This window comes from Triticum urartu, chromosome 7A (assembly GCF_056163025.1).
Source record: "Triticum urartu cultivar PI428250 chromosome 7A, HENAU_Tu73, whole genome shotgun sequence".
NCBI lineage: Eukaryota > Viridiplantae > Streptophyta > Magnoliopsida > Poales > Poaceae > Triticum > Triticum urartu.
Genome location: NC_141879.1, coordinates 388982967 through 389055055, shown reverse-complemented (window position 1 = coordinate 389055055; position 72089 = coordinate 388982967).

Sequence of the window (72089 nt, the reverse complement as noted above, 5' to 3'; positions counted from 1 at the left end):
TTATTTCAATCTGAGCTATGGTTGAATTTATATGAATTTTAGAAGTTTTGGCTATTTTCTTGAATTTCCTGTTTTAGAATAATTCCGGAAATCATTTATTGCGTCAGCTTGAGGTCAGCACTGTGTCAGCAGTCAACCTGGGTCAAACCTGACGTGTGGGGGCCACACGTCAGTGACACAGTGGTTAAGCCCGGGTCAAACCCGCACTGACCAGGGTTTGACTTGGCCCTGGGGCCCACGGTCAGCGGCTGGTGGGGTGGTTTAGGCTGCGGGATTAGGCGCTAATGATAGCCACGTCAGCCTCGCCGGAGTTCGGCCGGTGACGACCTCGAGCCGCGGCGGTTCTTCACCGGAGTTGCACTACGGGCGGCGGCTGAACGCGCGGGGACCACCGAGGCGTAGCTCGTCGTTGCCCGCATCCAGGGGAGCAGGCGAGAGGCTGCGGGGGCGGCGGAGCTCGCCAGAGCGAAGCTCGTGGCGGCGGCCGGAGTTCGGCCTCGACCGGAATCGCGGCTGCAGCGTGCAAAAGACAAGGGGGAGAGGGGTATTTGAGGTGGGAGCTCACGGCGAATCCAACGGCGGGGTCGGCGAGCTCAGGGAAGGCTTGGGGCAGCCGGAACGTCGTCGACGATCTCGGGTGGCTGAGGATGAAGACGACAACGGTGATGACAATACGGTGCGTTCGGAGATGGCCGGCTTGATGGAGAGGACGAGGGCGATGGCGCGGAGCTCGCGAGCACGACGGAGAGGCGAGAGGGAGGCTGTGGCCGCGTCGGCATGCGGCGGCGCTTTCCGATGCGTTCGGCGTCGCGGGAGAGAGAGCGAGGGAGAGGAGGGGAGGCCACGGGAGAGAGAGAGAGAGAGAGGTGCGGGGCGGTGCGTGGCGACGCGCAGGCGATCCAGGTGACGAGGGGGAGAAGTAGGAGGTGGCGGAAGACGTGGCCGCGGCTGGCTGCAGTGCGGCCACGCAGCTGCTCCTACTGGCAGGAGCTTGAAGAAGCTCCTGGCAGTTGGGCTGGGCCGGCCTGCTGGGCCAGGCCAGGCTGCACAGGGGCTGCAGGTAAGCGCGAGGTAAGCTTTTTCTATTTTTGTTTCTGTTTTCTATCTTTCTGACATTTTTTTGATTTAATAAAAATACCAAATCATTTTATTTAATTCTGACAATTTTTGCAGGGGCCTAAGGGATTATTCCAAAGCCCCTCACCAAAATTCAGAATTATTGGACAATATTATATATATATAAAAATATTTATCCAATGCAAATAATTACTGGATTAATTCCAAATGGACAAAATAAATATTTATGAGCTCCTAAAAATATTGGTTTGAATTTTACCTCTGCCCAATATTTTCAGAGAGAGACATGAACATTTTCTTGGACCCTTTTGGAGCAATTTTTATCTGGGTCATTTCCAGAAATGATTTCTGAGGGTTTTACAAATCCCCATTTCAAATTTAAATGACATTTAAACGTGATGCACAGATGACTAGCTAGCCTAGGTCATACCAGAACTAGGGATGTGACAATTTGCCTCTAACAAATGGACGTACACCGACCGATCTCTCGCTATACATATAGCTAGCTAGGTCCTTATAACTCGTTTTTACCCACAAGTCAATCGATCTACCTCATTAGTTGTGTCTCTCCCTTCCTCCGAAAAACAACAATTGATCTACCGATCTAGTTAGGTTTGCTTAGCAAACACATGGTTCCCCTTCATCATCCATCGATGCGTCCCGACAGATCTATCACGCACATGCACACACAGAAACACATCCCCACTCTTATTGTTAACATTGCAGTTCCACCCTCAGTTTGTCTAGTAGGCCTCTCCCACCATCTTCGAGAAGCAACTCCATCACCCATCTAGCACTCTACCCCTCTCCCTCCCTCTCCCTCCCTCTCTCTCTCTCCTCTCTCTCTCCCATCATATTTCCCGTCCTTCAGTTATGTATGGATGTCGACCGATCTCCCTCAAGACATAGCTGGGTCTCTCCTTCTCAACACATATACGAGTCGTTCTACCTCTATAGTTAGGCCTCTGCCTACCCCTCCCACCACCCCCCTCCCCCCACACACACCGATACACCGAGCGCTCTATTCATGTCTCCCTGCCACACACAAACTTGACGTGTGCCCTCTAACATTCCGGTAGGCTAGTCGCCCTATATCTTTGACTTGTACACACACACAATTTCGATGGCTCTCTTCATCGATCTCGCACCCACCCACTTGATCCTCTCTTCGACTCTATCGATATCTATGACCCCTCCCTCTCTTCTCGTGGATTGCCCGACCCTCTATGTATGATATGGATAGGCCTCCATTTCACACACATTGTATGCAAAATTTTGTTTGAGATGTCATCGACACATATTCCCACAAATAATTCACGAAATCAACCCCCACCCCACCCCCACCCCAAAACAAAAAACACTCATGAACGCGGTTTGTATCTCTTACACACACCCACGTAGGTGGGGGACGTGCACGAATAGAAGAGGTGGATGCATGGCGCACGTACTCCCGTCTCTTTCCCAACCACACCCGCGCGGGTACATGGTGGAGCTCATTTCTGTACGAAAAAGGCAGCCCACGTGGTAATTTGACATGTGTACTGGTTGTCCACTTGGTGGAGGGAGGATCGTCTACCATGGGTGAACAAACAAATTGCGACTTGACATGTTATGTTAAAAGAAGAGGCAAAACATGTGGGGCCTACCTTAGAGGCAAGGCTCTATACACTGGAGTACTTTTGATGTGTCCCGTCAACTCGCAGAATGAGGAGAATCTTGCTTAGTACGCCGTCTCCCCCGCCCATGGGCGCGGTGGCTCGCGGGATGAGGTGAAGCTTGCTTACAACGCCTTACGCCCGCTCCCTCGCGTGGTGGCTCGCAGGACGAGGAGAAAAATTTACTACTCCCTCCGTTTACTCCTCATCCCTACTACCTTGGTTGTAGAGATTATATCATATTGTTTGGAATATATATGTCCTTTAGTAGATTTCAATATGAACTACTAGTACATACTCCAAACACTGATGTATATAGACGTATTTTAGAGTGTAGATTCACTCATTTTGCTCCATATGTAGCACTCTCCCTCGCCCCTCGACCCTCGCCCACGTGGTGGACATGCAGCAATTCATTCGGTCTCATATAGCCAGAACGATATATACTGCACTACCATTATTGCTCGACTTCCCGAAGAGGCGAAGAGCCAATCGCAAGGTCAATATTTTGGAGATGCCAAGCGCAAGGTTATAGGAGAACGAGTAGTAGTTGACACGTGATTTATAAATAATGTTTTTTTCTTCAGTGGCACATACGCAATATGATAGGTTCATATGGAGAGAAAAGGAAACCGCTCCACTATATACATAGTCAGGACGGGCCAGCCTACACGGTTGCTTGCTGGGGTTGCTCTCTTCACACTCTCTCGCACAAAACGACTGTGGCCACATCTCTAACATCCCAGCGGATCACGTCCGCTTGGGGAAGGGGTGCATGCTTAGTGTAGATGCGGTGGCCGTTGCCGACGGTGAAAACCCACTGTCGCCACATCCCGATCAGGGGTCTCCGCCGTTCTCTCTCACAAAGCCGGTGAGGTTGCCTTCGTCCCTTGCTCACTGCCGTGACGTGGGCAGTTGCCGCCTCCCGCCGCCCTCCTCAAGGTTGAGCTACGTCCCTCAGGTACAACTCCCTTTACAGTCGGCTTGCACCACTGCTCCAGCTGCCCACATCACTCCCTGTGGATATTTCTCTACTTCTTTGCCCCGCACATACCTCTACTGTCTTCTACGTGCTGTATTTGTGATGAGTTTATGTCTCATCAACTAGTCCCAGTAATCTTATTCTAATCACGGTTGTTCAATTTCTTTGCCACAGGGATGCTCATCTTGATTTTGGTGAAACTGCACAAAATGATCCGATGGTGAAAAGGTTTCAAACTTCATTTATTAGGAAGCTCGAACATTGCCAGAAAATTGAAGCCTGGTAAGGGTTCACGGTTCAAGGGCTAGGGACTGCATGGATCGTTTTTTTCTTTAGCTGCCTCTGTTCCAAAATAAGTGTCAACTTTAGTAGTAGTACAACTTTGTACTAAAGTTTGCACAAAGTTGAGAAACTTATTTTGGAACAGAGGGAGTACATATTTGCTATGATCTGTCAATCATTGAGATGCAATAGCATGCATGTTAGTCTCCTTTGTATTTGATGAAATGTTGCAACGGGCAACCTTGGACGCAAGAATATAACAGAAGCTGGAAGCTTCATAGCATTGTACAAATTTATCTCGCTCATAAATTACAGTACGTACTATAGTAGTACTTCCTCCGTTCCTAAATATAAGTCTTTGTAGAGATTTCACCATGAACCACATGCAGATGTATATAGATGCATTTTAAGTGTAGATTCATTCATTTTGTTCCGTATGTAGTGGAATCTCTACAAAGACTTATATCTACTAGTAATAGCTAGCCCCCACTACTAGGAATTTTCTATCCTCTCCTTGAGCCACGTCATCAAAATTGATGTAGCCGTTAGATGAAGTAAATCAGTCCATAATAGCCATCTAATCTTGACGTTGAGAGGCTCCGCACTAAGCCACATGCAAGCATGTAGAAATACCGTGCCACATGCATGTGAGTGGGTTTTAAATCACGTCAACATGTCTGCATGCAAGCATGCACCGGTAGCAGGCATGTAAGTGAGATTTTAAGTCGCATTAACATGTCAAAAAGAAAAATATAATCCCATTATGCAATAGGAGTTGGCTGATCTTTTTTCCTTACATGGGATGATCTAAATGATGATGGGAGTTTATTTAGTTTGGCTACCACATTTGTCATGCGTTTATAGAGTTTTTTTGTTCTATGAAATCGATAATTTTGCGCAGAGAGATATACCACTATTCCGCGCCAACACGCGGGGACTCATCTAGTAATATTTAGGAATGGAGGGAGTACTATGTAAAGAGTTAGGTGTCGCACGGTGATAGTGTGAGGCGGGCCATGTAATCACTGAGCCCGCGTGTTTTCACTGCTCTTGCACGCCTCCGCTGTAAGAATGGAGAAAATTGTAATCTAGTAGTAGTAGTATACCTCCTTTCGCAAAAGCATGGGACATCCAGCAGTCCTACCACCTCAGTAATAAAGAACAATGAGCCGTCAAATCACATAGACCCAGCAGTAAGTTGGACGGACGAAGCAACCATCACTCTTGCGCCAGTGAGAGGTCGCGTCCGCTCTGCCCGGGCATGAATGCGGCACCGATTCTTTGGAGCGGCGCTGACCGTTTCGGGCGGGAAGCGCGCGCGGGCGATGGAGGGGCTTTGGGTGGGCCAGGCTGGTCAGGAGCGGGCGTGGCAGCTGTCCTCATGTCCCTACCGAACACGCCCGGAAACGAGAGGATGCACCGACTCTCGCGGCTAAAATCGTACACTACACAACATCTCTATGTAGGAGTAGGTCGATCTGTCGCTCTCTCTAACACACACATGGTGTTAAACACACACACAGACACACACACACACGCACCTTGGTCCCATTGCACCTTCTAATGTGACTTATCACACCTAGATGGAGGGAGTAGTAACTATACGAGATACGGTGGCGCACTGACTTAAGTCGAATAAAAGTGCCGAAAATTTGTGTGCATGTTATAATAAGGATTCACTTAAAATAGTACGTGAGCGAACAGAGGGATCAATTGGACAGTGTTCCCGAGTAGTAGCGAGATGTGTGAGGTAAAATACACCGCTGGTGCTTTTAATTTTTCTTATTAATTTGTTTGTTTCACCCTCTAACTGGTGGGACCCAACGTACTACGTGGAGAGAGGTAAGGTGACTAAGGTTGCATTATTTCTGCACCACTGTGGATAGTCTTACCGCCAAAGCCACATGACACAATTATGATTGAAATCCCAATGACTCCCACACACACAAAAAAAACACGACATGCTTGTCACAAGAATGCAGGAATGTATAAAAGGTTATTTCCCTCTCGTTGAACATAATGGGAGGGTTGTGTAACTGGTTAGCCTGTTCGGTCACTCTCTCGCCCTCTCCCGCTGGAGCCTCAGCGCTTGTAGTTGCTCTCTTCACACTCTCTCGCCCTCTCCAGATCTAAACAAGACTTCGTTGGCCTCTCTCTCCCCTCACTGCTGCTCAAAGAGCCGGCAGGATCTGTCCGCCGGGAAGGGAAGGAGGCTTAACACTATCGCCATCGGCAAGGGACTACCGGCGTAGCTATTCACTTTCCACCCAGCGGCGGCGCGGGAGGGCCTCTGACACCTTCTTCTTCACCGTCGTCCCCTCGCCCACCGAACCACGCCCCAAGAACCTTAAGGTATAATTTACTTACTCCACATGCTTTGCTCTAGCTCCATTTATACCATGAATCTAGGACGTGGTTCAAAGACGAAAGGAGTGGGGGAAAGTAGTGGGAAAAGTTGTATATAGCATGAATCTAGGACGTGGTTCAAAGAGGAAATGAAGGGGAAAGTTGTATAGCATTAATCTAGGACATGGTTCAAAGAGGAAATGGGGGAAAGTAGTGGGGAAAGTTGTATCGCATAAATCTAGGACGTGGTTCAAAGAGGAAAGGAAGGGGCGAAAGTACTAGTTCAAAAAGGAAAGGAAGGGACAAGGCTGTAGAGTTTGAGCAGGACTAGATTTGCTGCGCTCACATAGGGAAAGGTGTCTAATGATAACAAAACTGGGACCAACACAAATATGCTCCTTGGTTGCTTGTTATTTGTTGCAACAGACTGTGCATGACCACAGTACATCGGTAGATGCACATGGTGCTGGTGCGTCCACTGTACCGTGCAACTCATTAGCTGTTGTTAATCTAAGGCCCTGTTAAAAACTCCCTAGTCCCTACCTGCTGGGTTCCAGGGACTAAACATGGACTAGAGCTTATTAAATGACATGCTAAAAGACCATGTTACCCCTAGTAATGAACTAATAGAGACAAGGTGCGATGCGTGGCAGGGGCAACTGTTGGAAAAAGTCCCAAAAAGAATCCCTCGGGGTCTTCTTTCTTTAGTCCCAAATGCCCACTTTTAGTCCCTAAAAGTCCCTCCTCTTTGGTTTAGATGGGACTGCCACGGAGTTTTTTTAGTCCCTACACCAAAATGTCCCTGTAAACAAACACTATCTAATAATGCCGCTGGAAAATTGATGCAATGCCACAGTTAAAAGCAAATTACATGTTTAACGAATTTTATTGTTAATATAATCTATATGTTAATATTAATCAATGCCACCGTTTGAGAAATGCTAATGTCTTGCTTTCTTTCCCATTTAGATAAGGTAGATGCTTCTTTTTGTTGGCTTCTGTGTCATCCACCGTTATTGACCACTAATTGTTTCCTTTGCACCTCTGTGTAAGCATGGTTATCTGCTTCACCTCTTTGACATTGTGACCTTTTGTTGCACTGCACAAAACACTTTTGTTTTAAGAGTGTTTTGTGCAGTTGAACCAAAATGTCACACCGACAACATTGCTTGATTTCTTGATCTTAGTGGAACTGCACAAGTGGAGATCTTACTTCCTATCCGTTAAGGCGAATTTGGTTCAGATCTTCTTCTTGTGAGTTGTTTGAATTCCGCATCATGAGAGGTCAGTACTAGCCTTCTTTCACATGATTCTGCAGTGTGCATTCATATGTTGTGCTACTTGTACGATAATGTTGCTTGATTTTAGTGAACTGCACAAATGGAGACAAGACTTCCAATATGTATGCGCACCGTAATATCCCATTGAGGTAAGATAAGGATATTTCACAACTAGTGGCCTTTATTTTGCCACTTTCATCAGAAAATTAAGTTTAGTACTATACTTGTGCTCCCTAATTAACATGCCAAATCTTACATTGAAGGCGAAGCTTGTTTGTTATTGAACCAAGTGATGAAGGGGAAGAACAAGGGGAAGAAAAACAAAAATCAACTCCCGGTGCTGTAATGAAGCACTGGAACTGTGATGACACAAGTAATGATATAGTTTTGCATCTTAATTTATTGCTATGGCTGGAACGAGCAATTGTTTTGCCACTAATTTGATGCCACTCTTAATGTAATATGTAATTATCTCTACTTGTGCAAACAGGGATCTTCTTTGAAGATACCATATATTTTAGTGGAACTACACAAGAAGATGTTGGAAACATTAAACTAATCGAGGAGTATATAGTAAGCATGGCCACCACCGTAGATTGCAACAGATGGTTCCGGAGAATTGCTTCATCTATATGCTCTACACAATAAGCCTCCTGACAAAGGATGGTACTCGCCCACTGATTTCATCCATATGATTGAGCTTTGTCATCTCTATTGGTGTTGTGCTACTGTTTAGATACTGTCATCAAAAAGTGGTATTGTCCTTGAGAAGTGCTTCATCTGTGTTGTTTTAAATATTTCCTTTCTTTTTTTTCGAGCAAACAATAATGCTAGCATTTAGTAGTCCTCTTGTCTTTGCACAACAGGATCATCTTCCTTTGAAGAAGAATATGGAGTACGTGAAGTGACTAGTTCCGATTATGCCAGGATGAAGAAGCCGTGTCTATCTTATCATCAGAAGGAGCAGTTGAAGGATGGTTACATTACTCCCCACAAGACCAAACTAACTTCAGCTCAGAAGGACTGACAAAATCTCCATTTTTTTGCTGTGATGCGCGAGTACAATGTTGTTCTAGGATTCTTTCTGGTGAGTTCCATTTTTCTAAAAGTGTGTTCTACATGGACCATGTATGTGCCTGTTGAAACTGTCAATTCATAGTACAGTTTGCTCTATACTAATCACTTTTTTGTATTTGTGCAAACAGGGGTGATCAGCTTGATTTCAATGGGAACTGCACAAAATGTTCATGAATACATCAAATCATTCATTTCCACCACAAGAAAGGAGGTGCCGATAAGTTCAAGGCGTTGCAACATATAAGGGCAAAATCATACAAGCTACGCGCGAATTTGGTTGATTTTGGTGGAACTGCACAAAACGAACAGCTGGTTTAGTTAGCACGAGGTGCCATGTCAATGTCCGAACTGATGGCAAACCCTGCCCATTCCAGAATCGTAGGCATTTGATATTTTGGAATGGGACAACCTTGTCAAATTTTGCTCATTGATTTTAGCAAGACATGCGTTTGGTATTTTCAAATGGGACGCCCTTGCTGTCAGCAGCGTCGATCAATTTTTTTTCTTTATTCTTTAGTTGTGAAGTAAATATTGCCTCTGACATGTGAGTCACCGAGATGCATAATCATCGATTGTTTTGAATGTTCTCTATGAATTGCCAGGCCTGTGTGTTTGATTGCAATGTACAGATACGCTAAAAAGCTGCTCAAACTCTTTGTACTCCTTATGTTCCTTTTTACTTCGCACATTGTGAAAGTGCATACTTTTTTGTATAAGATTGGTCAAAGTAGAGATACTTTTACTGCAGACAAAACTTGTATGCAGACTAGAAAGGACCAAAGGGAAGGGAGTACATGTGAAACTGCTGCAAACGAGGTGATCACCCTGGGAATAATGCTAGTACGTATTGTTTTGCATGTTCATCCAATGCCAGTGATATAGGAATTCGAACTAATCGAAATAAATACATTCATACACGGTCGGATTTCATATAAACATGCCAGATTTCATTACATTTCATACATTCTTCAACTAAAAAGGGGTGCGCTGGAGGTATAATTAATTAACCGAAGCTACCCACCTGTGTCCCACTGAGCCGAACAGAAGCTTCAGTGACTTAACTGCAGGTGCAGTTGCGTAACTGACATGTGGCCTGTTGGGCCCACGTGTCAGTTAGCAAACTGCACCAGCAGTTAAGTAGAAGCAGCGTTATTCTCCAACAGAACTCCCCGACTCCACATCGCTGCCAAGAAGCTAACCGGCCATCAATGGTCAACCCACCTAGCTTGGCTTCAATAGGAGGGTAGCAGCAGTGACCTTACTTGGACCCGAGTGGCGGCGACCTACCGTGTTCTACTCTTCCTTGTTTTCTGTGTGGCGCGGCCTCGGCGGAGCCGGCGATGTCCTCTTTCTCATTGCCGGCGGGCGTTGCCTCAGCGGAGCGGTAGAAATCCTCCCCTGCGTTGTCGGTAGGGTGTGGCCTCGGCTGAGCCGGCGATGTCCTCTGCCTCGTTGTTGGCGGGGAGGGGCCTCGGCGGAGCAGGGCCTCGTCGACGCCAGCAGAGCGGGGACTCGTCAGAGCCGGCATTGTCCTCTATTTCATCCTCGGTCTCGCCAAACAACGCCTCGCCCGCTTCATCGCCCTCTTTGCTAGCCTCTTTTTAGGCGGCCGCGGCCTCCGCCACCCGCATGCAGTCCCGCCAGCACTCCAGGCGGCCCTTGCGGGCGGAGCGGTACGAGTCGAGCAGCGCCTCTTGCTCCGCCCGCTCCGCGGCGATCTACTCCTCCGCCTGCAAGTGCTCCTGGAGGAGATGGTGGTTGTAGGCGGCGTCGGCCTGCGCTTCCCGGAACTGCTCCTGACGCATCTGCCTCACACTGTCCATATATTGGGCACGGGCCTCGTCGATGGTCATGTTGCAATGCACCGGCGAGGATGGCACGGAGGAGGGGGTTGGCGCCGGATCTTCGACTACCATGTTCTCCTTTGGGATGTCGTCGTCCTCTGGCTGCCTGCAGGCCAGCCAGTCGGCAGCAATGGCTGCCATCTCCTTGTGGTCCGTCATCCGCCCGTCCCGAAGAGCGCTGGAGCGTGAGGAAGCCATGGTGGGCAGTAGTGGTGTGGACAGGAGAAAGGGAACGGATGCGGATGAATTCAGCTATGGCCGGCGCAGCAGTTTATATAGCAATGGTGGGCGGGCGGAGGGACGGACGTGTGGCGCCGGAGTAGCCGCCTCGGCAACCGCGTATCATTAATGTGGGAGGCAGATGGACGGACGGACGACACTTGTGTCGTTTGAAGGCGGAGCAATCGCCTGCACCGGGAAGCGGGGCGGGCGGCGCTGACTGTTTCAGGCGGAAAGCGCGCGCGGGCGAGGAGATGACTTTACTTGGAGAGGTTGACAATGGGGACCCACCAGGTCCATAGCCTCACGTACGCAAGTGCGTCCTTATTATATATATATGTATAAAACTATACTCCCTCCGTCTAGGTGAATAAGTCGTATTAGAAGGTGCATCACGACCTAGGTGCAAGCAGATTGGTGGAAAAGAAGAATATTTCTCTCTTCTAAACACATCAATTAATCACAGCAGTTAAGAGGATGCCTTATCAGCTACCCATGCAGACCATCATAATTCATAGCATGCAAAGCGCTTTTATTTCTTGCCTAATAACTGCATGGACGTGCTGCATGCATTGGTCCTTGCCCGAGCAAAAAAAGGGAGGAATGGGGTTTCCACGGGAGACAATGAGGCAGAGGTGGAAGCGCTCGCTGGAGTTATTTATTTTGCTTCCCCCTGGTTTCCTGATATCACGGTCCAACACCATTGTCAACCTATGTAGTAGTCAATAAACGAGAGAATTACACAAGAAGCGGCCGACAGCTGGGACCAAGCAGCTCGAGTAGTATTTGTGTTTTTGAGGTGTGAGCACTGCAGAGTTTTTCGATGTTTAGCCCAGATATTAATTTTTCTCCTCTGATCAACAACGAAAACATCGCTGCAGGTATTAACTGGGCGGGCTGTGGCCCGTCTAGCCCATGCCAGATATCCAGCCCAGATATGAATTTTTTTCAAGCTGAAAATGGCTAGCCCAGCTATACTTTTTTTAGGAATACCCAGGCAAGGTCAAGTAGTTATTCTCCGCCCCACTGGGCTGCAAATCTTTCCTAGGAGGGATGCATTAGGCTTACCAAGAAAATGGGCTTTCAGAAATAATAAATGGGATGTAATTATAAAAACTGGGCAGTAACTATAAAAAAATGCACCAAACACGTGATTACTTTATAAAATATTATTTTTGGATATTGAAAATTTTAATTTCATTAATTGTTGCGAGCGCAATGTTTTGTTGGATTTTTACGTAATATAAATTTATATTGAAATTGTATTTAATATGACTAGAAATTTCGGGATAAACATATTTCGGATCCCATCAATATGTGGGAAATTTTATTGAATTCTGTTTTGAACGGTTGGTTGAAATGGGCTGTACTTTTAACAAACTATAAATGCGCTGTAGTAAATTCCATTAGAATTCAAAAATGGGCTACACATTCTTACAAATCTCAAATGGGCTATAAGTTCTCTGCCACACACTTCTGGCCTTACTAAGTTGACGCGTCCCCTAAAAGAACAGAGTTGACGCGTATGCAAGGCTTTGTCAACTTATAGTCAACACACGGTTCTAGCAGCAGTGGCAGTTGGATGTCCATCCAACGGATGCCGTGCTTCTTCTTCTATCTCGGATATTCTAGCTTCACCTGCCCAAAAAATGATTCCTCCCCCTGACATCTGAGGCGCACCGTTTCAGAAGCTGACCTGTGGGCCTACTAAGTTGACGTACCAAGGGCTTTGTCAACTTAGTCAATATAAACGATTCTAGTTGTAGTGACCGTACGATGTCCATCCGACGACCGTAGTGCTTCTTCAACCTCTGGTCTTCTTGCTCCAGCCGCCCAAAGCAGCGCCGGTTGTGCCGCCTGCTCCTGCCTCCCGTGGCCGGCTATGCTGCCACGGAGGCCTCACCGCCCTCTACTATTCCCACCGCTGGCCAGGCCTTGCGGCAACGACAGCCTCACACCGCAGCCGAACGAGTGAACCCTCATACTCCTCTCCGCGTGGGCATCCACTGCCGCGTCTTCACTGGCTCCGCGTCGTCCTCTTCCCAGGCCTCGCCGTCGTCCACCGCCCTGGTGCTCTCGGCGGGGTGTGGTCAACGTGGTCAAGGAACAACTTCCATCGGACGTGGACTGTACATGGAGAGGCTGACAGCTGGGTCCAGGGCAGCAGCAAGGAAGTGCCTCCTTATTACGCGGAAAATAATGATTCCTCCACATGACAGCAGGGACCCACCGGACGGGCCACCAGTATTTTGTGAAAAAAATCATTTCCCCCTGACAGCTGGGTCCCACCGGACAGGCCACCGTATTTCACGAAAAAAAAAACGTTCCCCCCGCTGTCAGCTCGGACCCACTGGAAGTGCCTCCTTATTACGCACAAAAAAATGAATACTCTCCCGGCTAGCTAGGACCCACCTTGCTGGGAGGCTAACTTGTGGGCCTACTAAGTTGACGGGGACGAAGGGCCTTGTCAACTTAGTCAATATGAACGATTCTAGCTCCAGTGACCGTACAATGTCCATCCAACGGCCGTAGTGCTTCTTCAACCTCTGGTCTTCTTGCTCCAGCCGCCCAAAGCAGCGCCGGTCGTGCCGCCTGCTCCTGCCTCCCGTGGCCGGCTATGCTGCCACGGAGGCCTCACCGCCCTCTACTATTCCCACCGTTGGCCAGGCCCTGCGGCAACGACAGCCTCACACCGCAGCCGAACGAGTGAACCCTCATACTCCTCTCCGCGTGGGCATCCACTGCCGCGTCTTCACCGGCTCCGCGTCGTCCTCTTCCCAGGCCTCGCCGTCGTCCACCGCCCTGGTGCTCTCGGCAGGGTGTGGTCAACGTGGTCAAGGAACGACTTCCATCGGACGTGGACTGTACATGGAGAGGCTGACAGCTGGGTCCAGGGCGGCAGCAAGGAAGTGCCTCCTTATTACGCGGAAAATAATGATTCCTCCACATGACAGCAGGGACCCACCGGACGGGCCACCAGTATTTTGCGAAAAAAATCGTTTCCCCCTGACAGCTGGGTCCCACCGGACAGGCCGCCGTATTTCGCGAAAAAAAACGTTCCCCCCGCTGTCAGCTCGGACCCACCGGAAGTGCCTCCTTATTACGCACAAAAAAATGAATACTCTCCCGGCTAGCTAGGACCCACCTTGCTGGGAGGCTGACTTGTGGGCCTACTAAGTTGACGGGGACGAAGGGCTTTGTCAACTTAGTCAATATGAACGATTCTAGCTCCAGTGACCGTACAATGTCCATCCAACGGCCGTAGTGCTTCTTCAACCTCTGGTCTTCTTGCTCCAGCCGCCCAAAGCAGCGCCGGTCGTGCCGCATGCTCCTGCCTCCCGTGGCCGGCTATGCTGCCGGAAATGCCTCACTGCCCCCTACTATTCCCACTGCTGGCCAGGCCCTGCGGCGACGGCAGCCTCACATCGCAGCCGAAGCAGTGAACCCTCATAGTCCTCTCCGCGCGGGCTTCCGCTGCTGCATCGTCCCCTTCCTAGGCCTCACCGTCGTCCACCGCCATCGTGCTCTCCGTGCGGCGTGGTCAACGTGCTCAAGGAACGACTTCCATCAGAAGAGTACTGTATGTGGAGAGGCTGACAGCTGGGTCCATGGCCACAACCCAGTTTTTTTGTGATTTGCCAAGTAAGTAGCTTTGTCAGGCCTGTTGGGCTACAAATCTTACAAGACGAGGAGAGCTTTCATTTGGCTGGCCGAGAAAATGGCCCATCAGTAATGAGAAATGGGTTGTACATTTTTAAAACACATCAAACCGGCAATAAGTTTCAAATATCTTTTTTTCATTTCAAGATTTTAAATTACATTAATTTTTATGCGTGGAGAATTTGTTGGAATTTATATGGATATACATTTATTTTTAAAATCAGCTTGAATGTGAGTCAAAATTTCGGGATTAAAAACAGTTCAGACCGCACCGAAATATGCAAAATTTCGTATAATTTTTTAACCGTTGCCACAATATGGGCTGTAATGCTAACAAAAAGAATATGGGCTCCAAAAAAACCTTAAGAATTAGCAAATGGGCTGTAAATTATTAGAAATAATGGTAGATGGGCTGTATGCTATTTTCCACAGATTTGAGGCTTTTCTAAAAAAGGTTGACACACAAGCACTGACTTTTGGATGTCCATCCAACGGCGGTCGTGCTTCTTCAATCTCTGCTCTTCCTGCTCCAGCCGCTCAAACAAGCACCGGCGGGACTGCCTGCTCCCTCCTCCTCGCGGCCGGCTGTACTCCCATGCAGGCCTTACCGCCCGACCGTACTCCCATCGCTGGCCTAGCTATCCCTCTACTCACCCACACCTGCTGTTATCAATGTTGCAGATATCGCTTATCGGGAACTTATCGGTCGACCCATGATAAGGGGTAAATCGGCCAGTTTATCAGGATATCAGCCAATTTATCGCCATATCGGCTGAGTTGTCAGCCGATTTATCTTATTCGTATGACAGCGGTAAGCGATAAATCGGTCGATTTATCGGCATATCGGAAGATATCTTGAACAGTGGCTGTTGTTCTCCGGTGACGGCAGACGAACCAGTAAACCCTCGTACAGTCGTACTCCCCTCCGCGTGGGAAACAACTACCGAGTCTTCCCTACCTCCGTGTCGTCCCCTTCCTAGGCCTCGCCATCGTCCACCGCCCTGGTGCTCTCGGCGCGGCGTGGTCAACGTGGTCAAGGAACGACTTCCATCGGACATGGACTGTACGTGGAGAGGCTGACAGCTGGGTCCATGGACGCGGCAAGGAAGTGCCTCCTTATTACGCGGAAAATAACGATTCCTCCACCTATCAGCTGGGACCCACCGGACGGGCCACTGTATTTCATGAAAAAAAACGTTTCCCCCTGACTGTTGGGACCCACCAGCTACATCTTCGCACACAAGGAAGTGCGTCCGGGCAAAAAAAATGATTCGCCCACTGGCTGCTGGGACCCACCAGCTACACCTTCGCAGGCAAGGAAGTGCCTGATAGTCAGGACCCACCTGGTCGAAGAATACGTAGCATTGTCATTCTGGTCGCGAACGTGTACGTACATACTGGTCGATGTAGAGGCGTGCACGTGTCGTACTAGAGGCGCACATAGCATGTACACGTACGTACATCGTCAAGGGTGCAAGAAAGAAAATACGGCCACGTATGTGTACATACGGCAGGGTCTCGAACGCCTACTCGCGCATAAGTATGGCCTGGGCTCGTGTACATGGCTGGGTCGGAACGGAGAAACAACGTCGTCATCGTGTTCATGGGGAGGCAACGGAATGCGTCATGTTCATGGGGAGGCAACGAAATGCGTCGTGTTCATGGGGAGGCAACGGAACGCGTGGGAGCCAACCGGCTAGGTCGGAACAGAATGCGTGGTCGTCTTCATCGGGAGGGCTTGGACTGAACAGGCGATGGAAACGAGGCCTAGCGTACCGCAAAACGGAGGAAACGGCCTTGTGTTCGACCGGGCATGTTCAAAATTGGATCCTGTTCATCGGGAGGTCTCTGGCGTACCGCAAAATGGAGGAAACGGAGCTCCTACAGTCGAAACGGGGGTCCTGTTGATCGGGAGGGGCGTGGCGTACCGCAGAACGGACGAAACGGACTTGTGTTGGAGTGCTATGGTCGAAACGGGGGTCCTGTTCATCGGGAGGGGTGTGGCGTACCGCAAAACGGGACTGCACGGGATATTGTTCATCTCCATCGTCGACCCCCTCCAGCCTCCACGAGCTACTGTTCATCCACCGTCGACCTCCTCCAGCCTCCACCTGCGACTGTTCATACACGAGCTCCTGTTCATCCAGCCTCCACCGCACGCTATTCCACCGGCTACTGTTCAACCAGCCCTCTCCACGGGCTCCTGTTCAACCACCCCTCCATGGGCTACTGTTCATCCTACCCTCCACCGTTTACTGTTCATCCTGCCCTCCACAGGGTGGTCCTGTTCATCCAGCCCTCCACGAGGTCATGTTCATCCAGCCCCAACCAGCTCGATCGATCGGGGTCCTGTTCATCCACCCCCACCGGGAACTGTTCATCCAACCCCCCCCCTGCAAAGCTCACTGTTCATCCAGAGGCAGCATCGATCGGCTTCAGTTAGCAACATTAGCGAAGGAGTCGCTCGATCGGGTTCACTTAACACCCATCGATCGATCGCTCGGGTTCAGTAACGCGTAGCCTGCAGTGCAATCGCTCGGGTTCAGTTAGAGCCCAACGCCTCGCTCGGGTTCAGTTAGAGCCAGCGCCTCGCACACGCGCGCGTACATGTATGAGAGAAACGCGCATCGCTCGGCCCCCGACCTCCCACCGTAACCGGGAACTCCCAAAATTTTCCTCGCCCTCGCTTCTACCACGGTTTTTTCCATCATGGACGGCCCAAAGAATGTCATGCAGCTGCGTCTCCAGCCCGCCCAGGACGAAAAGCCCATTTTCTGTCATGATTTTTTGTCATAGAAGTAGGAGCCCACCACATATATGATGATACCAGGTTTTGTCACAATTATCGTCATAGAAGTGTCATATGTATGACAGAAAAAAAATTTGTTCGGCCCAAAATGTCACGGATGTGTCTTTTTTTTGTAGTGCGAGGGGCGCCCCCAACAAGGTAAGCTAAAGACATAAGAAAAAGGGATACATGCCACAGGGACGGACCCACGCGGCCTAGAAATGATGCAGCCCGAGGGGCACTCCCAGCTGAATGACTTGGAAAGATGTCACCTGGTCATGTTGACGAAGGAGAGTTGAAGCAGGTGAAGGTGTACGGCGAAGGGGTTGCTCCTCACGAGCCTGCGGAGCTCTGAGCCTCGGGAGGCTCTGGGGGCTCAGGTGGTTCCTTGAGGACCTTCTCCATCTCCATCAGGACGGCGTGGTGCCTAGCTTACTGATCCGCTAGGATTTGCTACAAGTTGCGTTGGTAGGCGGACGATACACTTGGTAGGCCAAAGGGCATGCGAACACAGCTGTGTGGTGGGCCCTCAAAGCGTCCCACGCACGAAGGATAGAAAATCTCTTGAGAAGCAGCCCAGTTGAGCCCTGGAACGTCGATGCAAACACGCAGCTCGGCATCCTCGCCTAGATGGGAAGCTGCGTCTCCTGAGCGACGGTCTCCGCGCATGGCCCTTGTGTCTTGCAACTCCTGGGTGGTCTTCGTGATGAACTCCTGAACGGTGGGCGATCCTTGCCTTGTGCCCTCCTGAGGGAAATGTGCCGCGAAGCACGCCTCCAAGTGGTGCCCGAGCGCATCCCTAGTGAAGTGGGCAAAGTCTGGGGCCTTCCAGAAGAAAGCCCCCGAGCCTTGCCCGAGAAGGGCGCTGGGTGCACCTTCCTATGCGATGGAGGGAGACGCCCCTCGAGCGGGTGCTGATCCTAACGAGACTCCGGCTGTGGCGTCACCCTCCTGAGGTCCTATGCGTCGCAGTTGCTTCTTCTTCTTGGGGATGGCCTCAGGAGGACCCTTTCCCTTGTTGTCGGGGTCGTCGATTGCTGTAGCCTGGAAGGCACGCTCAAGGGAGCACACCACATGTTTCTCTTCTCATGGGACCGTGATTGTAACACCCACGATGCGGCTATATCTCCCATGTGTCGGAGCATGACTTAGAGGCATAACCGCATAGTAGGCATGTCGCAAGAGGGGTAATCTTTACACATGCCATGTACTGAATAAGGAAGGGATAAAGAGTTAGATTACAATCGCCACTTCACACAACACATAAATATAGCATTACATCATCTAGAATACAATCAAGGTCAGACTACGGAACCAAATAAAGAAAGACAACCCCAAATGCTAGATCCCCGATTGCCCCAACTGGGCTCCTCTACTAATCGTCCGGAAAGGAAACATAGTAACGTCCCGAATCCTCATCAAACTCCCACTTGAGTTCGGTCACGTCCCCTGCACTGGCATCATCGGCACCTGCATCTGTTTTGAACTAATATGTGAGTCACGGGGACTCATCAATCTCACACCCTCACGATCAAGACTATTTAAGCTTAAGGGTGGGAAAGGGGTAGTGAGGTGGAGCTGCAGCAAGCACTAGCATATATGGTGGCTAACTTATGCAAAAGAGAGCGAGAAGAGGATCAAAGCACGGTCGAGAAGCTAAAATGATCAAGAAGTGATCCTAAAACTACTTACGTTCAAGCATAAAACAAGACCGTGTTCTCTTCCTGGACTCCGCCGAAAAGACACCATCACAGCTACACACGCGGTTGATTCATTTTAATTAAGTTAAGTTTCAAGTTTTCTACAACTGGACATTAACAAATTCCCGTCTGCCCATAACCGCGGGCATGGCTTTTGAAAGTTCAAAACCCTGCAGGGGTGTCCCAACTTAGCCCATCACAAGCTCTCACGGTCAACGAAGGATATTCCTTCTCCCAGGAAGACCTGATTAGACTCGGAATCCCGGTGACAAGAAATTTTGACAATGGCAAAACAAGTCCAGCAAAAGCACCCGTTGTGCCGACAAATCCCGATAGGAGCTGCACATATCTCGTTCTCAGGGCACACCGGATAAGCTAAGTGTACAGGAGCCAACGTAACCCAAGTTGCCAAGGGACAGCCCCGCACGGTGCTCTAGTTTGGACCAACACTCAGAGGAGCACTGGTCCGGGGGTTTAAAATAAAGGTGACCCTTGAGTCCGCAGAACCCAAGGGAAAAAGGCTTAGGTGGCAAATGGTAAAACCAAGGTTGGGCCTTGCTGGAGGAGTTGTATTCAAGGAAAACTGTCAAGGGGTTCCCATTATAACCCAATCGCGTAAGGAACGCAAAATCAAGGAACATAACACCGGTATGATGGAAACTAGGGCGGCAAGAGTGAAACAAAACACCAGGCATAAGGCCGAGCCTTCCACCCTTTACCAAGTATATATATGCATTAAAGTAAACAAGATATAATAATGATATCCCAACAATAATCATGTTCCAAAAAGGAACAAACTCCATCTTGACCTGCAACTAGCAACGCTATAAGAGGGGCTGAGCAAAGCATTAACATAGCCAAATAACGGTTTGCTAGGAAAGGTGGGTTAGAGGCTTGCCATGGCAATATGGGAGGCATGATATAGCAAGTGTTAGGTATTGTGGCGAGTAGAGCAAACAACTAGCAAGCAAAGATAAAAGTGATTTCGAGGGTATGGTCATCTTGCCTGCAAAGTTCTCTGAGTTGACGAAAGCTTGATCCTCGTAAGCCTACTCAATGGGTTCCTCGATAATGTAATCGTCGCCCGGCTCTACCCAAAGCAAGAACACAAACAAAGGAAACAACAATTAACCACGGTGCAATGCGCAAGCAACATGATGCAAAACATGGCATGATATGCGGGATGTGACATGCAATGCATATGCGAGCTCCGGAAGGAAAAGATTGATCAAGGCATCAACTTGGCAAACCAAGTGTGCCGTTGGAAAGATGAGTTGATTTTGGTCAAAATCTATATAAAGATCACCAGAAACAGAAGCATGGTTTGCAAATGGCAAGCAAAACAATAATGGCACAATTCTGCGATTAATAACACGACGCCATCTAAAATGCAACAAGAAACCAAGCTACTGCACTCTAACATAGCAATAAAGCACATGGAAGTGATCTACTCAAGATTCTTGACAAAAGATGAACACTGAGCTATGGCTAAATCACACAAGAGCAGGTTCAAATAAGCATGGCAAAAGTGCAAAAGATATCAGCATCACAGACTTAGTGAAAATACCAACATGCCAGGAATTAACATCAGGAAGCAATGTTTAGATCAAGCAAACAACATGCTACAGGAACTTATCATAGCAATACAAGGCATGGAATGAATCTACTAAAAGAATAGAACAAAAGTCCCTTACTGAGCATGAGCCAAAAGGGCACAGAAAATAACATAGCACCCATGTAAACATAGCAAGTTTCGTTAACAGTTTTGGAATTAGCAGAAAACTGAGCATGGCATAAACAGAATTATCAAGGCCTCTTTGCGAGCTCGATTCACTCACCACATGGCATCGCATGACGAACTAAGCATACTACTAGCAAGAAGACATGTTCATGAAGCTAACTATGCCAAGAACAAGTTCAAAGCAAGCATGGATCAACTACAACAACCTTAGCAAAATTGATTAACAAGTAAACAATCTCCCAGGAACATTTTATAGCAAAAGTAGAGCAAGATTAAGTCGTGCTAGGGCACTGCATAATTGCAAACAGGTGCATGGATGGATAGAGAATAACCATATTTCCAAATCATCCTTACTGAACATACTAAAAAGAAGTGTGGATCACTCCGTAGCATCATGAAGACATGGCATAAAAATAACAGCAGAGCAATGACTTGGTGAAATTCTGAGTCCCTGAAATCAGCAATATCACGAGAGCTACTTTGCATGCTTGTGCTAGTCACCACAAAGATCACAAAAATACATGGCATACACCCCTATAAGATGGCATGGCATAGACCAAAACACATGTAGAGCTCATGTTCATATGCAGCACACAACAATTGTAGTAAAAATGACAAAAGCTCATGCTCTGCTAAGAATCAGCACCTAGCATTTTATAGCACTATAGGATCAATGATTTGGGCATCAAGATGGACTCAAACAAGAAGTCACAATGGAACAAAATGAAGATCACATCATGATGAACATTTTGATATATCATGCATGCAAAGCGGATCTAGGGATGAGGAGTTATGGCATGTTGAACATGGCTAAAAATTATAGCAGAAAAATAACTTAGTGGGAAAAACGAGGTCAACCCTAGAAAATGGATCTAGATCTGGCGTGGAATCCGAGGTTCGCCGGAGTTCTTCCTCACGTTAGCCGGAGCACCTGAGGGCGGAGAGAGCACGGGTGAGGGAGGAGGAGAGGAAGGAGAAGGAGGGCAGGGCCGGACGCGCGGGTCTAACCGGACACGCGGGCGGCGGCGGCGAGTCTCCACTGTGGCGGCGAGGCGCGGAAGGGCGGCGGCAGAAGAGCAGCGAGGAGGCGCCGGTGGAGGTCGCCAGTCGTCGGCGGGGAGCGGTGCGGGAGAGGCGCGCGGGTGGCGGCGGCGCGCAGGCCGGGAGGGCCCCGCGCGGGCCTGGCGGGCCGGCGATGGAGGAGGCTCTGGGGTGCCACATGGCGCGATGCTACTGGCTCGGGGCGGCGGCCCGAAACGTCTGGTGGGCGGCGGACATGTCCGGCGGCACGGAGGGAGTTGGGTCTAGGGTTTGGATCCGAAATTTCAGAGGGGTGCACATATTTATACATAGAAGGAGGTAGGAGTGTCCAAATGGAGAGCGGTTTTTGACCACGCGATCGTGATCGAATGGCTGAGAGGATGGAGGGGTTTTGGATGGCTTATTGGGCCACTTTGTAGGGGTGTTGGGCTGCAACACACATGAGTCCTTTATGGTTCCCCAGTTAATAGTTGGAGTATCAAACAGACTCCAAATGGCACGGAACTTGACAAGCAGTCTACCGGTGGTGTACCAAGGCCGCTTGGAAAATCTCGGTCCATTCCAAGATGTTTAACACCCGCACATGAAAAGAGGCAAAAGGGGGCAGCGGAGGACGTAGGAGTGTCGGATTGCAAAACGGACAACGGCGAAAATGCTCGGATGCTTGAGACGAACACGTATGCAAATGCGATGCACATGATGACATGATGTGAAATGCATGACATGAACAAAATGCAAAAGAAAGTCAAAACCCAACCACGAGGGAATCTCATAACTTAGAGCCGAAAATGGCAAGAGTCGGAGTACAAATATGGTAAGTTACACCCGGGCGTTACTGTGATGATCCAGCTGCTTCCCGGCATCTTGAGGACATTGTAGCAGTGATGGGTCACTGCCATGAACTTGGACAGGCTGGATACCCGAGGATGGCGTTGTACAGTAGACGGAAGTGTGCGACGTCGAAGTCGATGAGCTCGGTGCGGTAGTTCCTGCGCTCTCCTAAGGTGACAGGGAGGCGGACCTGCCCTATCGGTGTGGTGGAACCGTTGGTCACTCCTGAGAAAGGCTTGGTGGGCTGAAGCTGGTCATACGACACTTGGAGGTTCTCGAACGTGTCGACGGACAGGACGTTGAGCCCTACGCTGCCGTTTATGAGGGTCTTGATAACTTGCACGTTGCTGATGACTGGGGAGCAGAGCATCGGGAGGGTGCCAGCGGTAGCTGCGCACTTGAGCTGGTCTGCCGAGTTGAACGTAATGGGGCACTGGGACCATCTGAGCGGACGCGTGGCTTCGAGCTTGGGGAGGACTGCATTCACTTCACTAGCAAATTGCTTGAAGATAGACTGTGAGGCTGGGGCCTGGGCTCCGACCTAGATGCAGGCGATAGCATGTGGTTCCTAGAAGCCTCCAGACCCTCGTCCTGATGGTGTTCGTCATTCCTTCTTGGCGGTGGTGGCAGCGGAGGGAGCCTGGCGTTGCCTTGAGGACGATCCTCATGAGGCTGATCCCTCTAGGTTCCCTCACGAGGCTGATCCTGCCAGCGATCCTCGTGAGGCCGATCGTGCCACTCCTGGCGCGGGCCATGGTCGTCCCAATGTCCACCACCATGCCCTCCTCCTCGGCCATAGCCCCGGTCGTCGTGCTCGGGGCGTCGACCGAAGTGCCCTTCACGAATGGCTCTGAGCTCTTGACAGTCGCTGGTGTTGTCACTACAAAAAAAATACACTTCCATGATGATACGTGTTTGTCACAGTAGGTTGCTTTTTTTGTCATGCATGTACATCCATGACAATTTTATGACAGAATCATGATAGTCATACCTGTGCTATCGTAGAAGTGTTCCATGACATTACCAAAATTATCATCACGGAAGTGTCCACTTCCATGACGATAAATCGCGCGTCACAGAAGTGCTTTCGTCAAGGGTGACCAACACGTGGCATCCACCGTAACGGAACGCCGTTAAGCAATCGGGTCGGGTTTTGGATCCGATAACCCGTTAATAGCCCCGATCAATGGGAAATTTCCACGTGTAAAATTCTTATTTGCTGGACAAAACACGTGTCAGCTCGTCAGTGGGTCAGATAGGCAGCTATGATACGTCGACACGTGGCACGGCCCAACAGAGGCCCATTCCAGTGAAAAGGCCGGCCCGTTTGACTTGGTCAAAAGGTGGAGGGCCGGCCCATGGAAAGCCTGTTAACGGCCTGTTCGCATATAGCCCATTTACAGCCCGCTAACCGAAGGCCCGTTACGCCCTATCCGAATTTGGCCCAGTAGCATCATCTGGGCCATCCAATATGATTCCAGCCCATTTTCACTTCTGGCACATGTATGGCCCATGACGTCTTTCGGCCCATATGAGGCCCTATGTAACTCTTGGCCTATTAATGGCCCGTGGTGAAACTGGCCTGTAATGAACAGTGTATCACTTTACACCCATTAACGGCCCGTGGTGAAACTGGCCCGTACTGAACAGTGTATCACTTTATACCTATTAACGGCCCATTATTCCATTGGGCCGTTTCCAGCCCATGTTATCTTTCAGCCTTCTTAGAGCCCATTTATTCTTTGGCTCATTTCCAGCATTCGTTTACTTATGGCCCGTTACTGTTATTTTTTGCTTGTGGGCCAAATTCAGCCCGTGGTTACAGTCAGCCAGTTTGTGGTCCGTAAATACATTGGGCCGTTTTCATAGCGTCATCAAATATGGCCTATTAATGATGGCCCATTACGGCCGGCCCATGAACAGACGATTCCAACTGTAGGCCCGTTTACGACCATAATGCGGCCTGTTATTGGCCCATGTTTGGCCAATCTATCATACGGCCCGTATAAGGCCCATTGATGATACGACCCATAGAAGGCCCATTGTTTCTACGGCCCGTAGAAGGCCTACTGTTTCTACGGCCCGTAGAGGGCCCACTGTTTCTACGGCCCGTAGGAGGCCTAGTGTCACTATAGTAAATATTAGCCCATGGTTATTGTGGCCTAGTTTTAAAAAATAGGTTATTCCAGCCACTAGTTAACCGCGGAAAAAGAACTGCAATGACTACAAGCAAACAAATAAACAAGACAACAAGGAAATAAATAAGCAAGCAACTTATGGTAGGCTATCACGGCTATTACACATATTACATCCACTGGGCATCAAAGTTCGCCACCAGTGCAAATATAGGGAACAAAGCAGCATATCATATACACTGGCCGTCAGAATTGGCCACTAGTGCAAATAAACACGGCAGCAAAACAAGAGCATAACTGAAACAACTTCAGAAGAGCTCAAGAAACGTTATCCTGGGTATCCACCATGCTGGCAATAAGCTTAGCAAGCTGATTAGCTTTGTCCTGTTTGGCGCTAAAATCCTCCAACGGTTGCTGTTGCACTAGAAAGTATGCATCTAAATGCTCCAGGGACTTCCGTAGTCCTTCCGCTTCTTGTCGCAGCATAGCTGATCGATGTCTTTTAGCTTGTAGTTGAGACTCAAGAAACCAAATTTATTCAAACAGTGAGTTTGAATAGCTTGTGCAAGCGGTAGTGGCCAGTAACCCCAACACTAAACCAAGACAAGATGTGTCACTATCCTGAACCTTATCTGCAATACTTCCTTTAGTATCCAGAAGAGCTTAATAAGGCACTCTTCCCCAATATTCTGTCAGCATTCTAAAAGAAGAAACAAGCAGACACATAACAAGTTTAGCATGTAATAGTATATGAAACTCATTTCGGTGAACTATTCCATTAGTAAGGTGGACAGGATTAAACTACCAAGTCTTCTATTGCCAAGTACTAGTACATAATAAAAGCATCAAACAAACATATATCTATGTCCTATGGTAGCAATGGAATCTTAAATTAGAACAATTGTTCTTCAGGTTTAGGCACTTGTTCTACGTGAACAGAGTACAGTAAGACGCAAGAATATAATACTTAAAAATAGAAAATGAGCTCATAGACCTTACCACATTCTTGGTTCGGGACCAGTACAGAACAAGGCGTTCCCAATCATCGTCCAGTAAATGTGTCTCATGAGAACGTAAGGGAATTTGATGAGTTTCTTTGCCGGTGAAGTACGTTTTCTTCAGGTAATTCTGATACTGCCACCAAGCATTCTTGAAGATAGCAGAGGTATTAGCACAGGTTACCTAATCCTGAGTTTCCAAATCGGTCCTTCTCTATAGAGGAAAATGGGAAAATTTGCTGTATTATAACCATCATGGAGGTAGGATGTATGGGACAAAGCAAAGTAATTGCCATGAATAACATTACTTACGCATAACTCCTGGACAAACACCTGCAACTGGCATTTTCCTTCATCTTCAGTATAATATTTCCAATATGGGATGATACACACATACGATTTAACAACATCAAATGCGATAGATGCTAAACTACGACTAGCTGGTTGTGCTTCCTCCATAGGAATAGGCTTACTAACTGGTGGAGATGGGGTTCCTCGTGATAGTACTGGGCCTTTGGGCACTGGAGTTTCCTTACTAACTCCTCTTTGTTTGCGAGCTTTGTGGTGGAGATGGTGCTGTATCAACAGGAACTGGGTTACTATCGGCTGGGGTTGGGGTTAGATTGGGTGAAGCTGGTTCTCTGTCCATCATAGTAGGGGTACAATCTGCGAGAGTTTGGGTTATGTGTGGTAGGGCTGGATCTTGTGCATGTACACCCGGGGTGCTATCTCCACCAAGAGGTAGCACTGTTTTATTTGAAGACTGTGCTTTTAGTCCGCTAGATACTGGCATCACACGCTCTAATTCAAATGGCTTATAAACAGGAAACATAGTTGAATGTATAGACATTGTATGAGAGACAGATGCAATAGATAGTGTGGAAAAAAGAGGGCATGAAATAGTTGACATGTATATTGTTTAACTAAAACGGATAGCATGACATAATTTCACATATATGATGTCTATCTAAACTGGATAGCGTAGCATAACATAATTCACCTACATGTTATCTAAGTAATTAGGATCGCATCATTTAATTCACATATGTAATTTATATGCTAAACAGAGGGCATTCGATATGATGTCTGAACTAAGAACATGGTGTTGAATATTGTGTATATGATGTCTAAACTATGCAATGCAAGACATCGTATGCATGATATGAGCAGTATAACCGTGCCAAGTTAGAGCATACACCTCAGTGGGGGAATAGGACTGGTTATCTGTCTCTGAATCCATCTCTGAGGAGCTATCGGGACCCAACAAGAGATCTGCTTCGACAGGTAGCACTGTCTTCTCTGAAGGCCTTGTTTTCAATCCAGATTTTTCCATCTCCCACCAAAATGGCTGATTCACAGGAAGAGTAGTTTAATGTACAAACATTGTCGACAAATGGAAATGTAATGAAGAAAAGGATGGGCAAGATATCATTCAAATATATGATGCCTGGTTAAACAGGATGGCATTGAACATTTCACATATATTATGGCTGGCTAAAAGACATGAGACTGCATAATTCCCATATATGATATAGAAACTAAACAGGTGGCATTACAGAACATGTCTAAACTAAGAAGATGACATATATGATGTCAAAAGTAGGCACTACAAGGCAACATATGCATGATATGGCTAACATCATCATGCCAAGGTAGAGCAAACACCTTGGTGGGTAAATAGGAGTGGTCAACGACGTCCGAATCCGCCTCAGAATAGATATCTTCCTCTGGATTACAATCTGGAGAGGGGTGGGGAGGGTTTGCCATTGAACCCACCATGGAGCGATGTCTGCATGACATTGTATTGCCGCGTAAAACTCTTCTCTTTTTCTCTACATGTTCAGCATGCCTGTGTACAATATCTGACATGCATACGAAAAAAATATGGTGAGATTATGTAAGGAGAGCATGCAGAAATTTAGAGAGATGGTAACAACCAGTGGATCGATGTTTTTCCGTTGAACCAAAATAGCCCTAATGGATCGACGTGAATGTATAGTAATAAGTGATGCAACAAGTGTACAACCTCTTTACCGTAGCCGTGTCGACCTCAGCATCATTGGGTTGGTCGCTGAAGCATTTGAGGCAGAGGTGGCTGTCGGAGGTGTGGAGGAAGATCTGAGGAATCTGTAGACGGCGTCCAGGGCACTGCTCTGTTGTGATGGATCGTTCTATCGTTGGAGCAGCTCCAGTGAGCCGTAAGACGTCAAGGCTGAAGCAGCACAAGACAGACATCGTCAATCTCGAGCGGGATTCTAACAGCATCTCCAATATATGATGTAAAATGGATGTAAAATTAACATCACCAAAAGCACCTGACTACAACAGATGAGGTAAACACTATTGACTCTAAACTTAACTATCGAAACTGAAATTTACTGTGGAATCTGAATGCTACTGTTGAAACTGAACGCAATGGTAGCAGAGAGGCACTTGACATGTAGTTTAGGGAGGGCATGAAGTTCATCTTCAACCTGCACCCCCCTGAGCCGCCAGCCACCACCGGCCGAACCGCTGGCCCAGCGCAGCCCCGGCCAACCCTCTAGGCCCCCGCCCCCACCCTGAACCCTAAGATAGATAGTGGGGTACCTCTTCGGTGAGCCCCCATCCCCGCTGCGGGTGGTTCTTCCTTAACTCCGTCGAGCCCCCCCCCCCAATCCCTGAAAATCGACTGACCCAAAAGTCAATTCAGTCGACTGAAGTGTGGCTTAATCGGAGCAGAGCAGCAACACAAGCGAGGGGGAGAGCAGCAGCAGCTAGGCGAGCGAGCGATCGAGCAAGAGCCGGAGCAGCAGCAGCAGCAGATCTGGCTGGTATGGACGCCGCCACCGAAGGGGCCTTGCACTAGGGGAGAGCCGCCATGGAGATGTCGCTCGCGGCGCTGGCTTCAAGGTAGCCGCTCCATGGGGGTGCGGGATGGAGCACCGTCGGCGTAGGAAGGTCGAGTTAAGGAGAAGGTGTGATGCGATGAGTGTACAAGCTCTTTGGTGGCGCCGAGTTGGCCTCGGCTTCGTCCGAGGAGTCAGTGAGGATGTTGTGGTTCCGGTGGAGCAGGTTAAGGCGGCGCTGTGGGGACGGAGCAGCCGCGATAGACGAGGCGATCGTCGGAGCAGCTCCTTGGAGGTGGAGGACGGGGCGGCTGAACGGCGGGACGGCAAGATGGACGACGGATCCTCATCCGGGGAGGTGGACGAGGGACATCGAGCTGTTGCGGTGGACGACGTCATCGGGGAAGAGGCTCCAGCTGGGCAACGGTGACGTGGCGGACGAAGGAGGGTGGGGTTTCGTGGCTGGACTGGAGAGGTTATGGCGGCCTGGGATTTCGAATGGCGAAAAGGGGGTGATGGGAGGGGGTGAAGCATGACTTAGGAACGCGCTTGTCCAAAATGCAGGGTGTGTTACAAAAGTACACCCACCGATTTGAACTAGCGGCCCTTTCGGCTCAGGGTTAGAAGGGGGAGTTCGCGTGTCGGGATTTGGCAGCTGGAGGGAGTTTTCGCGCACGTTGTAATTTCGGGATAGCAAGGCGCGGGTTGTGAAGGCGCCAGTTTTGAGAGCACGATATCTGAATTTTCGGGATAAAACAAGACGCGGGTTGAATTTTAGGGACAAGCCTAACGTGTAGTAATATTGTACTTGTACGTACCAAATCAATTCGCACTTCCCTCAACCAAAAAGAAAATGAAAAAAATAAAACTATTCACACCACACAAAGAGAGAGTCTTGCCCTGTTTTACTATACAAATGCTATTCCAAGCTACTCCCTCCTTCCATTTATATAGGGCCTAATGCGTTTTTCGATGCTAACTTTGACCAAATATTAGAGCAATGATATATGACATGCAACTTACACAAAGCACACCGTTAAATTCGTCTGTGAAAGGTTCTTTCAATGATATAATTTTCAGACTGTGCATGTCATGTACTATTAATCTTGTCAATAGTCAAAGGCGGTCTTAAAACTCTCATTACGCCCTATATAGATGGAAGGAGGGAGTATGAATCCATGTTATGTCCGATTAAATTTTTTTGCTTGTTGTATAATGCATGTAACCAACTCATACTAACATTTTAGTGCATTCCAAATGTATATACTACCGCTGCAATTCGAACTAAATTTGAATTTGTTTCTCTATTTTAATAAGAATCTACAATCATGATTGTTGCCAACTTCAACCATCATAGTTTCCTTGCTATCCGCCAGATATAAATCAGACGGCCTATAATGCAGGATGGCAAGCACACCATCATCAACAACTCCGTTTTTTATAAGAGTAGAGATAAAATATATTAAATGTAGTATACCATGTTCATAACCACACCATGTGTATCACCGTTATATATATTCACACATCCGTCGGTTTGACACACTATGATAAATTCTTCAAATATCTGAATTCGCTTTTCATAAAGAAGTATATATGATCTCTATTCATCTTTTACACCCACACAACCCTCTTATCTTTGTAGCTAGCGCTAACTTTCTCTTGTGCATGCACACGCCCGCATTCCTCTCACCCTCCCTCAGCATTCTCTAGCTCCATCGCGCAAATTCGTCTTTTCACTTTAGGTCGTTCACCCACGGTGTGTGTAGGCCCCCCAGCTCCTTCTTTACGGCACACATCGATCGATATGCCTCTCTAGCCAGGTGTGCCTAGCTCAAACACAAGCTTCCCCTCTTCTCTTGTCACCGTCCATGCCTCACTCCCACCACTCTTTTCATCGTTCTCGTACTCGCACACTCCTCCCCCTTGATATAGTATGCCTCTCGTACCACCTCCTACATGCATCCCTCTCTCTCTCTATCCTTCTCCTCGTGCCTCATTTGTTCTAACACACACATGCATGTATACTGATCGATCTCCCAACATATACCTCGATCGACTTTAACTAACCCCCCCATCGATCGACGTACCTCACAAGTTATGTCTCTCCTTTCTCTTACAAAGGGTGATTGATCTTCCTATGTAGTTACGTCTGCTTACCACAGCCACATCGTCCCCCCTCATCATTCGTGCATGCCTCCTGACCCGTCTCTCACACGCACGTGCACAGACAACAAGCAGCCATCTCCTCTCTTATTGATATTGCGGGCGTGCCCTCCGTTTGTCTAGCAAGCCTATCCCATCATTTGTTAGAAGCAACTCCACTACCACCCCCTCCAACACTCTAGCTCTGTCTCTCTCCCAACCTCATTCATCTCCTGCACATATGCATGGATGCCGATCGATCTCCCTTAATACATGAGGCAGATCGATCTCCTTAATACATGAGGTACGCCTCTCTCCTCCTCCACACATATACCAGCCATTGTACCTCTATAGTTAATTGGGCCTCCCTCTTCCCCCACCACACACCGATAGTCGAGCGCTGCAGGTAGGTATCCATGCCACAGAGACAAACTGAACATGTCCCATCTCACGTTCCAGTAGGCCAGCCACTCTATATCTTTGACGTGGGCACACACAAATTCGATGGCACTCTTTATCGATCGCGTGCGTGCACACACACACACACATCATCCCTCTCTTCAATTCTATGGACAACTCAAGCCGATGATACCTCCACTCTCTTCTCGTGGATCACCCCCTCTATATATATGATATATCCAGGACTCTATTTCACACACATTGCATATGTTAAATATTTTGATTGTCCCCCCACCCCCCACAAAAAAAACTCTCAAGAACCCACACACTATATCTCTCTAGGTTTCTATCTCTCTCACACAACCCCACGTAGGTGGTCTACGTATACAAGAAGAGAATAGGTGCACCGTGCACGTACTCACGCTTCCTGCCCAGCCAGACCCGCGCGGGTACACGGTGGAGCTCATTTCTTTACAAAATGGCAGCCCACGTGCTAATTTGAACACCTGTAGCGGTTGTTTACCAAGGGAGGTCGTGTACCACGCGTGCATGAAGCAAAGTTCAACTTGACACGTTGCCGCGTTATTTTTAAATAAAGTTATAGATCTCAATGGCACGTACACAGAATATAAAACGATTTTTCTGGAGGAAAAGGTAGTCCGCTCTTCAGAGTATCTCACACAAGGCTCCGGTGGCCTCTCTCTCTCTCTCATCGTTGGTCACTGATCAGGCCGCATCCCGTCCGCCGGGGGAAAGGGAGTGCGGTGGCCTCTCTCTCTCTCTCACCGTTGGTCACTGATCCGTCCGCATCCCGTCCGCCGGGGGAAAGGGAGTGCAGTGGCCTCTCTCTCTCACCGTTGGTCACTGATCCGGCCGCATCCCGTCCGCCGGGGGAAAGGGAGGAAGTGCATCGTTTCTACGTTCGACAGCGCTGAGGCAGCAGGTCTCGATCTGCGGTACACGTCGTTCTCTCTGACCAAGCTCCGGCGCGGCAGGGCCTACGCCACCTGCTCGCAGATTCCGCCTGCCGCCGCTCACCTAGTTACATCCCGACGACCTCCAGGTATCCCCTCTGGCCTTGCTCCACTACCCATTTTCCCACGTCGCTGCATGTGGATCTTCCATAGTTCTTTGCCCAAAACGTAGCTCGTCCGGCGTACTTTCCATATTGCATTCTCGTCCTCACACCGTTTTAGACAAACACAACCGTGTTGTTATCTTCCCTTAGGACAAGGAATATTCTTATTTTTTGTCGTCAAATGTGTCATCAACTGTTATTGGCCAGTAATTGTTTCCTTTCTACCTCTTTTTTGCAAACAGGGCTATCCATTTCACCTCGTTGCTATTGCGACCTTTTGGTGAACTGCACAAATCACTTTTTTCTTAAGAGTGTTTTGTGCAGTTGTACTAAAATGTCACACGGGCAACGTCTCTACATTTCTGTGCGACGGCACAAAGGGAGATTGGTTTTGCTCAATCCTCCTCATCCAACTCCGAGCCTAATCTTCTCCAACTAGTTAGTCTTAAGAGAGACTGCAAAGGTGACCGGCTTCTATTTGTGTGTTTATTGTTTCATCGGCAGTCCTCTATTATGTAATCACACTTGATATCTTTGGAACAAGGACGCTCAGCTCTATTTTAGTGGAACTGCACAAAATGATCGGAATGTTGCATGCTCCAGACAACTACTTTTTTCCCAACATGCCTTGTTGATTTAGACAGAGCTGGGGGGGACGTTGCTGCCAATGAAAGCATGGATCAATTTTAATTTAACACCTTCTCACAACTTTGTCTTCAGTTGTGATGTAATTATTAGCTCTGATCTGCTAATAATTGACATGCATTAGCAAGGAAGTTAGTTTTTTATTGTTTCCGAAAGAGCATCGATGGCAAGAGACGCGAAACAAAAGCTGAAAGCTCACACCATTGTACAATTTCATGTCGCTGGAAAATTATTTGTATAGTACGTCAATTATGTAAACAAATGATGGAAGCTTGATAGCATTGCCAGAAGCCTCTTCATCATCCGGGTCCATGTGCCATGCACAAAATTATTCTCCTTCGTTCCTAAATATTTGACTTTTTACAAATTTCAAACGGGCATATTTTAGAGTGTAGATTCACTCATTTTGCTTCGTATGTGTACTCCCTCCGTTCCTAAATATTCTATTCGTCTTAACAGAGATTTCAACAAGTGACTACATACGGAGAAAAATGAGTGAATCTAAACTTTAAAATATGTCTATATACATTCGTATGTGCCAGTCCATTTGAAATCTCTAAAAAGATAAATATTTGAATAGTCACGCATTGAAATCTCTAGAAAGACAAATACTCCGGAGTATATTTATGAACCGAGGGGGTAGTGCACAACCGCATGGGAGACTCAGCCCGGTCGTTGCGCCGCATTAATAGTGAGTAATGAGCAGTCAAATCATAAGCCCCACCTTTCCCACTGTAAGTTGCTCTGAAGAAGCAACCATCAATACACTCTTCTTTGAATCCGCTCATACTACTCCATCCGTCACTGTTTGTACAACGCGCTTCAGAAAAAAGAAAAAAATCTATGGGACCAAGGCGACTAGCGATCGGCCTGAAAAATAGCATTGATAGTTATAGCACGGCGTCTATTACTAGAGGGAATAATGCGTACACACATGCACGCAGTGCTTCCACCCCGGGTACACACATGCATGCACTCCGTAGTAGTAGAGTACATGGAGAGAAAATTGTGGACTTGATTGCGGTTACCACGCCCTAATTAATTGAGCATTAAACCAAACGCATCTAAAGTCTCTCTGGTGGTGGAAATGCATTGAGAGAAATGCATCATAATGAAGCGCGCCTTGTAAACTGTGACGGAGGGTGGAGTAGTATGAAGGTGCAAAACCAAGTACACGTACTAATGCACTTGGCTCTTCGCCCCTTCGTTAAGTCGAACAATGTTGGTACTCCGCATGTTGGGTACTACAGTGTATGCCTCTGACAATCTGACACCGAAGGGACTGATGCATGTCAACCGAGCGTAGGTTGCATTTGTCAAAAGGCGTAAGCGAGCTTCACCTTGTCCTGCAAGCTTCTCCTCGTTCTGCGAGTTGACGGGACACACCAAAAATTAGTGCTAGTCCATACTCCCTCCTTTCTGGTTAATATGGCTTAATCTTTTTTGCGGGTAAATGAGAGAGCTTTATTCATATATAAGCATTCTTAGGACGATCAGCCAAGACACTGGTCACTAGGAAGCGAGGTACCCCGCAAAAAAAGAAGTAGGAAGCGAGGTGTTTCATCAAGCCAGCTCTCGGCCACATTCAATGTGCAGCAAGCACGGTTCACACGAAGATGCGCCGCAAGGTTTGCTGACCTGTTTACATGCTGAATAACAAAAAAGAGGAAATATTACTGAGTGCTACTATTTGTAACAGGATATGAGCCAGAATTAAGTGAGAATTATGGCGAGTGTTCCATGCAATCAACTTCCATTATCACATGCGAGAACCCTCGAAGAGAACCAAATGTGTTGAAGATTGCTTTATCACATTTTAAAATTGTAATAAGAGTGCAGACGCTCCTCCATCCAGTTCCTAGTACTAGTATAGTACGTACCTTTATGGACTATAGTAGTAGTACTAGTAAACTTTGCGCTTGGCTGTTCGGGAAGTCAAACAATAATAGCACTAGTAGTATAGTGTATGCTTCTAGCAATCTGACACTGAATTAACTGTTGCACGTCCACCGCCTGAGCGAGGGAGAGCTTGCATTAGTCAAAAGTTTCTCCTTGTCCTGCGAGCCACCGCGCGCAAGATTCTCCCGTCCTGCAACCTTCTCCTCATCCGGCAAGTTGAGGGGACACAGCAAAGTAATGCTAGTCCATGCTGCCTCCTCTCTGGTTAATATGGCTTAATTTCAAACGAGATAAATACACTATCTGTCACTCTATATTTGTAAAAATATGGTCAGTGGACTTCATAATACGCTCATTGCGCTCAATATATATATTTTCCGGTGTTCATACGGTCACTAGCTCACCCTGATTGAGTATGTGTGTGCATGCACGTGTAGGTTGAGCACTTGAGCGTGACCGTGTGTGTTCCGTCGTGTGCTCGGACATGCATGCATTAGGGCGCCGCGCACGTTTTTGCATCCATGTGTACGTGTGACTGTTGCATAAACATAGGGGGAGTACGTGTATGGGCCACTAAGGAGTAGTCAAATCACACAATAAGTTAGTCAGAAGAAGCAACCATCATTTCACTCTTGAATGACACGTACGCAATATAAAATGGTTGATATGGAGAGAAAAAGAAAACCACTATATATACACTAGCAGGAGCCTAAGCTACAAGCCTGCTTTCTTAGGTGGCTCTCTTCACAAGCATTGAACGACGGGCCTGATCCCGCAGCTGGGGGAAGGGAACAATGTTCTGCGTAGACGCGGCCGACATCGGCGACGGAGAAAACCCATAGTCGGTGCATCCCAATCGGGGGTCACCGCGGTATGGGCCGATGCCGCGTCCCAACTGCCCTTCTAGCTATAGCCTGACGTCCTAGGTAGTCCATCTTCCTTTTGGAGCCGGCTTGCTCCACTGCCGTAGCTCCATCTCCATGTCGATCTTTCTCTACTTCTACCGGCTTCTACTTGTGATGAGTTTATGTATCATGAACTAGTGCCAGTACTATTATTCTAATCACACTTCTTCAATATCTTTGCCATCAGGGATGCTCAGGTCGATTTTAGTGGAACTGCACAAAAGCATCGTATGATCCGAGGGTGCCAGCCGTCTTTCCTTCGACAGGGTCTACTTGGCCAGGAAATTAAATCATGTTTAGGGTTTAGGGTTTAAGTTGTAGTGACCCCATCAGTAGTTTTCCTATCGTACACACTCTCACAACTTTTTTCTTTAGCTGTGAAGTAAATATTGGCTATGATCTGTGAATAATTGAGATGCATCAGCATGCCTGTTAGTTTTCCTTTGTATTTGATGGAATGTTGTAACGGGGCAACCTTGGAATAGGAATGAAAATGGAGTGGAAAAGTTTCCGTTTTTCCGAAGAAAAAATGGAAACGGAGAGAAACCAACGTTTCATTTTGTTGGATCATGCCATCGAGCAAAACCAACATTTAAATCACGTCTGTCGTGTTCGTGTCTCACCCTCCTCCATGGCTCGACCCCACATGGTCGCTCGGCATGCCACTCACCACAAACCGAGTAGTATACCATAACTTTCCTGCCTGCTTGTCGATGGATCGCGCCATGGAGTACTAGCACTACTGGAAGAGATTGACGAGTTGGGGGAGGACAGCTAGCTATAGCACGAACTCCCAAGAACTTACTACTGGAAGATTGACGAGTTGGGAGAGGACAGCTAGCTGCAGCACGGACTCCCAAGAACTTACTACTGGAAGATTGACGAGTTGGGAGAGGACAGCTAGCTGCAGCACGGACTCCCAAGAACTTACTACTTGAAGAGATCGCGCATGTTGTAGCCGGCTATTGCGACCTTTGAACGCAGAGCAGCCGCGTGCACCCGGAAGCGGCACGGGCGACGCTCTCTCGGTCGGTGCGCCGCTTCAATGCTGGCGCCAGTGAGAGGTCGCGTCCGCTCTAGCCGGGCATGAATGCGGCACTGACCGTTTCGGGCGGGAAGCACGCGCGGGTGATGAAGAGGGTTCGGGTTGGTCAGGACTGGCCGTGGCAGCGGTCCGGACGTGCGCAAACAAGAGATGATGTACGTTAATATTGCTGCTTATATAATTAACAACGTAAATAATGTGCCAGTTGGACAAATATGATTGGAGATTGAGATGGAAATGGAATTTTACGTAAACACGGATATGCATGTCTATGTCTATATGTGTGCGCGCGACGACTCTCACGACCTAGAAGCGGGGGCGTGTTTTTGATCGAGTTTTCTTAAGGGAGGGTAGTGTACCACACGTGAAGGACAGGAAGTGCGACCAGGACGCGTGGGCGTGGATCATTAGTTGATCAGAAGTAGTACTAGTTTTCTTCACTGTACATTAAATAAAGAGTTTCGTTTCGTACTTACACAATTTAAATCGATTGTTATGGAGAGAATAAGAAAACCACTCCACTATATTTTAGTTGTATACACGAGAGTACTATATGGACGCAGCTTCATTGACTTGGTGCACCTGCCTTTGGATTTATGACAGGTGTCCCAAAATGTGGCTGGCTCACCTGTCATACAGCCAAAAGTAGGTGCAGTGAAGGGACCGAAGCTTAGTCCGTACTACAGTAGTATATATATAGGCGGGAGCCTCAGCGCTTGTTCGCTAGGGTTTGCACTCTCCACACACTCGCCGCACTACATATATGTTACATGCTGGAGGCTCGGCGTTCATTTGCTAGGGTTTGCTATATTCACTATCTCTCACCCTCTCTTCACCAGATCTAAACAAGACTGCGTTGGCCTCTTGTCTCTCTCTCCCCCCTCACAACTGGTGAAGGAGGCGTCCGTATCCCGTCGCACCGGGAAGGGGAGGAGGTGCAGCGTTTACTCTATCGCCTTCGGCAAGGGAGGCAATCCACCGCCGGCTGCGCTGTTCTCTTTCACCCAGCACCTATGCAGGAGGGCCACCGACCCCTTCTTCCTTGCTGCCGTACGTAGTTTGGGCAGATCCAGCCTCCCGCCGCACGCCTTGCCACATCCCGACGAACGAAGGTATAAGTTTCTTTGAAACCGTCGTTGCTCTAGCTTCATGTGGATCTTTTTCGATCTGTAGTCGAATCTAGGTCTTGGTTCAAAGAGGAAAGAAGGGTGCGGTGGGCTGGAGCAAGAATCTAGGACGTAGTTCAATGAGGAAAGGAGGGGCGGAAAGTAGTATAGACTGGCTATCCAGCCGCTTTGTAGGTCGAAAAGGGAAAAGGGGGGTAACCCAGTACACACATCTGTAAGGAACCGATCTCTTTGTTGAAAAGGGAAAGAAACTGGGTGGTCGGGTAGTTTGTGCACAACTAGATTTGCTGCCCTCACATAGGAAGAAGGATCAAAGAGAACAAATATGGGACCAGCGCATATATGCTGCCTGGCTACATACTCTGCCTCACCCATTTATACGTGTGGACACACATGGTGCTGGCATGTCCCATGCAGCTATTTTGCTGTTGTTAATCTCAGAATTAACTACTGATCTGTTTTAGAAGAATTTCTCTGTTAATATGAATCAATGCAACCGTTTTAGAAATGCTACTGTCCTATACTTTGTTTTCCATCAAGATAAAGTAGATGCTTCTTTTTGTGGCCGCATGTTTCATCCTCCTTTATTGGCCAGTAATTGTTTTCTTTTTTGCCTCTTAAAATAGGGATATCTATTCAACTTGTTGCTATAGAAAACTTAAATGTCACACCGGCGACTTTGCTTGATTTTAGTGCAACTGCACGAAACTAGATTGGATTTCCTATTCGTGTTGGTAGATTCATATTTTATGTTGGTCGTCTCATGAAAGTCAGTACATGCCTTCATCCACATGATTGTGTAGTGTGCTTTGAGATGCTGTGCTACTTGTATTGGTACTGTTTTAAATAAATGATGAATTGAAGCTCTTGTATTGCTGTCTTTTCCCATTAAGTAGTGAAAAAAATGGGACCAACCCAGACATGATGCTTGTTGCTTTGTTACAACAAATTCAGCATCACCCCTTTTATAAGCCAGTAATTGATGCCACTCTCAGAAATAACTACTGAATCTTATTTCAAAATTGCAACACTTGTTAGGGATTGGCGGGATTACCATTTTTGTGGCCGCATGTTTCATCCTCCTTTATTAGCCAGTAATTGATTCCTTTTTTGCCTTTGTTTATACAGGGATATCTATTCATCCCAAAACAGTTTGCTTGATTTCAGTGCAACTGCACAAAACGAGATTGGATTTCCTATTCGTGTTGGCAGATTCGTACGTGATCTTGTGTGCGTCATGACAGGTTGGTACTTGCCTTCATCCACATGATCGTGTAGTGTGTTTTGAGATGATGTGCTACTTGTATTGTTACTGTTTTAAATAAATGATGAATTGAAGCTATTGTATTGCTGTTTTTTCCAATTAAGTAGTGAACAAAAATGGGACCAACCCAGACATGATGCTTGTTGCTTTGTTACAACAAATTCAGCATCACCCCCTTTATAAGCCAGTAATTGATGCCACTCTTAGAATTAACTACTGAATCTTATTTCAAAACTGCAACACTTGTTAGGGATTGGCGGGATTACTATTTTTTGGCCGCATGTTTCATCCTCCTTTATTAACCAGTAGTTGATTCCTTTTTTGCCTCTGTTTATATAGGGATATCTATTCAACTTGTTGCTATTGCGACATTTTGCTTCGCTACGCGAAACACTTTGCTTGATTTCAGTGCAACTGCACAAAACGAGATTGGATTTCCTATTCATGTTGGCAGATTCGTATTTTATCGTTGTCGGTCTCATGAAAGGTCAGTACAGGCCTTCATCCACATGATTGTGAAGTGTGCTTTGAGATGTTGTGCTACTTGTATTGGTACTGTTTTAAATAATTGTTGAATTGAAGCTATTGTATTGCTGTCTTTTCCCATTAAGTAGTGAACAAAAATAGAACCAACCCAGACATGATGCTTGTTGCTTTGTTACAACAAACTCTGCATCACCCCCTTTATAAGTAGATGGAAGCACATACTGTTATTGCGCCCACTCTACCCTGGAACTGAATCTTAGTTCAAAACTGCAATCACTTGTTAGGGATCGGCAGGAGTACCATTTCTGTTAGGGATCGGCCGGAGTACATGTTTAAGAAATGTATTGTTCAGATAATGTCTCTGTTTTTATTTATCAGTTACAGACTTACAGTGTTTTACAAATGGTACTATCCCGCTTTGTTGTTCTTTCTACATGTTTAACAAACGTATTGTTAAGATAATGTCTCTGTTAAAATGAATCAGTCGCATTGTTTTAGGAATGATACTTTTATGCTTTTTCGTTCTTTATACATCTTGAAACAAGGCATTGTTAAGATAATGTCTTAGTTAATATGAAGGAATCACACTTATTGAGAATTGCTACTCTCCTGCTTTATGTCCCATTAAGATAAGGTAGATTAGTAGATGTTTTTCTTCTGGGAGTACAAGTCATCAACTGTTATTTCTCAGTAATTGTTTCCCTTATACCTTTTGTTGCTTACAGGGATATCAAAATTAAAGCTCGGTTTTATTCCGACTTTGATTTTAGTTCAACTGCACAAAAGGAGCCAATGTGTCCAAGGCAAACTGCTGCATTACTGGGTCCAGTTGGTCATTCCACTTTGCAGAAAGAAGCAGTCATTGTTTGCACTACATTACAGAAGGAATGACCAAGAAGCTTTAAAGAGTATTAGGCCTTCCACTATGTAGGCCAAAAGAGGTGCCAATTTCACCTTTTCTTAGTTTGGCACCGAATCCCTACATTGCTACAGCCGATGCCATAAATATTAGACACCGGTGACATGACTAGTCTGCTGAGACCATTGGCAATTTAACAACACGTGGAGTGCCTTGGGCAAGAAGTGCCCAAACAAGTACAAGAAGCGACATGACTCCACGATCATAGGCATTACATATTTTCAATGGGAAAAGCTTGTCAAAGTTTAATCATTGATGTTAGCAAGAAGCGACAGGACTCCACGATCATAGGCATTACATATTTTGAATGGGAAAAGCTTGTCAAAGTTTAATCATTGATGTTAGCAAGAAGACGTTAGTTTAATATATTGGAATTGGAAAACCTTGTCAAAATTTTCTGATTGATGTTAGCCAGAAGACATGCATTTGATATTTTTGAGTGGGACGCCCTTGCTGTGAGCAGCGTCGAGTGTTTTTTCCTATTCTTGTGTTCAGTTTAGAAGTAAATAGTTACTCTGCTGAGATATTCCTGTGTTAAGAGTTTGTTCTGAATATTGTCTATGTAATGCCAGGCCTTGTGTTTGATTGCAAAGTTGACCTTGGAATGTTGTGGCATGCGGAATAATGCTTCGTATTGTTTTGCATGTCGATCTAATGCCAGTGATTTGCTTGTTAAGAAGATCATCATCATCTGTTGTTTCCGTGCTTAACAAGTTCATCGTCTGATGTTTCATCCATAGCCTATACGACAAGTCGGGTAGGTTAGACGTGAAACCATATGATCTTCCGACCAACTAATGATATTAGGCCGTGATTAGATCGTCGTTTTCTAACCAAAACCGCTTGTAAAACTGACGCTTGTAAATTAAAGCAGATGGTCTCGGGCGAAGGCGCTTGGTTGGTTGATTTCGACTAGTACAATATCGGAAGTACATGTCACACGATAAAAACGCTGAACGACACTTGGACGATTGCTAATCCAGCCGTTAGCTGTTGTTTCAGCCTTCCCCATGGATGGCATGATACGCACGTAGTGCATGTATCGTCTGGTAATGTCGTCCATATAGCAGTGCTCGTAAAATATACACTGGTCTCTCAAATTACACGCGTAACCGGCCGGTTTTACTTACAGACCTCAGGCCCCCGGTTTCATTACGCCTGTATTTTACGTGTTGTTTTCGATGACGAGTAAATTACACTTGTATGTTAATACATGTTTGAAATAAACCAGAGCTCCCAAGCGCGGCCTTACCGTTTCATGCCGTCTCAATTTCTCGAAGGTGCTCATAGGTGTCCGATGATCCTGGCTTCCTGAATGAGTAGCGGGCGCTGTATCATACCATCCGTAGGGCCCGCGAGGCCCTCTCCGTTGTCCTTCGAGTTGTTGCGCTCGCCGTGGCGCCGAGCATTATTAACATAGTCAACGAACATGAGGATTCAGGAGATGACTTTATTTTGACTGGATGACACTAGGGACCCACTAGGGCCATAGCCGTACGTACGCATGTGCCTCCTTATTATGTACAACTATATATTTTTTGCTTTCTCCTGGTTTCCTAACATCACGGTCCCACACCATTGTCAACCTATGTAGTCAATATTAATGAGAGAATTGCACAAGGTGCGGCCGACAGTTGGGATCAAGCAGCTCGAGCAGTATTTGTGTTTTTGTGGCGTGAGCACTGCAGAGTTTTTCTTGGCGATGATTTCGTTGTCGTTCAGAGGAGAGCAGGGTATTAACTGGGCGGGCTGTGGCCCGTCTAGCCCAGGCCAGATATCCAGCCTAGATACTAATTTTTTCAAGATGAAAATGGCTAGCCCAGCTATATGTCTTTTTGAGGAATACCCAGGCAAGGTCAACTTGTTATTCTCCGCCCCGCTAGGCTGCAAATCTTTACTAGGAGGGATGCATTAGGCTTAACAGGAAAATGGGCTTTAAAAAAATAATAAATGGGATGTAATTATAAAAACTAGGCAGTAACTATAAAAAAATGAACCAAACACGAAATTAGTTTATAAAATATTATTTATGGATTTTGGAAATCTTAAATTTTCATTGTTGCGCGGGCAATGTTTCGTTGGATTTTTACGTAATACAAATTTATATTCAATCTGACTAGAAATTTCGGGATAAAAATATTTCGGAGCCCATCAAAATGTGGGAAATTTTATCGAATTCCGTCTTCAACGGTTGGTTGAAATTATTAATCATTGTCCTAGCTAGAAAATGGGCTGTACTTTTAACAAACTGTAAATGGGCTGTTGTAAATTCCATTAGAATTCCAAAATGGGCTTTACATTCTTACAAAACGCAAATGGGCTATAAGTTCTCTGCCACACACTTGTGGGCCTACTAAGTGACGCGTCCCCTAAAAAAATAAGTTGAGGCGTATGCAAGGCTTTGCCAACTTATTATAGTCAATACACGGTTCTAGCAGCAGTGCCCGTTGGATGTATATCCAACAGATGTCGTGCTTCTTCTTCAATCTCGGATATTCTTAGCTTCGGCTGCCCAAAAAAGATTCCTCCCCCTGACATCTGGGGCGCACCGTTTCGGAGGCTGAACTATGGGCCTACTAAGTTGGAGCGTACCAATGACTTTGTCAACTTAGTCAATAATAAATGTTTCTAGCTTCAATGACCGTACGATGTCCACCCAACGGCCGTAGTGCTTCTTCAACCTCTGGTCTTCTTGGTCCAGCCGCCCAAAGCAGTGCCGATCGTGCCGCCTGTTCCTGCCTCCTGTGGTCGGCTATGCTGCCGTGGAGGCCTCACCGCCCCCATACTACTCCCACCGCTAGCCCGGCCATCCCTCGACTCACCCACACCCCCTGTTATTCTGCGGCGATGGCAGCCTCACACCGCAGCCGAACCAGTGAACCCTCGTACTCCTCCCCGCGTGGGCTTCCACTGCTGCATCTTCCCCGGCTCCGCGTCGTCCCCTTCCTAGGCCTCGCCATCGTCCAGACCACCGCCCTAGTGCTCTCGGCGTGGCATGGTCAACGTGGTCAACGACTGACTTCCATCAGAAGAGTACTATACGTGGAGAGGCTGACAGCTGGGTCCAGGCGGCCGCAAGGAAGTGCCTCCTTATTACGCGCAAAATAATTATTCCTCCACCTTACAGCAAGGACCCACCGGACGAGCCACCTTATTTCGTGAAAAAAACGTTTCCCCCCTGACTGCTCGGACCCACCAGACGGGCCAGCGTATTTCGCGAAAAAAATGTTCCACCCGCTGTCAGCTCGGACCCACCGGAAGTCCCTCCTTATTACGCACAAAAAAATGAATACTCCCCCTTCTAGCTGGGACCCACCATGGTGGGAGGCTGACTTGTGGGCCTACTAAGTTGATTGGGACGGGGGCCTTTGTCAACTTTAGTCAATATGAACGATTCTAGCTCCAGTGATCGTACGATGTCCATCCAACGGCCGTAGTGCTTCTTCAACCTCTGGTCTTCTTGCTCCAGCCACCCAAAGCAGCGCCGGTCGTGCCACATGCTCCTGCCTCCCGTGGCCGGCTGTGCTGTCGCGGAGGCCTCATCGCCCCCTACTATTCCCATCGCTGGCCAGGCCCTGCGGCGACGGCAGCCTCACGAGCGGGCTTCCACTGCCGTGTCTGCCCCGGCTCCCCGTCGTCCCCTTCCTAGGCCTCGCCGTCGTCCACCGCCCTGGAGCTCTCGGCGCGGGGTGGTCAACGTGGTCAAGGAACGACTTCCATCGGACGTGGATTGTACGTGGAGAGGATGACAGCTGGCTCCACGGCCGCAGCAAGGAAGTGCCTCCTTATTACATGCAAAATAATTATTCCTCCACTTGACAGCAGGGACTGTCGGATTTCGAGTTCTGGCAGACCCTTGAGGTTCGAACACTGGGGTGCGCATGGAGATCTCTCCCCTACCGATCTATGTCCGATTCTTTCGTGCGAACTAAGATGAAAATGATGAACAACACAAGAGACACGAGGTTTATACTGGTTTGGGCCACCGTTGTGGTGTAATACCCTACTCCAGTGTGTGGTGTGATGGATTGCCCCTGGGGCTGAGGATGGACAGTACATGGGAAGAACAGCCTCGCGAGGGGTGTTCTTGAGCTGGTGCAGTGTGTTCTACTTAGTCTCTACTGGGTTCTCCTTCCCCTCCTTCTCTTTTTCTTCTCTCTCTGCTAGGGTTCTACCAGATCTCTCCGCCTACTCTGTGGTGGCTAGCTCTATTTATAGAGGCCATGGGCCTCTCCCCGAATAATTGAGCGGGAAGGGCGCCAACAATTGGCCATTTTGAAGGGGAACATCTAGTACAAGTTATCCTGACCAAAGGTGTTCTTCGGCTACCAAAAGCACTGGTGATGACGTCGTCTTGGGCTCCACGGTGACCTCCTTCCGGCCGTCCGGCTGGTCTTGGTCTCGTCGCACCGGAATGGTAACCTTTGCCTGATACCTTGGCCTGTGCTTGCCCCCGTTGCACCAAAGGGGAAACAAGGACCCTACGCAGGCCGGCGCCCGCCTGCCTTGATCGTCATGGCTTGCATCATGGGATCCTCGCGTGGTACCCTTGCATTGATCTCTCCGCCTCCTCGCGAGCATGCCTGATGAGGCCGCTCTCGAGGAAGCTTCCTGTCGTCCGCCCCGCGAGGCTTGGCCCCTCGTGAGGGTCTTGAGCTTGGGCTGATGAAGATGGGCCGCACTGGGCCCCCACCTGAGCCACGCCGCAGGACACAGGCAGGCAAGTCTGGGGACCCCCGTTCCCAGAACGCTGACGGTAGCCCCCAGGCCCAAGGCGCGCGTGGGCTTGGCTTAGAAGAGAAGCGAAGGGGCAAGCACGAAGCTCCGCGGGCCCTAATAGCCTGCGTCCTTGGGTGCCGCGTGGCGTTTGATTGGGGGTGGGCGTCTGCACTTCCCACGACGCCTTAGCAACCGCACGACTTGACATGTTCCTGCATGCAGAGATATGGGTAATGATTACCTGAGGTCATGGTGCTCGGCGGTTGGCCTTCCCCGGCTATACGTACGGGGCTGCGTGAGCTCGGCCAGTTCACCCCTTTCCGTTACTCCTCCTCTTCTTCTTCCTCATCCTTGTTTCCTCTTGCACCAATGGCTCCGATCCACCGGTTTTCAGCTGAGGAGAAGGGAAAGGCCCCCAGAGAGGCTCCTGACCCCCTCCCACCGAAGAAGCGGCCAATCCTCTTTCGCCGGGACGAAGGCGCCTGGTAGGAGGTGTCGAGGCCGTGGTACGAGTGGCCGCCGCCTAGGTTTCTGCTGCCCTTGTACGCCCGCGTCGTAGGCCCCAGGGTGGAGGGCGCCGAGCAACACCGACAGCGTCGCCGCCGACGCCGGCGAGTCACAGTGGTGCGCGTCGTCCCCCTGGAGTCCACGCGGAGCGCTCCTCTCGCGAGCTTGTGCTCCACGCCGCCATGCCTCCAACTTCATGGATCTGCCTTCCTCCCTCCTTCGCCTTCGAGATGCCGACTGTGGCACCCCTGCAACCAGAGCGGAGGTCGCGATCGTCACTCCGGGCAACGTCTTCATGACCCGGGGCTAGGGTGAGATTGCCCGGGTCTGTCGCCCGGACGGCGCCTTGGTGATCCATCTTGAATACGACGGCGCTTCCTTCATGTTATTCAAGGTCTTTGATGCAGAAGGACACCGACTGGAATGCTGCCCTAAGGGAAGCGGCAGGGGTGACGAACTGGCGAGGACCAGCCCCGCCCGTTGGTCCTCCTGCAGCTCCTCAGGCAGCAGCGGAGGGACTGAGGGCTTCAGCGGCTCCCCCGAACTCCTCGCGATCCGGAGACGAGCAACGACAGCTACGAGCCTCCGAGCTTGCGCCGCGCTCGGAGTGAGGCAGCTGCATCGGGCCGCCGACGCCACTGATCTGGATGGGATTGGCGCCGGCACTGGGCAGCCCACTGTTGATGATGGCGTCGCTTGGGGAGGTGCTAGCAGGTAGTGTCCCTTAGGGTTAGCACCTTTGTTCCCTGCGAGGAATTAAAGCAACACCCCGCGGGGGCATGTAAGGCATCTGCTATGCCTTTTGTAAATACTATATCCTTAATATGAATTGGCATGAGGTGTCCGTTCTGTTCCGGCTAAGCTCCCCCTTTCTATCCTCACGAGGACTTGGCGCTCTACGCTGACAGTTCCTAGTCCCCAAGCAAGCTTCAGCCGTCGCTGGTATGCCAGGTCGCAATGCCGTGGTCAAGGCCAGGAGGTGAGCGGCCCGAGGTCCGGTAAGAGCCCCGAGTGGCGATGCTCGGGAGGTTCCCTTTAGCGCTCAAGCAATCCTTGCTGGGCAAGAAAGGAAGGTAGCATCATCGTGACAGAGTTGCACTGGGCGGGGATTTAGCGCTGCATTGGTCTAGCTCTTGCGAGGGCGCGGCTTATCTTGTGCGTCTCGCGTAGTTCCTCGGAGAGGCGCCCGGCCCGAGAGGCGGTGGCAAGGTACTGCTGGGTGAGGCCCTCATGAGCTTCTTCCCACTCCTCCGCACTTTCCTTAACACTCTATGTCCTCAGGTCCCGGCCCTCAAGCAAGCTCAGCCGCCGCTAGTATGACAGGTCGCGATGCCGTGGGTCAAGGCCAGGGGGTGAGGGCTGGAGATCCAGTATGAGCCCATGAGTCGCGATGCTCAGGTACCCCCTTTAACGTGCAAGCGGTCCGTGCCGTAGAGTGGTATAGAGAGCTCACGATGCCCCCAACGTTGCTCCTGGAGTAGGTCTTGCACACCAATCATGAGGAGAAACAAGGCCTGTCATTACGGTTGCCCGCAAACCTATGGTCACTCCGAGGGAGCGGTCAGGGCACTGAGGGCCTGGTGAGGTGGCGCCGTGCGGGGCTACCGTGGCTAGAGCTCGACCACTCAGGTTTATCAACACTACAGGGACGGACCCGTGCGCACGCGCCGTGCCAGAGCGAGCGGCTCTTCAGATAGGCGTCGATCGAGAAGGTGATTAGGTCAGGTATGTTAAGCACATAGGAAATCCAATTGCAAGAAAGCGCAGGTAAAAGCAACCGCTGCTGGGTCGGGCCCGAGCGGCGTGGGGATGATGCAGCCCGAGGGGCGCCCCCAACAAGGTAAATAAAGACCATAACCAAAATGGATACATGCCGCGGGGACGGACCCGCACGGCCTGGGAATGGTGCAGCCCTGTGGGCGCTCCCAGCTAAAAGTAGAACCCTGAAAGATGTCACCTGGTGCTGTTGAAGATGAAGTGATGCTGAGGAAGTGAGCGATGCGCGGTGAAGACGTCGGCCCTCCTGAGCCCCAAGGCCCAGGGGCCTCGGGAGGCTCCGGTGGCACGTGCAGGTCTTCGGGGGCCATCGCCACCTCCGCCAGGACCGCGCGATGCCTAACCTCCTGAGCCTCTAGAATGCTCCTCAACAGGCGCTGATGTGCGGCGACCGAGCTCGGCAGGCCGAAGGGCATGCGAACGTAGCTGTGAGGTGGTCCCTCCAAGCGCCCTACGGCCAAAGGCCATAGGCGCTCCTGGGACGCAGCTCGGTTGAGCCCTGGTACGTCGACGGAGACGCGCAGTCCTCCATCCTCGCCTGGATGTGGGGCCACGGCAGGTAAGAGGTGGCTGCCGCGCATGACTCTAGACTCTTGTAGCTCATGGGTGTTCCTTGCGATGAACTCCTGAGGGTTTAGTATCCTTTGACTTGTACCTTCCCGAGGGCCAGGTGAGGTCTTCTTCTTCTTGAGGGTCGCCTCGGGAGGCCTCCCACTCCCGTGATCTGGGTCTTCGATTGCTGCGGCTTGGAACGCATGCTCAAGCGAGCACACTACGTCCCTTTCTTCACAGGGTACGGTGATGACTCCACCGCTTCCTGGCATCTTGAGGACATTGTAACCATGGTGAGTCACTGCCATAAACTTGGCTAGGGCTGGGTACCCGAGGATGGCATTGTACGACAGGCGGATGTGAGCGACGTCGAAGTCGATGAGCTCGGTGCGGTAGTTGTTGCGTTGCCCGAAGGTGACCGAAAGGTGAACCTGCCCAATTGGAACAGTGGAACCATCGGTGAATCCTGAGAAAGGATTGGTCGGCTAAAGCTACTCGTACGGCACTTGGAGATTGTCGAACGTCTTGACGGACAGGACGTTGAGTCCTGCCCCGCCATCGATGAGGGTCCTGGTGACCTGCACGTTGCTGATGACTGGGGAGAAAAGCATCGGGAGAACTCCGGCCGTTACCGCACACTTGAGCTTGTCTACGGAACTGAACGTGATCGCGCACGAAGACCACCTGAGGGGGCATGTGGTCTCAAGCTTGGGAAGGACTGCATTCACCTCGCGAGCAAACTGCTTGAAGATGCGTTGTGAGGATGGGGCATGGGCGCCGCCCAAGATGCAAGCAATTGCACGCGGCTCTTGGAAGCCCCCATCCCCATCATCTTGGTGTTGGTCTTCGTTCCTCCTTGGCGGAGGCAGCAGAGGAGGGAGGCCTGCGTTGCCATGTGGGTGGCCCTCACGAGGCTGGTCCCTCCAGCCTCCCTCGCGAGGCTGGTCCTGCCAGCGGTCCTTGCGAGGGCGGTCACGCCATCCCTGGTGAAGGCCACGGTCTTCCCATCGTCTGCCACCTCTTCCTCCTCCTCGTCCATAGCCCTTGTCGTTGCGCTCTGGGCGTCGGCCGATTCTCCCATCTCGCACGGCTTTGAGCTCTTGACATTCATTGGTGTCGTGGGTGTGGAGGTCGTGGTACACGCAGTACCGTCCGCCCTTGGATGACTCAGGCTGATCTTTGCCTCGCTTGGTGTCCGGTTCTGCTGCTAGCACGGAAGCCCCCTTGCGCTTCATGTCTTTGGCCTTCAGCTTCTTTTCTTCCGGGACGGCTGCCGGGAGCTCGAGGAGGGAGAGACGCCCTTCCTCAGCCCTGGCGCACTTGGTCGCCAAGTGGAACAGCTCCAGGGATGTGCACAGGTCTTCATGGATTGCTAGTTCTTCCATCATCTTGACATCGCGCACGCCGTCGGAGAAGGCTGAGATGATAGCTTCTTTAGTTACCTTGGGGATCTTGAGGCGAGCGTAGTTGAAGCGCTGGATGTACTTTTGCAGGGTTTCTCCTGGCTGTTGCTTGATGTGGCGCAGGTCGCTCACGGCCGGGGGCCGGTCGCGAGTGCCCTGGAAGTTGGCGATGAAGCGGGTGCGCATCTCGCTCCAGGAGGAGATCGTGCCGGGAGCCAGGTTTAGGAGCTAGGTGCGGGCGCCGTCCTTGAGCGCCATGGGGAACCAATTCGCCATGACCTTTTCGTCTCGATTGGCGGCTACGATGGCCAGCTCGTAGAGTTGCAGGAACTCCGCTGGGTCCGCTGTGCCATCGTAGCGGGGAGAGAGGTCAGGCTTGAACTTGCCTGGCCATGTGACGCCGCGCAGCTCGGGGGTGAAGGCGTGGCAGCCCGCCGTGGCCACCGGTGCCCTTTGCTGGTGCTGGACTTGTTCTTGTGGGTCACCACGCGCCACCACTAGGAGCAGCGCGTGGTTTTGTCGTGGAGGCGCTGGGGCGCGATCTTGGCGTGCTAGCGCTGGGAGCGCGCGAGCACCTTCCCGGGGACGTGGGATCTCTTGGCAGCTCCCTTCTTGCTGCGCAGGCGCCGGACGTGGAGGGTCCCGCCCTGGGGCTGCGCGCCTTGGAGCCAAGGCACCTTCTTGGGGAGGAGGCGGCGGAGGCGCCTCCTGATCCTCGCCCCCTGCACGGGATGGAGGGCGAGGCACCGAGAGGGACCGCAAGGGGGAGCCCCTTGCGACACTAACGAGCTCGGTGGTGCGGGCGAGCCAGTCCTCGTAGAGGTCGTCGATGGGGCGATAGTGTAGGAGCTCCCGCGCCAAGAGCAGTGAGGCGTGCGCATCCATGGGTGCGCGACGGGCGTGGGATAACGAGCCAGCTGGAGTCAGCGACGGGGTGGCGGTGTGGCCATCTCGCCGCACCGAAGGATGCTGGGACGAGGCCTGCTGATCGTTCCCCGCCAGGACGGTGGCGGCGTTGGCGGCGGGCGACGGGGAACGACGAGGGGGGCCACCGACGGGCGCCGTCTGGGCGACGCGAGTGGCGCGAGCAGCCCGGCGCTCGGCGTGAGCCCGACGAGCGTCAGCCATGGACACGACGGAAGATCACACGCGAACAGCGGAAGAAAGATTCCGGCGCACCCATACCTGGCGCGCCAAATGTCGGATTTCGGGTTCCAGCAGACCCTTGAGGTTCGAACACTTGGGTGCGTGCGGAGATCTCTCCCCTACTGATCTCGTCCGATCCTCTCGTGCGAACTAAGATGAAAATGATGAACAACACAAGAGACACGAGGTTTATACTGGTTCAGGCCACCGTTGTGGTGTAATACCCTACTCCAGTGTGTGGTGTGATGCAATGCCTCTGGGCTGATGATGGACAGTATAGGGGAAGAACAGCCTCGCGAGGGGTGTTCTTGAGCTGGTGCGGTGTGTTCTACTTAGTCTCTACTGGGTTCTCCTTCCCCTCCTTCTCTTTTTATTCTCTCTCTGCTAGGGTTCTACCAGATATCTCCCTCCTACTCTGTGGTGGCTAGCTCTATTTATAGAGGCCCTGGGCCTCTCCCCGAATAATTGAGCGGGAAGGGCGCCAACAATTGGCCATTTTGAAGTGGAACATCTAGTACAAGTTATCCTGACCAAAGGTGGTCTTCGGATGCCAAAAGCACAGGTGATGACGCCGTCTTGGGATCCATGGTGACCTCCGTCCGGCCGTCCGGCTGGTCTTGGTCTCGTTGCGCCGGAATGGTAACCTTTGCCTGATACCTTGGCCTGTGCTTGCCCCCTTTGCACCAAAGGGGAAACAAGGACCCTGCGCAGGGCGGCGCCCGCCTGGCGCTCGCCTGGTCTTGATCGTCATGGCTTGCGTCATGGGATCCTCGCGAGGTACCCTTGCATTGATCTCTCCGACTCCTCGCGAGCCTGCCTGATGAGGCCCTTCTTGAGAACGCTTCCTGTCGTCCGCCCCGCGAGGCTTGGCCCCTCGCGAGGCTCTTGAGCTTGGGCTGATGAAGATGGGCCACACTGGGCCCCCACCTGAGCCACGCTGCAGGCCGCAGGTAGGCAAGTCTGGGGACCCCCGTTCCCAGAACACCGACAGGGACCCACCGGATGGGCCACCGTATTTCACGAAAAAAAAATGTTCCCCCCTGACTGCTGGGACCCACCAGCTAAACCTTTGCACACAAGGAAGTGTGTTCGGGCAAAATAAACAAAACAATTTGCCCCCCTGACTGCTGGGGCCCACCAGCTACATCTTCGCATGCAAGGAAGTGCCTAACAGTCGGGACCCACCTGGTCGAAGCGTACGTAGCGTTGTCATTCTGGTCGCAAACATGTACGTACATATATACTGGTCGATGTAGAGGCACACACGTGTCGTAGTAGAGGCGCACACGTAGCATGTACACGTATGTATAGCGGTCAGGGTGCAAGAAAGAAAATATAGCCACGTCTGTGTACATACGGGCGGGGTCTCGAACGCCTACTCGCGCATACGTACAGCGAGGGCTCGTGTGCAGGGCTGGGTCGGAACGGAGAAACATAGTCATCGTCGTGTTCATGGGGAGGCAACGGAATGCTTCGTGTTCATGGGAGGCAACAAAATGCGTCGTGTTCATCGGGAGGGCTTGGACGGAACAGGCGATGGAAACGAGGCCTGGCGTACAGCAGAATGGAGGAAACGGCCTTGTGTTCGACCGGCCACGTTCGAAACGGGATCCTGTTCAACGGGAGGGGAGTGGCGTACCGCAAAACGGAGGAAACGGACCTCCTACGGTCGAAACGGGGGTCTTGTTGATCGGGAGGGGTGTGGCGTACCGCAAAACGGAGGAAACGGGACTCCTATGGTCGAAATGGGGGTCCTGTTGATCGGGAGGGGTGTGGCGTACCGCAAAACGGAGGAAACGGACTTGTGTTGGAGCGCTACGGTCGAAACGGGGGTCCTGTTCATCGGGAGGGGTGTGGCGTACCGCAAAACGGGACTCCATGGGATACTGTTCATCTCCACCGTCGACCTCCTCCAGCCTCCACAGGCTCCTATTCATCCAGCCTCCACAGCGCGCTACTCCACCGGCTACTGTTCAACCACCCCTCCACCGTCTACTGTTCATCCAGCACTCCACACCACGGGGTCCTGTTCAGCCACCCCTCCACGGGCACCCCTCCACCATCTACTTTTCATCCAGCCCTCCACACCACGGGGTCCTGTTCAACCACCCCTCCACGGCCACCCCTCCACCGTCTACTATTCATCCAGCTCTCCACCTCACCAGGGGGTTCTGTTCATCCAGAGGCAACGCCACCGCTCACTGTTCATCCAACCCCCCCCCCCCCCCCCGCAACGCTCACTGTTCATCCCAGAGGCAGCATCGATCGGCTTCAGTTAGCAGCAGTAGCAAAGGAATCGCTCGATCGGGTTCAGTTAACATCCATCGGTCGATCGCTTGGGTTCAGTAACGCGTAGCCTGCAGTGCAATCGCTCGGGTTCAGTTAGAGCCCAACGCCTCGCTCGGGTTTAGTTAGAGCCAACGCCTCGCACACATGCGCGTACATGTACGAGAGAAACGCGCATCGCTCGGCCCCCGACCTCCCATCGTAACCGGTAACTCCCCAAAATTTTCCTCCCCCTCGCTTCTACCACGGTTTTTTCCGTCATGGACGGCCCAAAGAATGTCATGCAGCGTGTCTCCGGCCGGCCCAGGACAAAAAGCCCATTTTCTGTCATAATTTTTTTCATAGAAGTAGGAGCCCACCACATCTATGATGATACCGGGTTTTGTCACAATTATCGTCATAGAAGTGTCATATGTATGATAGAAAAAAAATTCGTTCTGCCCAAAATGTCATGGATGTGTATTTTTTTTGTAGTGTGTGGGTGTTCAGGTTGTGGAAGGCGCAGAACGGACGGTTTCCCTTGGATGACTCTAGTTGGTCTCTGCCACGCTTGGTGTCTGGTTACGCTTCGAGCACGACTCCTCCCTTGCGCTTCACGTCCTTGGCCTTGGCCTTCTTCTCCTCTGGGTCCGCCTAAAAGCGGTGACCCACCGGACGGGCCACCGTATTTCGCGAAAAAAATGTTTCCCCCCTGACTGCTGGGACCCACCAGGTACACCTTCGCACGCAAGGAAGTGCGTCTGGGAAAAAAAACGATTCACCCCCTGACTGCTGAGACCCACCAGCTACATCTTCGCACGCATGGAAGTGCCTGACAGTCGGGACCCACCTGGTCGAAGCGTACGTAGCGTTGTCATTCTGGTCGCGAACGTGTATGTACATATATGCTGGTCAATGTAGAGGCGCGCACGTGTCGTAGTAGAGGCGCGCACGTAGCATGTACACATACGTACAGCAGTCAGGGTGCAAGAAAGAAAATACGGCCACGCGTGTGTACATACGGGCAGGGTCTCGAACGCCTACTCGTGCATACGTACGGCGAGGGCTCGTGTACATGGCTGGGTCAGAATGGAGAAACAGCGTCGTCGTCGTGTTCATGGGGAGGCAACGGAATGCGTCGTGTTCATGGGGAGGCAACGGAATGCGTCGTGTTCATGGGGAGGCAACGAAAGGTGTCGTGTTCATCGGGAGGGCTAGGAAGGAACATGCGATGGAAACGTGGCCTGGCGTACCGCAAAACGGAGGAAACGGCCTTGTGTTCAACCGGCCACGTTCGAAACGGGATCCTGTTCATCGGGAGGGGTGTGGCGTACCGCAAAAAAGAGGAAACAGACCTCCTACGGTCGAAACGGGGGTCCTGTTGATCGGGAGGGGTGTGGCGTACCGCAAAACGGAGGAAACGGGACTCCTATGGTCGAAACGGGGGTCTTGTTGATCGGGAGGGGTGTGGCGTACCGCAAAACGGAGGAAACGGACTTGTGTTGGAGCGCTACGGTCGAAACGGGGGTCCTGTTCATCGGGAGGGGTGTGGCGTACCGCAAAACGGGACTCCATGGGATACTGTTCATCTCCACCGTCGACCTCCTCCAGCCTCCACAGGCTCATGTTCATCCAGCCTCCACCGCGCGCTACTCCACCGGCTACTGTTCAACCACCCCTCCACCGTCTACTGTTCATCCAGCACTCCACACCACGGGGTCCTGTTCAGCAACCCCTCCACGGGCACCCCTCCACCGTCTACTGTTCATCCAGCCCTCCACACCACGGGGTCCTGTTCAACCACCCCTCCACGGGCACCCCTCCACTGTCTACTATTCATCCAGCTCTCCACCTCACCAGGGGGTTCTGTTCATCCAGAGGCAACGCCACCGCTCACTGTTCATCCAACCCCCCCCCCCCCCCCGCAACGCTCACTGTTCATCCCAGAGGCAGCATCGATCGGCTTCAGTTAGCAGCAGTAGAAAAGGAATCGCTCGATCGGGTTCAGTTAACATCCATCGATCGATCGCTTGGGTTCAGTAACGCGTAGCCTGCAGTGCAATCGCTCGGGTTCAGTTAGAGCCCAACACCTCGCTCGGGTTTAGTTAGAGCCAACCCATCGCACACATGCGCGTACATGTACGAGAGAAACGCGCATCGCTCGGCCCGCGACCTCCCATCGTAACCGGGAACTCCCCGACATTTTCCTCCCCCTCGCTTCTACCATGGTTTTTTCCGTCATGGATGGCCCAAAGAATGTCATGCAGCGTGTCTCCGGTCGGCCCAGGATGAAAAGCCCATTTTCTGTCATAATTTTTTGTCACAGAAGTAGGAGCCCACCACATCTATGATGATACCGGGTTTTGTCACAATTATCGTCATAGAAGTGTCATATGTATGATAGAAAAAAATTCGTTCGGCCCAAAATGTCATGGATGTGTCTTTTTTTGTAGTGTGTGGGTGTTCAGGTTGTGGAAGGCGCAGAACGGACGGTTTCCCTTGGATGACTCTAGTTGGTCTCTGCCACGCTTGGTGTCTGGTTCCGCTTCGAGCACGACTCCTCCCTTGCGCTTCACGTCCTTGGCCTTGGCCTTCTTCTCCTCTCAGTCCGCAGCAGGAAGCTCAAGGAGGGAGAGGCTGATAGCAGGGTCCACGGCCGCAGCAAGGAAGTGCCTCCTTATTACGTGCAAAATAATTATTCCTCCGCCTAACAGCGATGACCCACCCGACGGGCCACCGTATTTCGCGAAAAAAAAGTTTCCCCCCTGACTGCTGGGACCCACCAGGTACACCTTTGCACGCAAGGAAGTGCGTCCGGGCAAAAAAAATGATTCGCCCCCCTGACTGCTGGGACCCACCAGCTACATCTTCGCACGCATGGAAGTGCCTGACAGTCGGGACCCACCTGGTCGAAGCGTACGTAGCGTTGTCATTCTAGTCACGAACGTGTACGTACATATATACTGGTCGATGTAGAGGCGCGCACGTGTCGTAGTAGAGGCGTGCACGTAGCATGTACACGTACGTACAACGGTTAGGGTGCAAGAAAGAAAATATGGCCACGTGTGTGTACATATGGGCAGGGTCTCGAATGCCTACTCGTGCATACGTACGGTGAGGGCTCGTGTACATGGCTGGGTCGGAATGGAGAAACAGCGTCGTCATCGTGTTCATGAGGAGGCAATGGAATGCGTCGTGTTCATGGGGAGGCAACGGAATGCGCCGTGTTCATGGGGAGGCAACGGAATGTGTCGTGTTCATCGGGAGGGCTTGGAAGGAACAGGCGATGGAAACAAGGCCTGGCGTACCGCAAAACGGAGGAAACGGCCTTGTGTTCAACCGGCCACGTTCGAAACGGGATCCTGTTCATCAAGAGGGGTGTGGCGTACCGCAAAACAGAGGAAACAGACCTCCTACGGTCGAAACGGGGGTCCTGTTGATCGGGAGGGGTGTGGCGCATCGCAAAACGGAGGAAACAGGACTCCTATGGTCGAAACGGGGGTTCTGTTGATCGGGAGGAGTGTGGCGTACCGCAAAACGGAGGAAACGGACTAGGGTTGGAGCGCTACGGTCGAAACGGGGGTCCTGTTCATCGGGAGGGGTATGGCGTACCGCAAAACGGGACTCCATGGGATACTGTTCATCTCCACCATCGACATCCTCCAGCCTCCACGTGCTCCTGTTCATCTAGCCTCCACCGTGCGCTACTCCACCGGCTACTGTTCAACCACCCCTCCACCGTCTACTGTTCATCCAGCACTCCACACCACGGGGTCCTATTAAACCTCCCCTCCAGGGGCACCCCTCCACCGTCTACTGTTCATCCAGCCCTCCACACCATGGGGTCCTGTTCAACCACCCCTCCACGGGCACCCCTCCACCGTCTACTATTCATCCAGCTCTCCACCTCACCAGGGGGTTCTGTTCATCCAGAGGCAACGCCACCGCTCACTGTTCATCCCAGAGGCAGCATCGGTCGGCTTCAGTTAGCAGCAGTAGCGAAGGAATCGCTCGATCGGGTTCAGTTAAGATCCATCGATCGATCGCTTGGGTTCAGTTACGCATAGCCTGCAGTGCAATCGCTCGGGTTCAGTTATAGCCCAACGCCTCGCTCGGGTTCAGTTAGAGCCAACGCCTCGCACACATGCGCGTACATGTACGAGAGAAACACGCATCGCTCGGCCCCGAACCTCCCATCGTAACCGGGAACACCCCGAAATTTTCCTCCCCCTCGCTTCTACCACGGTTTTTTCCGTCATGGACGGCCCAAAGAATGTCATGCAGCGTGTCTCCGGCCGGCCCAGGACAAAAAGCCCATTTTCTGTCATAATTTTTTTTCATAGAAGTAGGAGCCCACCACATCTATGATGATACCGGGTTTTGTCACAATTATCGTCATAGAAGTGTCATATGTATGATAGAAAAAAAATTCGTTCAGCCCAAAATGTCATGGATGTGTATTTTTTTTGTAGTGTGTGGGTGTTCAGGTTGTGGAAGGCGCAGAACGGACGGTTTCCCTTGGATGACTCTAGTTGGTCTCTGCCACGCTTGGTGTCTGGTTACGCTTCGAGCACGACTCCTCCCTTGCGCTTCACGTCCTTGGCCTTGGCCTTCTTCTCCTCTGCGTCCGCAGCAGGAAGCTCAAGGAGGGAGAGGCTGAGAGCAGGGTCCGCGGCCGCAGCAAGGAAGTGCCTCCTTATTACGTGCAAAATAATTATTCCTCCGCCTAAAAGTGGTGACCCACCGGACGGGCCACCGTATTTCGCGAAAAAAATGTTTCCCCCCTGACTGCTGGGACCCACCAGGTACACCTTCGCACGCAAGGAAGTGCGTCTGGGAAAAAAAACGATTCGCCCCCTGACTGCTGGGACCCACCAGCTACATCTTCGCACGCATGGAAGTGCCTGACAGTCGGGACCCACCTGGTCGAAGCGTACGTAGCGTTGTCATTCTGGTCGTGAACGTGTATGTACATATATGCTGGTCGATGTAGAGGCGCGCACGTGTCGTAGTAGAGGCGCGCACGTAGCATGTACACATACGTACAGCAGTCAGGGTGCAAGAAAGAAAATACGGCCACGTGTGTGTACATACGGGCAGGGTCTCGAACGCCTAGTCGTGCATACGTACGGCGAGGGCTCGTGTACATGGCTGGGTCAGAATGGAGAAACAGCGTCGTCGTCGTGTTCACGGGGAGGCAACGGAATGCGTCGTGTTCATGGGGAGGCAACGGAATGCGTCGTGTTCATGGGGAGGCAACGAAAGGTGTCGTGTTCATCGGGAGGGCTTGGAAGGAACAGGCGATGGAAACGAGGCCTGGAGTACCGCAAAACGGAGGAAACGGCCTTGTGTTCAACCGGCCACGTTCGAAACGGGATCCTGTTCATCGGGAGGGGTGTGGCGTACCGCAAAATAGAGGAAACAGACCTCCTACGGTCGAAACGGGGGTCCTGTTGATCGGGAGGGGTGTGGCGTACCGCAAAACGGAGGAAACGGGACTCCTATGTTCGAAACGGGGGTCCTGTTGATCGGGAGGGGTGTGGCGTAACGCAAAATGGAGGAAACGGACTAGTGTCGGAGCGCTACGGTCGAAACAAGGGTCCTGTTCATCGGGAGGGGTGTGGCGTACCGCAAAACGGGACTCCATGGGATACTGTTCATCTCCACCGTCGACCACCTCCAGCCTCCACGGGCTCCTGTTCATCCAGCCTCCACCGCGCGCTACTCCACCGGCTACTGTTCAACCACCCCTCCACCGTCTACTATTCATCCAGCACTCCACACCACGGGGTCCTGTTCAACCACCCCTCCAGGGGCACCCCTCCACCGTCTACTGTTCATCCAGCCCTCCACACCATGGGGTCCTGTTCAACCACCCCTCCACGGGCACCCCTCCACCGTCTACTGTTCATCCAGCTCTCCACCTCACCAGGGGGTCCGGTTCATCCAGAGGCAACGCCACCGCTCACTGTTCATCCAAACCCCCCTGCAACGCTCACTGTTCATCCCAGAGGCAGCATCGATCGGCTTCAGTTAGCAGCAGTAGCGAAGGAATCGCTCGATCAGGTTCAGTTAACATCCATCGATCGATCGCTTGGGTTCAGTAACGCGTAGCCTGCAGTGCAATCGCTCAGGTTCAGTTAGAGCCCAACGCCTCGCTCGGGTTCAGTTAGAGCCAACGCCTCGCACATACGCGCGTACATGTACGAAAGAAACGCGCATCGCTCGGCCCCCGACCTCCCATCGTAACCGGGAACTCCCCGAAATTTTCCTCCCCCTCGCTTCTACCACGGTTTTTTCCGTCATGGACGGCCCAAAGAGTGTCATGCAGCTGCGTCTCCGGCCTGCCCAGGACGAAAAGCCTATTTTCTGTCATGATTTTTTGTCATAGAAGTAGGAGGCCACCACATCTAGGATGATACCAGGTTTTGTCACAATTATCGTCATAGAAGTGTCATATGTATGACCGAAAAAAAATTTCGTTTGGCCCAAAATGTCATGGATGTGTCTTTTTTTTGTAGTGTGTGGGTGTTCAGGTTGTGGAAGGCGCAGAACGAACGGTTTCCCTTGGATGACTCTACTCTGTCACTGCCACGCTTGGTGTCTGGTTCCGCTTCGAGCACAGCTCCTCCCTTGCGCTTCATGTCCTTGGCCTTGGCCTTCTTCTCCTCTGGGTCCACAGCAGGAAGCTCAAGGAGGGAGAGGCTGATAGCAGGGTCCGCGGCTGCAGCAAGGAAGTGCCTCCTTATTACTTGCAAAATAATTATTCCTCTGCCTAACAGCGGTGACCCACCGGACGGGCCACCGTATTTCGTGAAAAAAAAGTTTCCCCCCTGACTGCTGGGACCCACCAGGTACACCTTCACACGCAAGGAAGTGCGTCCGGGCAAAAAAAACGATTCGCCCCCCTGACATCTGGGACCCACCAGCTACATCTTTGCACGCATGGAAGTGCCTGACAGTCGGGACCCACCTGGTCGAAGCGTACGTAGCGTTGTCATTCTGGTCACGAACGTGTACGTACATATATACTGGTCGATGTAGAGGCGCGCACGTGTCGTAGTAGAGGCGCGCACGTAGCATGTACACGTACGTACAACGGTCAGGGTGCAAGAAAGAAAATACGGCCACGTGTGTGTACATATGGGCAGGGTCTCGAACGCCTACTCGTGCATACGTACGGCGAGGGCTCGTGTACATGGCTGGGTCGGAATGGAGAAACAGTGACGTCGTCGTGTTCATGAGGAGGCAACGGAATGCGTCGTGTTCATGGGGAGGCAACGGAATGCGTTGTGTTCATGGGGAGGCAACGGAATGTGTCGTGTTCATCGGGAGGGCTTGGAAGGAACAGGCAATGGAAACGAGGCCTGGGGTACCGCAAAACGGAGGAAACGGCCTTGTGTTCAACCGGCCACGTTCGAAACGGGATCCTGTTCATCGGGAGGGGTGTGGCGTCCTACAAAACAGAGGAAACAGACCTCCTACGGTCGAAATGGGGGTCTTGTTGATCGGGAGGGGTGTGGCGTACCGCAAAACGGAGGAAAACGGGACTCCTATGTTCGAAACGGGGGTCCTATTGATCGGGAGGGGTGTGGCATACCGCAAAACGGATGAAACGGACTAGTGTTGGAGCGCTACGGTCGAAACGGGGATCCTGTTCATCGGGAGGGGTGTGGCGTACCGCAAAACGGGACTCCATGGGATACTGTTCATCTCCACCATCGACCTCCTCCAGCCTCCACGGGCTCCTGTTCATCCAGCCTCCACCGCGCGCTACTCCACCGGCTACTGTTCAACCACCCCTCCACCGTCTACTGTTCATCTAGCACTCCACACCATGGGGTCCTGTTCAACCACCCCTCCACGGGCACCCCTCCACCGTCTACTATTCATCCAGCCCTCCACACCACGGGGTCCTGTTCAAGCACCCCTCCACCGTCTACTGTTCATCCAGCTCTCCACCTCACCAGGGGGTCCTATTCATCCAGAGGCAACACCACTGCTCACTGTTCATCCAACCCGCCCCCCCCCCCGCAACGCTCCCTGTTCATCCCAGAGGCAGCATCGATTGGCTTCAGTTAGCAGCAGTAGCGAAGGAATCGCTCGATCGGGTTCAGTTAACATCCATCGATCGATCGCTTGGGTTCAGTAACGCGTAGCCTGCAGTGCAATCGCTCGGGTTCGGTTAGAGCCCAACGCCTCGCTCGGGTTCAGTTAGAGCCAACGCCTCGCAAATACGTGCATAAATGTACGAGAGAAACATGCATCGCTCGGCCCCCGACCTCCCATCGTAACCGGGAACTCCCCGAAATTTTCCTCCCCCTCGCTTCTACCACGGTTTTTTCCGTCATGGACGGCCCAAAGAATGTCATGCAGCTGCTTCTCCGGCCTGCCCAAGACGAAAAGCCCATTTTCTGTCATGATTTTTTGTCATAGAAGTAGTAGCCCACCACATCTATGATGATACCGGGTTTTGTCACAATTATCGTCATAGAAGTGTCATATGTATTACAGAAAAAAAAATTCCTTCGGCCCAAAATGTCATGGATGTGTCTTTTTTTTGTAGTGTGTGGGTGTTCAGGTTGTGGAAGGTGCAGAACGGATGGTTTCCCTTGGATGACTCTAGTTGGTCTCTGCCACGCTTGGTGTCTGGTTCCGCTTCAAGCACGGCTCCTCCCATGTGCTTCACGTCCTTGGCCTTGGCCTTCTTCTCCTCTGGGTCTGCAGCAGGAAGCTCAAGGAGGGAGAGGCTGATAGCTGGGTCCGCGGCCATAGCCAAGAAGTGCCTCCTTATTACGTGGAAAATAATTATTCCTCCGCCTAACAGCGGTGACCCAGCGGACGGGCCACCGTATTTCGTGAAAAAAACGTTTCCCCCCTGACTGATGGGACCCACCAGGTACACCTTCGCATGCAAGGAAGTTCGTCCGGGCAAAAAAACAATTCGCCCCCCTGACTGCTGGGACCCACCAGCTACATCTTCGCACGCATGGAAGTGCCTGACAGTCGGGACCCACCTGGTCGAAGCGCACGTAGCGTTGTCATTCTGGTCGCGAACGTGTACGTACATATATACTGGTCGATGTAGAGGCGCGCACGTGTCGTAGTAGAGGCGCGCACGTAGCATGTACACGTACGTACAGCGGTCAGGGTGCAAAAAAGAAAATACGGCCACGTGTGTGTACATATGGGCAGGGTCTCGAACGCCTACTCGTGCATATGTACGGCGAGGGCTCGTGTACATGGCTAGGTCGGAATGGAGAAACAGCGTCGTCGTCGTGTTCATGAGGAGGCAACGGAATGCGTCGTGTTCATGGGGAGGCAACGGAATGCGTCGTGTTCATGGGGAGGCAACGGAATGTGTCATGTTCATCGGGAGGGCTTGGAAGGAACAGCCGATGGAAACGAGGCCTGGCGTACCGCAAAACGGAGGAAACGGCCTTGTGTTCAACCGGCCACGTTCGAAATGGGATCCTGTTCATCGGGAGGGGTGTGGCGTACCGCAAAACAGAGGAAACAGACCTCCTATGGTCGAAACGGGGGTCTTGTTGATCGGGAGGGGTGTGGCGTACCGCAAAACAGAGGAAACGGGACTCCTATGTTCGAAACGGGGGTCCTGTTGATCGGGAGGGGTGTGGCGTACCGCAAAATGGAGGAAACGGACTAGTGTTGGAGCGCTACGGTCGAAAGGGGGGTCCTGTTCATCGGGAGGGGTGTGGCGTACCGCAAAACGGGACTCCATGGGATACTATTCATCTCCACCGTCGACCTCCTCCAGCCTCCACGGGCTCCTGTTCATCCAGCCTCCACCGCGCGCTACTCCATCGGTTACTGTTCAACCACCCCTCCACCGTCTACTGTTCATCCAGCACTCCACACCACGGGGTCCTGTTCAACCACCCCTCCAGGGGCACCCCTCCACCGTCTACTGTTCATCCAGCCCTCCACACCACGGGGTCCTGTTCAACCACCCCTCCACGGGCACCCCTCCACCGTCTACTGTTCATCCAGCTCTCCACCTCACCAGGGGGTCATGTTCATCCAGAGGCAACGCCACCGCTCACTGTTCATCCAAACCCCCCCGCAACGCTCACTGTTCATCCCAGAGGCAGCATCGATCGGCTTCAGTTAGCAGCAGTAGCGAAGGAATCGCTCGATCGGGTTCAGTTAACATCCATCGATCGATCGCTTTGGTTCAGTAACGCGTAGCCTGCAGTGCAATCGCTCAGGTTCAGTTAGAGCCCAACGCCTCGCTCGGGTTCAGTTAGAGCCAACGCCTCGCACACACGTGCATACATGTACGAGAGAAACATGCATCGCTCGGCCCCCGACCTCCCATCGTAACCGTGAACTCCCCAAAATTTTCCTCCCCCTCGCTTCTACCACGGTTTTTTCCGTCATGGACGGCCCAAAGAATGTCATGCAGCTACGTCTCCGGCCTGCCCAGGACGAAAAGCCCATTTTCTGTCATGATTTTTTGTCATAGAAGTAGGAGCCCACCACATCTATGATGATACCGGGTTTTGTCACAATTATCGTCATAGAAGTGTCATATGTATTACAGAAAAAAAAATTCGTTCGGCCCAAAATGTCATGGATGTGTCTTTTTTTTGTAGTGTGTGGGTGTTCAGGTTGTGGAAGGCGCAGAACAGACGGTTTCCCTTGGATGACTCTAGTTGGTCTCTGCCACGCTTGGTGTCTGGTTCCGCTTCAAGCACGGCTCCTCCCATGTGCTTCACGTCCTTGGCCTTGGCCTTCTTCTCCTATGGGTCCGCAGCAGGAAGCTCAAGGAGGGAGAGGCTGATAGCTGGGTCCGCGGCCACAGCCAGGAAGTGCCTCCTTATTACGTGGAAAATAATTATTCCTCCGCCTAACAGCGGTGACCCAGTGGACGGGCCACCGTATTTCGCGAAAAAAACGTTTCCCCCCTGACTGCTGGGACCCACCAAGTACACCTTCGCACGCAAGGAAGTTCGTCCGGGCAAAAAAACGATTCGCCCCCCTGACTGCAGGGACCCACCAGCTACATCTTCGCACGCATGGAAGTGCCTGACAGTCGGGACCCACCTGGTCGAAGCGCACGTAGCGTTGTCATTCTGGTCGCGAACGTGTACGTACATATATACTGGTCGATGTAGAGGCGCGCACGTGTCGTAGTAGAGGCGCGCACGTAGCATGTACACGTACGTACAGCGGTCAGGGTGCAAAAAAGAAAATACGGCCACGTGTGTGTACATATGGGCAGGGTCTTGAACGCCTACTCGTGCATATGTACGGCGAGGGCTCGTGTACATGGCTAGGTCGGAATGGAGAAACAGCGTCGTCGTCGTGTTCATGAGGAGGCAACGGAATGCGTCGTGTTCATGGGGAGGCAACGGAATGCGTCGTGTTCATGGTGAGGCAACGGAATGTGTCGTGTTCATCGGGAGGGCTTGGAAGGAACATGCTATGGAAACGAGGCCTGGCGTACCGCAAAACGGAGGAAATGGCCTTGTGTTCAACGGGCCACGTTCGAAACGGGATCCTGTTCATCGGGAGGGGTGTGGCGTACCACAAAACAGAGGAAACAAACCTCCTACGGTCGAAACGGGGGTCTTGTCGATCGGGAGGGGTGTGGCGTACCGCAAAACGGAGGAAATGGGACTCCTATGTTCGAAACGGGGGTCCTGTTGATCGGGAGGGGTGTGGCGTACCGCAAAACGGAGGAAACAGACTAGTGTTGGAGCGCTACGGTCGAAACGGGGGTCCTGTTCATCGGGAGGGGTGTGGCGTACCGCAAAACGGGACTCCATGGGATACTATTCATCTCCACCGTCGACCTCCTCCAGCCTCCACGGGCTCCTGTTCATCCAGCCTCCACCGCGCGCTACTCCCCCGGCTACTATTCAACCACCCCTCCACCGTCTACTGTTCATCCAGCACTCCACACCACGGGGTCCTGTTCACCCACCCCTCCACGGGCACCCCTCCACCATCTACTGTTAATCCAGCCCTCCACACCACGGGGTCCTGTTCAACCACCCCTCCACGGGCACCCCTCCACCGTCTACTATTCATCCAGCTCTCCACCTCACCAGGGGGTCCTGTTCATCCAGAGGCAACGCCACCGCTCACTGTTCATCCAAACCCCTCCGCAACGCTCACTGTTCATCCCAGAGGCAGCATCGATCTGCTTCAGTTAGCAGCAGTAGCGAAGGAATCGCTCGTTCGGGTTCAGTTAACATCCATCGATCGATCGCTTGGGTTTAGTAACGCGTAGCCTGCAGTGCAATCGCTCGGGTTCAGTTAGAGCCCAACGCCTCGCTCGGGTTCAGTTAGAGCCAACGCCTCGCACATACGCGCATACCTGTACGAGAGAAACGCGCATCGCTCGGCCCCCGACCTCCCATCATAACCGGGAACTCCCCGAAATTTTCCTCCCCCTCGCTTATACCACGGTTTTTTCCATCATGGACGGCCCAAAGAATGTCATACAGCTGCCTCTCCGGCCTGCCCTGGACGAAAATCCCATTTTCTGTCATGATTTTTTGTCATAGAAGTAGGAGCCCACCACATCTATGATGATACCGGGTTTTGTCACAATTATCGTCATAGAAGTGTCATATGGATGACAGAAAAAAATTTCGTTCGGCCCAAAATGTCATGGATGTGTCTTTTTTTTGTAGTGTATGGGTGTTCAGGTTGTGGAAGGCGCAGAACGGTCGGTTTCCCTTGGATGACTCTAGTTGGTCTCTGCCACGCTGGGTGTATGGTTCCGCTTCAAGCACGGCTCCTCCCATGCGCTTCACGTCCTTGGCCTTGGCCTTCTTCTCCTCTGGGTCCGCAGCAGGAAGCTCAAGGAGGGAGTGGCTGATAGCTGGGTCCGCGGCCGCAGCCAGGAAGTGCCTCCTTATTACGTGGAAAATTATTATTCCTCCGCCTAATAGCGGTGACCCACCGGACGGGCCACCGTATTTCGCGAAAAAAACGTTTCCCCCCTGACTGCTGGGACCCACCAGGTACACCTTCGCACGCAAGGAAGTGTGTCCGGGCAAAAAAAATGATTCGCCCCCCTGACTGCTGCGACCCACCAGCTACATCTTCGCACGCATGGAAGTGCCTGACAGTCAGGACCCAGCTGGTTGAAGCGTATGCAACGTTGTCATTCTGGTCGCGAACGTGTATGTACATATATACTGGTCGATTTAGAGGCGCGCACGTAGCATGTACACGTACGTATACCGGTCAGGGTGCAAGAAAGAAAATACGACCACGTGTGTGTACATACGGGCAGGGTCTCGAACGCCTACTCGTGCATTCGTACGGCGAGGGCCCGTGTACATGGCTGGGTCGGAATGGAGAAACATCGTCGTCATCGTGTTCATGGGGTGGCAACGGAATGCGTTCTGTTCATGGCGAGGCAACGGAATGCGTCGTGTTCATCGGGAGGCAACGGAATGCGTCGTGTTCATGGGGAGGCAACGAAATGTGTCGTGTTCATCGGGAGGGCTTGGACGGAACAGGCGATGGAAACGAGGCCTGGCGTACCGCAAAATGGAGGAAACGGCCTTGTGTTCGATCGGCCATGTTCGAAACGGGATCCTGTTCATCGGGAGGGGTGTGGCGTACCGCAAAACAGAGGAAACAGACCTCCTACGGTCGAAACGGGGGACCTGTTGATCGGGAGGGGTGTGGCGTGCCGCAAAACGGAGGAAACGGACCTCGTATGGTCGGAACGGGGGTCCTGTTGATCGGGAGGGGTGTGGCGTACCGCAAAACGGAGGAAACGGACTTGGGTTGGAGCGCCACGGTCGAAACGGGGGTCCTGTTCATTGGGAGGGGTGTGGCGTACCGCAAAATGGGACTCCATGGGATACTGTTCGTCTCCACCGTCGACCTCCTCCAGCCTCCACGGGCTCCTGTTCATCCAGCCTCCACCGCGCGCTACTCCACCGGCTACTGTTCAACCACCCCTCCAATGTCTACTGTTCATCCAGCACTCCACACCACGGGGTCATGTTCAACCACCCCTCCACGGGCACCCCTCCACCGTCTACTGTTAATCCAGCACTCCACACCACGGGGTCCTGTTCAACCACCCCTCCACGGGCACCCCTCCACCGTCTACTGTTCATCCAGCCCTCCACAACACCACAGGGTCCTGTTCATCCAGAGGCAATGCCACCGCTCACTGTTCATCCAAACCCCCCCGCAACGCTCACTGTTCATCCCAGAGGCAGCATCGATCGGCTTCAGTTAGCAGCAGTAGAGAAGGAATCGCTCGATCGGGTTCAGTTAACATCCATCGATCGATCGCATGGGTTCAGTAACGCGTAGCCTACAGTGCAATCGCTTGGCCCCCGACCTCCCATCGTAACCGGGAACTCCCCGAAATTTTCCTCCCCCTCGCTTCTACCACGGGTTTGTCCATCATGGACGGCCCAAAGAATGTCATGCAGCTGCGTCTCCGGCCTGCCCAGGACGAAAATCCCATTTTCTGTCATGATTTTTTGTCATAGAAGTAGGAGCCCACCACATCTATGACGATACCGGGTTTTGTCACAATTATCGTCATAGAAGTGTCATATGTATGACAGAAAAAAATTTTGTTCGGCCCAAAATGTCATGGATGTGTCTTTTTTTGTAGTGTGTGGGTGTTCAGGTTGTGGAAGGCGCAGAACGGACGGTTTCCCTTGGATGACTCTAGTTGGTCTCTGCCACGCTTGGTGTCTGGTTCCGCTTCGAGCACGGCTCCTCCCTTGCGCTTCACGTCCTTGGCCTTGGTCTTCTTCTCCTCTGGGTCCGCAGCAGGAAGCTCAAGGAGGGAGAGGCTGATTGCTGGGTCCGCGGCCGCAGCAAGGAAGTGCCTCCTTATTACGTGCAAAATAATTATTCCTCTGCCTAATAGCGGGGAACCACCGGACGGGCCACTGTATTTCGTGAAAAAAACGTTTCCCCCCTGACTGCTCGGACCCACCAGGTACACCTTCGCACGCAAGGAAGTGCGTCGGGGCAAAAAATAAACGATTCGCCCCCCAGACTGCTGGGACCCACCAGCTACATCTTCGCACGCATGGAAGTGCCTGACAGTCGGGACCCACCTGGTCGAAGCGTACGTAGCGTTGTCATTGTGGTCGCGAACATGTACGTACATATATACTGGTCGATGTAGAGGCGTGCACGTGTCGTAGTAGAGGCGCGCACATAGCATGTACACGTACGTACAACGGTCAGCGTGCAAGAAAGAAAATACGGCCATGTGTGTGTACATCCGAGCAGGGTCTCGAACGCCTACTCGTGCATACGTACGGCGAGGGCACGTGTACATGGCTGGGTTCATGGGGAGGCAACGGAATGCGTTGGGTTCATGGGGAGGCAACGGAATGCGTCGTGTTCATGGGGAGGTAACGAAATGCGTTGTGTTCATGGGGAGGCAACGGAATGTGTCGTGTTCATTAGGAGGGCTTGGAAGGAATAGGCGATGGAAACGAGGCCTGGCGTACCGCAAAACGGAGGAAACGGCCTTGTGTTCGACCGGCCACGTTCGAAACGGGATCCTGTTCATCGGGACGGGTGTGGCGTACCGCAAACTAGAGGAAACAGACCTCCTACGGTCGAAATGGGGGTCCTGTTGATCGGGAGGGGTGTGGCGTACCGCAAAACAGAGGAAACGGACCTCCTACGGTCGAAACGGGGGTCCTGTTCATCGGGAGGGGTGTGGCGTACCACAAAACGGAGGAAACGGACTTGTGTTGGAGTGCTACGATCGAAATAGGGGTCCTGTTCATCGGGAGGGGTCTGGCGTACCGCAAAACGGGAGTCCACGGGATATTGTTCATCTCCACCATCGACCTCCTCCAGCCTCCACGGGCTCCTGTTCAAACAACCTCCACCGCGCGCTACTCCACCGGCTACTGTTCAACCACCCCTCCACCGTCTACTGTTCATCCAGCACTCCACACCATGGGGTCCTGTTCAACCACCCCTCCAGGGGCACCCCTCCACCGTCTACTGTTCATCCAGCCCTCCACACCACGGGGTCCTGTTCAACCACCCCTCCACGGGCACCCCTCCACCGTCTACTGTTCATCCAGCTCTCCACCTCACCAGGGGGTCATGTTCATCCAGAGGCAACGCCACCGCTCACTGTTCATCCAAACCCCCCCGCAACGCTCACTGTTCATCCCAGAGGCAGCATCGATCGGCTTCAGTTAGCAGCAGTAGCGAAGGAATCGCTCGATCGGGTTCAGTTAACATCCATCGATCGATCGCTTTGGTTCAGTAACGCGTAGCCTGCAGTGCAATCGCTCGGGTTCAGTTAGAGCCCAACGCCTCGCTCGGGTTCAGTTAGAGCCAACGCCTCGCACACACGTGCATACATGTACGAGAGAAACATGCATCGCTCGGCCCCCGACCTCCCATCGTAACCGTGAACTCCCCAAAATTTTCCTCCCCCTCGCTTCTACCACGGTTTTTTCCGTCATGGACGGCCCAAAGAATGTCATGCAGCTACGTCTCCGGCCTGCCCAGGACGAAAAGCCCATTTTCTGTCATGATTTTTTGTCATAGAAGTAGGAGCCCACCACATCTATGATGATACCGGGTTTTGTCACAATTATCGTCATAGAAGTGTCATATGTATTACAGAAAAAAAAATTCGTTCGGCCCAAAATGTCATGGATGTGTCTTTTTTTTGTAGTGTGTGGGTGTTCAGGTTGTGGAAGGCGCAGAACAGACGGTTTCCCTTGGATGACTCTAGTTGGTCTCTGCCACGCTTGGTGTCTGGTTCCGCTTCAAGCACGGCTCCTCCCATGTGCTTCACGTCCTTGGCCTTGGCCTTCTTCTCCTATGGGTCCGCAGCAGGAAGCTCAAGGAGGGAGAGGCTGATAGCTGGGTCCGCGGCCACAGCCAGGAAGTGCCTCCTTATTACGTGGAAAATAATTATTCCTCCGCCTAACAGCGGTGACCCAGTGGACGGGCCACCGTATTTCGCGAAAAAAACGTTTCCCCCCTGACTGCTGGGACCCACCAAGTACACCTTCGCACGCAAGGAAGTTCGTCCGGGCAAAAAAACGATTCGCCCCCCTGACTGCAGGGACCCACCAGCTACATCTTCGCACGCATGGAAGTGCCTGACAGTCGGGACCCACCTGGTCGAAGCGCACGTAGCGTTGTCATTCTGGTCGCGAACGTGTACGTACATATATACTGGTCGATGTAGAGGCGCGCACGTGTCGTAGTAGAGGCGCGCACGTAGCATGTACACGTACGTACAGCGGTCAGGGTGCAAAAAAGAAAATACGGCCACGTGTGTGTACATATGGGCAGGGTCTTGAACGCCTACTCGTGCATATGTACGGCGAGGGCTCGTGTACATGGCTAGGTCGGAATGGAGAAACAGCGTCGTCGTCGTGTTCATGAGGAGGCAACTGAATGCGTCGTGTTCATGGGGAGGCAACGGAATGCGTCGTGTTCATGGTGAGGCAACGGAATGTGTCGTGTTCATCGGGAGGGCTTGGAAGGAACATGCTATGGAAACGAGGCCTGGCGTACCGCAAAACGGAGGAAATGGCCTTGTGTTCAACGGGCCACGTTCGAAACGGGATCCTGTTCATCGGGAGGGGTGTGGTGTACCACAAAACAGAGGAAACAAACCTCCTACGGTCGAAACGGGGGTCTTGTCGATCGGGAGGGGTGTGGCGTACCGCAAAACGGAGGAAATGGGACTCCTATGTTCGAAACGGGGGTCCTGTTGATCGGGAGGGGTGTGGCGTACCGCAAAACGGAGGAAACAGACTAGTGTTGGAGCGCTACGGTCGAAACGGGGGTCCTGTTCATCGGGAGGGGTGTGGCGTACCGCAAAACGGGACTCCATGGGATACTATTCATCTCCACCGTCGACCTCCTCCAGCCTCCACGGGCTCCTGTTCATCCAGCCTCCACCGCGCGCTACTCCCCCGGCTACTATTCAACCACCCCTCCACCGTCTACTGTTCATCCAGCACTCCACACCACGGGGTCCTGTTCACCCACCCCTCCACGGGCACCCCTCCACCATCTACTGTTAATCCAGCCCTCCACACCACGGGGTCCTGTTCAACCACCCCTCCACGGGCACCCCTCCATCGTCTACTATTCATCCAGCTCTCCACCTCACCAGGGGGTCCTGTTCATCCAGAGGCAACGCCACCGCTCACTGTTCATCCAAACCCCTCCGCAACGCTCACTGTTCATCCCAGAGGCAGCACCGATCTGCTTCAGTTAGCAGCAGTAGCGAAGGAATCGCTCGTTCGGGTTCAGTTAACATCCATCGATCGATCGCTTGGGTTTAGTAACGCGTAGCCTGCAGTGCAATCGCTCGGGTTCAGTTAGAGCCCAACGCCTCGCTCGGGTTCAGTTAGAGCCAACGCCTCGCACATACGCGCATACCTGTACGAGAGAAACGCGCATCGCTCGGCCCCCGACCTCCCATCATAACCGGGAACTCCCCGAAATTTTCCTCCCCCTCGCTTATACCACGGTTTTTTCCATCATGGACGGCCCAAAGAATGTCATACAGCTGCCTCTCCGGCCTGCCCAGGACGAAAATCCCATTTTCTGTCATGATTTTTTGTCATAGAAGTAGGAGCCCACCACATCTATGATGATACCGGGTTTTGTCACAATTATCGTCATAGAAGTGTCATATGGATGACAGAAAAAAATTTCGTTCGGCCCAAAATGTCATGGATGTGTCTTTTTTTTGTAGTGTATGGGTGTTCAGGTTGTGGAAGGCGCAGAACGGTCGGTTTCCCTTGGATGACTCTAGTTGGTCTCTGCCACGCTGGGTGTATGGTTCCGCTTCAAGCACGGCTCCTCCCATGCGCTTCACGTCCTTGGCCTTGGCCTTCTTCTCCTCTGGGTCCGCAGCAGGAAGCTCAAGGAGGGAGTGGCTGATAGCTGGGTCCGCGGCCGCAGCCAGGAAGTGCCTCCTTATTACGTGGAAAATTATTATTCCTCCGCCTAATAGCGGTGACTCACCGGACGGGCCACCGTATTTCGCGAAAAAAACGTTTCCCCCCTGACTGCTGGGACCCACCAGGTACACCTTCGCATGCAAGGAAGTGTGTCCGGGCAAAAAAAATGATTCGCCCCCCTGACTGCTGCGACCCACCAGCTACATCTTCGCACGCATGGAAGTGCCTGACAATCAGGACCCAGCTGGTTGAAGCGTATGCAACGTTGTCATTCTGGTCGCGAACGTGTATGTACATATATACTGGTCGATTTAGAGGCGCGCACGTAGCATGTACACGTACGTATACCGGTCAGGGTGCAAGAAAGAAAATACGACCACGTGTGTGTACATA